The following is a 72,089-nucleotide window of genomic DNA, read 5'->3' on the forward strand; positions in this document are numbered from 1 at the left end:
CAACTTTCATCTCTTTCAAAGCAGCCTCCTCAGATCTCCTTTCCTGTTTGCCTCTTCTCTTATGTTTCAAAGGGCATGGTGGAAGCAAAACCAGGAGCTTCAGATTCGATACAAAACCCAGAGAGGACCAAAGGGAGTCCTTCCTGGGAATGAAGATGGGTAGCACGGAGTAGAGCTTGCGGCATCATAGCGGCGGCTTTGAGAGAGCGCTCATATAAATCTCCTCGCTGCCAATGTCTTACTCACTTTTGCGTTCCTCAAACAGTGGTCAATGGCTCATAAAGAATCTATCTTCAAAGATATTTGTTGGTGCCATTGAACGTTCGGAAAGAATAAATGCATTCTTTATGTAACGCGACAGTGTCCGCAGGACATAGGTCATGAATAAAATGAAGTCTAAACTTTCATTTGCCACAGGGGCACACCATTAGTCCCAGCTTCAAATGCACAGAGTTTTAAGACATTTTCCATTTTTGCCAATGAGGTTTTATTTGTGTTCAGATAGGTGGTATTGATAAGATTGAGAGCTGGAGTTATTTAGAAAACAAATTTAAGTCATACTTTTTTTTTCCTAATTCTTGTGGTCTGATGCAATTTTGTCTTTAAAAATAGTAATGTGTTATCTCATTTTTCTCTGTCTTTCCAGCTATCATTTATCTTCAACAATTCACAAAATCATTTCCACCAAGTTGCTGTTAATGAGTACATTAGCAGAGTAGGGTTTGAGATCATTTCACCCTGACCTTTATGCTTGTTTGTACACATGAAATCTTGGCAATGGGTGTGTGGCTTACAGGATCCGAGAAAGTAAGGCAACTCTGCGAACTATAAAACAAGATTAGGGTTGTTAGACTCCAACAGGTATAAGAAGGAAGTTAACCATAGAGGAGTGCCTATATTGAACTGAAATGACTGGGAAAAGAAGACATCTACTGACAAAATCAATAGAAGGGAAGGCAAGAAAAGGATTTGGGAGAGGATTTGAATCTGTATGTGATGAGCCTAGGTACATATGTAGATACATAGAAGTTTGGGAGGAAGCAGATGACGATGGCGAATGGCTCCTCAATGGGACAGTGAGAGAGGAGTCAAGAAAGGAGAGCTTCACTCAGGTAGATAAGATGGGACTCGTGTATTCTGTGAATGACAGACAACCAGAACCACTGGGATAGAGGGACTGGTGCTGATACTGGGAAAATAGGAGGAGCGCTTGGTGGGCGATGGTTCTCTCATCACCGGGGAAATGCAAGGAGGCCATGAAGAAAAGGCAGTGCACTGGGAATGACTAGAGTGGGAAAACCTGCAGTCGCTGTGATTGGATCTTTTCTGTGGTTACATGCAGGAGTAGAGTAGATAGGTGGGAGTAGACGCCCATTGCTTCTTTCCTCCCTCCCTCCCTCCCTCCCTCCCTCCCTCCCTCCCTCCCTCCCTCCTTTCCTCCCTCCCTCCCTCCCTTCTTCCCTCCCTCCCTCCTCTTCTCCTTTCTTTCTTTCTTTCTTTCTTTCTTTCTTTCTTTCTTTCTTTCCTTCCTTCCTTCCTTCCTTCTTTCTTTCTTTCTTTTTTTTTGAGGCTGGGTTTCTCTATGTATCCCTGGCTTTCATGGAACTTGCTCTGTAAACCAGGTTGGCCTCAAACTCACAGAAATCCTCCCATGTCTGCCTCCAAAGTCTAGGTTTAAAGGCATATACTACCACCACCGAGCCAAGGAATAAATGCTCTTAAGGAAAAAAATAACAGTTCACATTAAAAACTGCACAAGCAAGGATAACACATTAATATATTCATAAATATAACTATAAAGTGTGATTCTCATATTATCAAAGAATTATTGTATACATGAGCATAATAAACACAATATACTAGAAATGAATATGTGAGCAACTTCTAATGTGCTTGCCAATAGACAGAGATGAGCAACGCAGATACTGTTGATCTTCAAATTTTTATTGCAGGTAACCTAGACACTATAAAATTATCAAATAAGAAATTTTGATTTGTCAAAATGTTAGGAAGGAAATAAAGATAAATTTGGCTTTTAAGTGAAAACTAGGAAAATCCCAGGGGGTGAGAGGGGATGCTTCCCTGTAGGATATTAATCATGAAGGTTGCAGAACTCCACCAAGCAATACAAGCTACTGCCATTTCTCTTGGCTGCCCACCATAACTATATGGTAAGACTCTTGCTGAAGTTGTCACATGCTTTGGTGGCAAAATGTAAAGAAACCAAACTGGAACTTACTTGGAAGTTTCCTTGTTAGACATTTTTCTCCCATCCACTAGTTCCCAGATAAACACACCGAGGCTTGCATTAATTATAAATGCCTGGCCAAAAGCTCAGGCTTGTTACTAGCTAACTCTTACATTTAAATTAACCTGTATTTCTTATTTATGCTTCACTGTGTGGCTCATGGCTTGTTACCTCATTTTCTACACATCCTACTTCCTCACTGGCTGGCTGACATTATTAAGTAAGAGTTATAGTAACAATATCCAGTCTATTTGTATTTGGAAAAATTAGAGAAAATACTCTATTTTCTATCTTATGTTGGTGAATCTAAGGTTTTATACCTAATTTGCTTTCTATCACAACTAAGGAAAGCTATGACTTTAACGATTTAGCCTTTAACTCCATCAAAGACCCCAGAAGGGCAAAATGTTACCTAGTGACAGGGATATCAGGTTACTTGGACAGTCACCCAAAGTTCCCCTGTAATGTTGGGTGCCAACAATCTGGTAAACCTTGAGTAGAAATACTGTCGGAAAAGCAAAGCAAAATGTTTGTAGGGATCAGGAGTCAGTGAGCAGGCAAAGCCAAGGCTGTCTAAGTAGAAGTTGCAAGATTCGTGAACACTGGAGGAAATGTACAGCTTATCCAAGACTCAAGAAGAGGAAACTTCCAGAGTTCATGGACTTGTTGCTTCTCCGGAAACTTTAGCTGAGGTCTATGATAAGTAAGCAGTCACAGCCCCTTTTCGGCTTTATCTTCCCTGGCATTGGTGATCCAATGCAAACTTCATAAACTGGAGAACTCTGTTCCAGCATGGCAGAATGGCTGCTGAGTTTCTTTCTTCCCTTGGGCACTAGGACTGTCCACGGGAGAAGAAAGCAATTACACATGAGTTTACCAGTAAAAATGAGAGTTGTAGCAAGTTTGCTGGGAAAAACAACAACAATAACAAAACACAAACAAATAAAAAACTCTGCTTACCAGGACATTGTGTAGAAAACAGTGTCAGATTCAAGGAAGCTTCTTGGTGAAAGGTAGAGGCAGCTTGCCATGACATGGAATGTAGCTGAAGCATTGGGTCCAGGCTAGTATGTCTTTACAAATATCTTAGAGACTTTGATTTTGTTATTTAGACATGTGTGATTGGATCTGGAATCAACTAAGCCGGTTCCCTTTGGGAGATTACTTCCCGAAAGGATGAGGGGACAGGGAAGACCCTTCTAGAGTAAGCAACACCTTCACTGGGGTAGCAGTCCAGGTAAAAATATGTCTGAGGAAAAAGCAGGACAGCTTTTGCCTGCTTGCCTGTATTCTCTGCAGGAATTGCATCTATTATGTTGCTGTTAGTGCTGTCATTATCCCTCACCAACACAGAAACCCAGCATCTTCATCCCTCCAACATAGACTGACGACCAGGGACTCTCAAGGAAATGCCTAGCTAGGCCTCTAGCAGCCCCTTGCAACTCCTGAGACATTGAGCCTCATGTCCTGAGTAGCTGCCAGTTTTCTGGCTCTCTAGTGGGCAGGTAACCATGGCTGACCTGTCCAGGCTCCAGCCTGTGTTTTGTAAGGCAATCAAATAAATTCCCTTTGTATTATGTGTTTGTTCACTCAGTTTTGTTCTTCTACAAAACCCTGGATTTATCCATAGCAGGAGGAAGTAGGAGGAGCAACAACCACAGAAACACCTTGCAAAACTGAGGGCTGTTTAGGAAGAAGAAGCAAGCACAGAAAGAAAGGGTCATGAGTGCGTCTGATTCTGCCATGGGTCCCTGAGCAGAAGAGCCAGTGAATTCTTCCGGAATGTGCATGTTGCATCTGTGACACATCTAGAACAAGCAGGACGAGAGCAAGCACGGCATCTATAAAACGCTTTGACTTAGATAAACCAGTCAAACCCACTATTCATCTGAATCAGTTGAAATCGAGACACCTGATGACATAATTTCAGCTTTTGCCCCAGCTATCAGCTGTCACTCAGGTCACGTGGGAACCCTTAAGTAATAGAGAGCAGCAATATTTGCCAGAAGGTAGGAATAACCCCCAAGGCACCAGAACCACAGCCATCTGAATTTTCTAGCCACATGATTGGCAGGAACTGAGCATCGTCTCCACCGAGAAAACATATTTGTCTTATAGTTCCAATTTTCCTTGGCCCAGACTCTTCATTGGATACAAAGTCTATATGGTATCTGACATATGGTTGGCTTAGGAATTTTTGTTTGGCTCCATGGTTTGTTTGGTCAGATTTGCATATGACCTGTTAGATCATGCACCACAACCCATTGTACATTCAGCACATATTTGACAAAATCTAGAATGACTCCATACTCAGAGTAGATGGGCTGTGAAAACTGACTTGGAAATAAACACATTGATTCTTTCAGAAGCCTGCTCCCCCCGAGGCCCCATTCAGTTCTCAGCCTCTCTTCAGAAAATAAGGTTTGCTATGTAATTGAAAGCTACATTGCTGTCTGGTTTGTTTTGGTGGCTCCACAAATGTCGGAGGGTAAGGATTTGTCAGACTAGTAATTACAACACCGTCTCTGTGATGTTTGTCAATTGGGACCAAGTGAATCCTTTAGTCAGTTTGATTTTCTGGGCTATTATAGATCTATTCATGATTTCATTTCCCGTGTATTCAATACTCCATGAGGCCAGCAGAATTTGATATGGTCTAAGCCCTTGATTTATCAAGTGTTTTATGGGATTTTTTTTTCTTGTTTTCTTGGCTACAATGGTAAAACTTTGTTTTCTTGGGTTAAAAAGAAATGATTACTACTTTATTCATAAAGTTATATCGATATTTCAATACAGAAGAGAAGAGTCTTGTAAAAATTATACAGTAGCAAGATTTCCTTCATAATTGCTTTTTTTTATAATGTATGGAAGAAATTTGTCAATTTCTAAAACCTAAACTGTAAAAAGCATAAGAGATAAAGAGATGACTCATCTACTAAGAGCCCTTCCTCCTCTTGTGGAGGACCAGACCTGGTTCCTAGTAACCATCTGCAACTTCAGTACCATGGGATCTGACACCCTCTTCTGGCTTCCACAGGCACTCCATGCATATGGTGCGCATGCAACATGCAGGCAAAACCAAAAATCATACACTTAATAACAATAAATAAACCTTTCATAAAGCCATAAAACTTGAGGTGGAAATGTCTATCATCTTTAAAATGAGTATTTTTCAAATGAAGGCGTTGATAACACAAAAGAGCAACATACAGAGTTACATCCATCCTTAATTTTAACAAAATCTCTAAGTGGTTTTTTTCCTACCCATGATTTTAGATCACTCAATCTTTGTAAACTTGATTGGGTATCACACTCCCATTGTTTATCCCTTACTCCAGGGACTGCCGGCTCTCATGTTTTTATAGGCGTACAATCAAGGGTGGTTGCTTAGACTGTGAGTTGCTAGGTCATACCACAGATATTAATTTTCATCTCTGAGCTCTATCGTCAAAGTGAACAGGTGTGGACCCTCACTGCCCATGAAGAGTGGCACCTACTTCTCCCAGCCTCCTCCTACTGCAGTGCAGGCAAAAACATGTGGCCTCCTTTTCTGTACAACATGTGAAAAGTTCTTGCTTACGGTTCAGGTTTCATTGGACAAAAGGCATTTGGTTGTGGTTTTATTTCACGACTTGATTCTCTCTGCACTGAATCATATGCTAAGTCCTTTGCTCATGTTTTTGGTTTCAGTGGCATTTTACATTTTTTTCTTATTTGTGAGAGCAACTCATGCTTAGGTATACTACTTGCAAGCCCATGCACCCAGTTACTTGTTTTATTTTTCTATTGACCTAGTTTGTTGTTCAGCTTTCTTTGCTTAGGATGTTCTTATGATGTGTAATTTTCCATGAGCTGCTGTGTGACTCCCCTCTGCATCCTTGCTTTATGTCTTACTAAAAAAGTCATTCTTGCCATTTTAAGTACAAAAGCATCATTCTCTCTCTCTTTTTTACTTTAAATCTTTAATCACTTGATCCATCTGGAAGTATTTTCAACATATGGATTGAAGTAAAGATCCAATTTAATATTTTACAAAACCTAAACTATTCATAATATTCTACTTCTTTGGCCTGTGATTTATCATGTAGTCAAATCCCTTACATAGTTCAGCATATTTATTGACTTTATTCCATTCAAATTTTTGGCATGTCTATTCATATGACAGAACCAAATTCTCTTGCTTATTGTAACTGTGTAATGTAGTTAGGTATACTGAAATCACTCTCTCATTTGTCTGTTAAAAACATGTTCCAGCTATTTTCTTGTGCTTATTTCATTATAAAACATTCTAGCATAAGAAGTAATCACTAGAATGCAAAATTTGTTGTTAAAGTCAATAGTAGTCACTAGAAATTATGTCTCAGAGCTGGCGGATGGTCCAGTGAGTAAGGCACTTGCCCTGTAAGAGCGAGAAGCAAAATTTGAATCCCTGGGATACACGAACATGCCTTCCTCTATGGCAGGCAATTGGTAATCCCAGTGCTGGGAGGCAGAAACGAAAACTGGCTGGCTGGATTGACTGAATTCGCTAGTGCTGTGTTCCTAGCAAGATCCTGCTTTAGTCAATAAAATGTGTAAAGCAACTAAGGAAGATGTTCGATAACTATGATGTCTTTCACACATGCTCACACTTTTGAACACACACACGCATGCATGGTACACACAATATATACATGTGAAAAGGATCTTATTAATAACACAATGAAAGATGGTCTACAGATGAACTTAAGAGAACTTGATTCTTTAAATTATCGGTGCCTCATATTATCACCCAGTAGAATGTCTATTTAGTAACTTACTCATTTATGACCCTCAGCATCATCGGAAACTTTCCTTAAATTCTGAAGTTCAAACTTACACGTTTTAAGGCCTTAATTCATAGTGTCAGGAAAATCTGCTCAAAAGTTTGTTGCATGTTGCTTGCTTGTGCACGCTATTGATCTTAGTAATTTTTAGATGCTCAGTCTTTTCCAGATAAATACACCTTCAGCTCTTCCTTCTCAATATCTACCCTTCTATTTCTTGCCTATACCAGGTTTTTATTTTTTCTCTTTTTCCAACTGGTATGTTCATGACACAATTTGCCACTCAGAAAAGTAAAGGCTTCATATAGAAAAGTCTGTCAGTCAGTCGTTTCTGGGTTTGGGGTCTTGCTTCAGAGAAAGTTGCCCATCCCCCACATGCTCAGGACGCATTCCGTATTTCCATCTAATATTTATAGTTTTCATTTTACAATGAGATTTAATCCATCTGGAATTTATTTCTATAGATTTCATGAGATAAAAATTCCGCTTTATGTTTTCCAGATGGATAGCAACATTTTCCGACATCAGTTATGAAATTGGTCATTCTCTGCTCGCTGCTTGGAAATGCCACTTTAATCATGTTCTAAACAGATCAGTTTTAGTTATTAAGCCAGGGCTTAAAAACCATGAAGGAAATGAGTTACAGTAGAGAAACACACAAAGTAGGAAAAAAAAAAAAAGGCAATGGGAGAAAGATGTACACAAGCATTTAATGTCTATAATAAAACAAAAAGGACATGTATAACAAAATATAGAAATACTCACAGAAAATACACTCACACGCCTTTCATTAAAAAAAAAAGACCTCAAAGATAAAAACTGATAAAGTAGAAGGCCATGGCGACTCATTCCTCTGTCACTATCAAGCTGTTCTCGCCATGCTGAAAGTTATGTGGAGCCCCCAGCTGCCTGCTCTAACCCTCCTCAGGTATGTCTGAGAACAGATCAAAAGTTCCCACAAGTGAAAAGCAAAACCTAGAATTAGAAGACAGCAAAAGGACTAACAGTGTCTTTTTATCTCACAATTCAAGGCTGTTTGATCTCCGAGGCTGTAGCGTCTATTTTAAGGAATCTCAGAGTGGACTGGAGGTCGGCAGGCCTCGTCTCTATCGTTCTCTCTTTCTCCAGGAGAATCTGATTAAGAGTTCTTGATGCTAAGTACCCAAGATGAGTAGAGTCCACGCTGGATTCCGAATCATGGTGATGCTAAAGGGTCCACACCTGTGAGGCATGCCTTCCCAGGGCTCCAAAAGGCTCCTGTCAGATAAGGAAGTGTGCTGATAGTGATCCCATCCTGTCTGGACACATCTTCAAGACCGCTGAAGCGCTTTGTGGTAGGACAACAGAGTCAGGGGCAGAATTCCCTTAGACGTCTCCCTGAATGCGTCCGATGTTATTCATCAGTTCCAGGCTCAGCATTTCTAACACCGTCATTTATAGCTGCAACAGAACTTGGCAGAATAAACAAACACAGAGCTGTATGCTCGTCTTAAGCGTTAAATACCACAGTATTGTGGCATTTAAGACTCAGTCACTCTGTAGAAGGCCTAAGAGGACCCTGAGGTGTGTTCACACAGAGCGTCATGTAAACACAGACACTAGGCTTTCCCACAAGTGGAGGAACATGTCTATAGGAAGGATATTTGACTGAGCTTTAACTAGTCAGCAATGGCTCCAGCAACTGCAAGTGAAGCCCCCTCCTCCTCAGGGATTGGGGCTTAGTGTGCACTGTGGCTGGGGGCAGAGGGTAGACTCTGCTTCCTACACAATGTAAGCTTTCTCTCTACAAAGAAAAGGTAAACAAAGATGCCGGCATATGGGAGATGACTGGTGCTCGGTGTATGACTAGCACCTGGAGATCTAAAAAAGAATTACAATGTGCACCAATCTACGATAAAAACATACAATTTTAAAGGGTAAAATAATAGTAATAATTGCAAACACACAACTAACTGAATACATTTCTTAGCTTTTATCAGAGGTAAAACATAGTCTAAGCAACAGACATTTTCGCTATGATCAAAGCAGTCAGCGTAAGGAACTGGAAACACTGGCAGTTAGGTTAAATGCTGCCTTTAGCAGATTTTCCTGGAAAAGCCTTGAAGACTGCGTGTCTATTTTTGACCATCCATTAATTACCAAGCCAGTCCTGGGTGCTCTCTGACTTCCTGGCATTCTAAGTTAAGCCAGATTTTGGACAGGACTGAGGAGGGAGGGCTAATTACAAAATACTTTATTTAAACGCTAGAAAGTCTTTCATGGAACCAAGCCAAGCCTCAGATTTGCAAACACTTAAAAATATCCTTGCAATAGTCATACTACTTTATGTTCTATTTTTAGAAGCTCAGTGTTTGTTTTTCTGGGGAAAAAGATAAATCCCATAAAAATACACTGTGGGCAGATAGGCAGTAAGAAGAGGCCCATGCATGTCATGGGCGAAGGGATTCAAGACAAAGCAGGCAGCACAGCAAGAGAAGGCTGAGGTGGTTTGACAAATTTCAGGTATTATTACCTTTTCCCTTTCTGCATCTTATTGCTGAGTGTTTTATCTTAAAAAATATTTTTATTTATTTTTCGTGTATGTGTGTGTGTATGTGTGTGTGCATGAGCATAGTCAGTGCCCACAGAGACCAGAAGAGGACATTGCAAGCCCTGGGGTGTGGGTGTTAGGATGAACCCCAGTCCTCTGCAAGAGCAGTATCTGCTCTTAACCTTGAGACATCTCCTCAAGTCTCATTGCTAAGAATGTTAATTAAATAATATACCTTCAAAGCCGTGGCATTCTCTACTTGATATAAATACAATCTTAACTTGCATTATTATTATCAAAATTTACGAGTGCATTCCACTTGTTTCCTGCACAGTTTACATGGTGACATTGCTAAAGTGGGAAGCACAAGAAATCAAAGAATTAGAAATTACTAGAAAACAGTTGTGATTGTGTACAAAATAGAATTTGTTTATAAAACATGTTATCAAACATGGTAGATAAATACTATACCATACCAGAAATTCATACTTTAAAAACAAATGTCCCAACTGATCATCTCATGGTCGCGTCCAATTTAGGAAGTCCCCTGAATAAGTGACTCAGAGTTCCTGGGAACGCTAGTGTGGATTGATTGATGCTTTGAACTCCAGTACAGTTTTAGAGTTGTTTGCTAGATTGCCACACCCAGTTCTCAGTTCTCACCACATATGTAAGAACAAGAGCTGCTTTCAGAGGTTTGGAATCATTTCAACCCAGAATGTCCAGACACGTTTAAAGGAAGAGCAAGACTGTTTTAGGCACGGGAAACAAAGCCACCATGATCCCCAAGAGGTGATGGGTTGCCTTGTGGTGATGTTCAGCGTCAATGGAGGCCCCGTGCATGCGGCGGGCACCGCTGTCCATCACCTTGTTCTTCAAACCAGGGACCATATTTCTCGGGAGCTGTGGCTCAGTCTTCTACTGGTGCTGCTCCTGCAGTGGCTGTTGGCAGCCACCGGAAACCATGGCAACACTGAAGGCCACAAACACCTCCATCACAGCATGCCAGAGCTCCCTGGAACCTGGTCATGTGATTTACTTTGACAATGCAGAAAAAGCAAACTAACTTGCTATTCGAACCTAAATGGCCTGCTGTCAACTTTATGCACCCAAGCCCGAAGTTGTCACTACTCTCTAAGAACGTATGTACCATGGCAGAATACCGCCTTGGTCCAGAAGAAGGATATTCCTTGGTGGGACTGTGAAGCTGCCGTGGCTATTTCGTTTTTCACTGAATAAGCCGGACAGCTCGAATTCCAAGCTTCCACCTCACAGCAAGCTTATTTGAAAAGCATGTTACCCCATTTGTTCAATATGTATTCAAAGTGTATATATACACATCAGAGAGACACCAGATGAGAGACTGTGACAGATAAAGGCTCTGTATAACCACGTCACCCTAGAGGGTTGATGGTGGGGATGGTACTTGTCAGCCCTAAATCTTTGGAAGGTGTGCCATGACAGCCCTGTCTACAACCTTCCAAACAGTTCCATGAGAACCAACCTCTTACGAGTGGTTCTCAGAGTTGGGTAATGTCTGCTACCGTGGTAGGAGGTTGTAACTGTAGGCACGTGTCAAAGTTTCTTCCATTCAGAGAAAAAATTAAAGAGTAAGTTGCCTGTAATACAAGATCATTTGTTCGTGTTGTTTCCTTAAAAGCTGTTGTAGGTGAAAATTGGGTGGGGGTGGGAGTAGAAAGAGAACCAGACTCCAAGAAGACAATGAGTTAAGTTCCTGGCTGTATGATGAGAACAAGCACCTAAGGTATGGGGTAGGACTCCTCAGAGGTGACAGGTGAGGTTTGCAAAGGCACGGCCTCCCTGGAGATGTCCTCCCACTCACTGGGACTGCTCTCAGAGGGCTGGTCTAGGACACTGGGCCGTGCCTGGAGCCTTTCTGGACCATCTTGCATGGATGCCCGGGTGGCCATGATCAAAGCCACCAGCCGATAGAAGTGCAGCGCCATCACCAGGGAATTCTTCACGGCGAAGAACACCAGCATGTGGTTGATCACTCGGAAGTAGATCATCAGGACGAGGCGCACCACAAGGAAGGGACCATCTTGGATGAAGAAGCTGAGCCCAATGGCCCATAGATCTGCACTGTACTGGCATAGGAAGAGCCTGAGGAAGCCCCTGGCTTTCACAGAAGAGGGGCATACCAGTTTCAGCTGGACTGGAGAATGAAAGAAACAACAATTGACATTCTGAGGTGAAAGACGGGAACAGACATCTATATCGATGGTCTGGTTGTGAAGGATGGAGAGTATCTGTGCCGTGTAGGCCTGGGAGGAAGGGGAGAGATATCTCTCCACCTCCCCTTCATTTCCTGGCCCTGTGCTTTCATCCACTTTAAAGGTCTTGCATTATCTCCCAGCCTCCCCGTAAGGAATGACCAATTAAACAGACCGAAGAGCATGAGATACAAAGGGAACTGCTATGTGTGTGTGTGTTTGGGGGTGTGCAGAGGGGGCAGGCAGCAGAGACCTGTCTGTACTTGGGGGGTCTCAAGTCAGGGAGCCTGGTACTACCCCTGGTTGCCTCTCTGTCTAGCATTGAGATACTGGCCATGTTGCATTTTGCATAAGCCTGTCGTTTTCTCCCTTGAAATGCCAAAGAGCCTGACTCCTAAAACCTAGGTCTCTATTCATCAACTTCTTTGGAATAGATGTGTAAATCGATCCTTTACACATGCTCTTTCTTTACACATCTTCTTTCTATTGGAATAGCACCCTGTCTCCTTTTCTGCTCTCTGCTTCTTCCTTCAGTCTTCCTGGAGGAATGAGGGACTTTCTTGACTGGTAAAGACAATATATGAATGGCAGAGTCCCCAGCCAGACCGTCCAGGATGCTTTCTCTAGCATGCCCCTATTTCCATATTTCACTCAACTCAAGCGCTTAGAATTCAAATTTAAATTGAACTCACATTAAACATAATTTTTCTATGTTGGTGATAGCATGTGTGTCTGGTGTGGGAGCTCAAATAATAATGGCCATTATTCTATTTTGTCCTCATTCCTTCTGCTTTTGTCTCCCAGTTTATAAGCAAGACTGAGAATAATTGCAGATGTTTGTGTGTATGTGTGTTAGTTGAACAAAAGGAGACTCCATCAACAGATGAAACTTTTGTTTTAATTTCAAAGATGTAAATTTAATTCAGGGTCAAGAGTAGAAAATAATCCTCTTTGTAATAATAAAGCCTTCCTTTTGGAGTTTTCCAACAAAGAACGTCTCAATCCAGCAAGGGCGTGCAAATATGAAGCGACTTTTAATTGGGTTGAGCACAGTGTCCTACTTGTTGGAGAATACAATAGCAGTGTAGTCAGAAGCGACATTTGGTCTTTGTTTTCCAAACAGCTGCGTGGCGTTATCACCTCTGAATGTTTACACAGTTTCTTTCTTAAATAAAAATTTTCTTAGCAAGTCTGCGAACCACAAGACAGGAGAGGGCGAGCGAATGACAAAGGAAAGGCACACTGAAGGTCAGCGAGTGTCTTTCTTGAGAAGCCATGCTCAGGGAATCCCTCCTGGTGGACCTTCCCCCCCCCACCAGGGTATAAAGGATGGAGCCCTGGAGTCTATGAAGAGCAGCTGGCTGGTTTCTAGCTGGGTAACGAGCACCAGGTACCTAAGGCAGACTTCAGCTGCATGCTGTTTGCATATATTTGTTTGTGATTATTAATCTGGAATTGGATTGATATTTTCCTTTTTGAGAAAGGATCTCAATATGTAGCTGTGGCTGGCCTAGAAGACACAAAGTAGACCAGGCTGGCCCCAAACCCAGAGATCTGCAAGCCTCCCCATCTTCAGAGTTCTAGGAACAAGGGAGTTCATTGCCATGCCCAACCATGCCCAACCTTTTCCTTTTTCTAATTTGAAAAAAAGTCTGGCAACTCTTGCCATCTATCCAGGAAACAATTTTATCCAAGAAAATGTGAGCTTAGGATCTAGAGTGTTCAGAAGACCTCTGAGTCTATTAATGTATTCTGTCTTAGTCTCACCCTGAAGCCAGCATGATGATAAAGAAATAGATGAGGAAAAGAGAACCGTTAAAGTCTGGGCCTCCTCGAGAGTAACGAACCAAGGACAAGAATTGCCAAGTCATATTTCCAGCAAAGCAAAAAGTCACAGTGTGAGTCCAAGCAGCAACCATTCCACAGAGCTCTCTATGATGCTAAGACTGTTTCACATCCTTGCTGCCCAGCATGCGAGTCACACGCGGCAAGGGAGAAGGTGAAATATGGCCAGCGTCACTGAAAAGTCGCTCCTTAAGCTTTATTGAATATCAAGCTGTCCAGCTATGTGTGGCTGGTGGGTACCATACGGTAGGACAGCGCAGCTACAGGAAGTCAGTATCATGGCATTCCAGCTGAGTGGTTTACTTCTTTCCCACCCTTAAAGGCCGATGTATTCATTAAAGTTAGAATAAGGGCTGCCATGAAAGGAAATCATAACTTTCCACATGGGGCTCTGAACTGCACTTCTTACCTTGTATGTGACATCTCACAATGTGACTGGCTGGAAATATGGAGGCCGCACATCAAAAGGTCACTAAACACTTGCTATACTATTGAGTCGTAATAATATATGATACTGTGATATAATGTACCATCCCATTTCACAGGTGAAAAACTGAGACACATATCTTAATAAATTTTGGCAGGATTACAGATAATGAATAATAGAAGTACTAGTGGAGCCAGATATAAAACAGCACACTCAACAGCTCAAGCACTTATCATTATTGATTTTGGGGTTTGGTTGTTTTTTTTTTTTTTGGAAATCAAATCTTACGTAGACCAGACTGACCTCAAACTTGCTGTATAGCCTAGGATGACTTTGAACTTCTGCTCCTCCTGTCTCCACCACTAGAGTGCTGGGCTTAAATGAACACACCACCGTACTTGGCTATACTCATTTATCTTAAACTCAGCCACACACCAAGGTGGGTCTACAATTGGCTTTCCTGAATTTCAACCTACCTTCCTTCTAAGTTACAGTAGAGCTAACACTGCCTCCTTTGTGCTCATGTGGTTTATATTTAAGAGTCATACTTTTTTGTTTCTTTATGTACATATGAATACATTTACCTGCCAGGTCCAGCGGAAACTGTAGCATACTCCATGTCCACACGGCAAGGATGCCACAGACCAGTATCAGGTTAGTCCTAGAAGATAAGAGCATTTTAAATCATCAATAAAACATGACCACATGCAGAAGAGGGAGATCAGCTAAAATGCCGCTTGTTATGTACTAACTAAAGCTTTTTGGAGTTGGCAAATATTTTGTGTTATAATAAGTCCACGAAAAAATAACCATGCCCGACAATGGAACCATACAAAAGATATGGTTCTCGGCTGCATAGCAGCAAGTTTGAGACCATCCTGATCTGCATGTGAACTTGTCTCTAAAAAGAAAAATAAATAAATAAATAAATCATAATAAGCAGAAATGAGAACACAGCCTACTGATCCCAAATTCTCTTCTACTCTGCTAACACTGTAGAAACATCACAGGAGAGAAATGCTATAAGAAACAGCTAGATACAGACATAAGCATTCAGACTCCCAACGATGATAATGATGTCCCAGAAAAGCAGACTATAGCACCAAGACTCCAAGACTAATAAAAAGATAATTCAAAGTGCTGGAGGGATTGCTTACTGGTTAGAGCACTTGCTGCTATTGCAGAGGACCTGGTTTGGGTTACTAGCGCCCATAGGGTGATTCACAATCTTCTACAACTACAGCCCACAGGAATCTGACAGGCTCCTTTGACCTCTAGTACCAAGCACATACATTAATACCGGGGAACCCTTATATACAGAGCATTTTAAAAATAGCCTTACAAAGAGACAACTCAGGAGGGCAGAATGATGCTCATCTACCCAAAGCTTGTCATAATGAAAGGAAAACGTTGTTAGGTGGGGAAAATGCAGGGACAACTTCACTAAAAAGGGTGTGCAGCAGAGAATAGACCACAAGTAAAGGGAAGTGTGTGTGTGTGTGTGTGTGTGTGCGCGCGCGCATGTGTGTGTATGTGTGTGTGTGTGCGCGCGAGCGCGTGCGCGTACGCATGTGTGTGTGCGTCCTTCACTATTGTACACTCAATACCCGGAATAGTACCTGGCACTGATAAATATTCAGAATTTAATTATAAAAAATTTTTTGATTGGTCATACAAAAGAATGGTCTATGTTTAAAGAAAGAGACCTAGGAGAACAATCTGGAAAACTAGAGTCCGAAAGAATAGAAGTGGCATAAATGCAAAGGTACTAAAGAAGAAACAAGCGGACAAACAAAGCTAAACAAAACAAAACCAAGACCACGTGATGTAACAACAGACTGTGCTTTCAGCTTTTCCCCAGTGAGAGTTCTGACTGGAGAAGGCCAGAGGAACACGAGGCAGCGTGATCCCTAGCACACTGGTGGTCTTGAGGGGGTCTCAGTGAACACACTGAGTGGGGAGACCTTGAGAAGTGAAACCTCAAAACTCAGAATTTCTAAAGGAAACATCTGACCTGTTCTGGCCTGCTTCAGTAGTTGCTGTGGTGAAGGGATTGATGACAAATTAAAAAGAAAAAAATGAAGGCTTCACTTTCAAAAGGAAGCAGAGACATGTCTCCAGGTACAGACAGCGAGTTACCATTAATACCTCTTTGGATTATATAACTGAGTCTCCAGGAGGCCTCTGAGCACCCTCAGAGAAGGCGGTAATTACCAGTGTTATGAGGGTTCTCTGAGAATAACTGCTCTTCGATAAGTTTAGTTCTTCCATCTTCCAAAAACTGACTTGGGATTACCAGGCGGGCAATGCCATAAATTGATAACAGACATTTGGATCTAGATAAGCCTCCCTCAGACATCTCCCTCAGTGTCTTATTAACAAAATTAAGCAATATTGTGAGTGAGTACGGCTAGGTGATTTTCTGACTGAGCCAATGACTCCCGGAACGGAGTGCTCTAGCTGATGGCCGCAGGCTCTGAACCAGGCTCCGCTCCTCTGCGTGTTTGATCAGTGACCTTGTGAATGATGCAGAGGAAGGCTCCTCGTGTGCACATAATGCACAGAGGCAGAGAGCAGTTCTCCAGAAAACCTGATCACAAGTCCAAAAGATGTGACGGAATAGCCTAAATTGGGGTGGAACATAATAGAAAAGATCCCGTTTCCCAGAAGCAGCTCGTGGGTTTTCCCTTGATATCCAATTATGCGCCCATGGCGTGACATGATTTATGGCTTTCCAGAGTCCAAAGCAACCATAGGTCAATTCACAAGAAATATGAAATCGAATTTTAAGTGGAAGTCCTTTGAGAAAGTAGACTAAACCTCTTCTTTACTGTGTCAATGTCTATACATAGCAAACCTCCCATTTTTAACTAATAGTATATATGGTTTCTGATTTCAGGCTTACCCAGCAGGCAATTTTCTCCGTGTCTAACTCGGTGATTATACTTAATCCTCTAGTAACTCAACAAAGAAAGCACATATGTTATTCATGTTTGATCAAGAAGGAAACGGGAACCTAGAGAGTTGGGGAAATATGTCCAAATTGATTTTGTTAGAAAAATAAAGCTAGATAGCAGAGTTCAGCCACTATCCTCTAAAGAGAGTTGCTTTTAATTTTTAAATTTTTCTGTATATATGTGTAGCTGTGCGTGTGTGTGTGTGTGTGTGTGTGTGTGTGTGCAGATTCCCATTCTCATGGACTGAGCCACGAGGAGGTGTCAGACCCTCTGGAGCTGGAGGCACGGGCTGTTGCAAGCTGCCACACTACTCAGGTGCTAGGAACAGAACTCCGGTTCTCTGGAAGAGCAGTTTGCACTCTTAACTGCTGAGATGTCTCTCACACCCGCATCCAGCCTTTTAGCTCTAGTTGTGATGATTCATTTTCTCCAGGTTGTGACAAAAACAGATAATCAAAGCTCATGAAGACAAGAAGAATTTATCTTGGCTCATGGTTTGAGTGATGTCACCCTTAATGGCGGGGCAGGCATTCTGCAGCTAGGAAACAGACCCAGGTGAATGTTGGCGCTCTGCTCACTCCTTTTTTTTTTTTTTTTTTTGGTGTTATCATTCATCTCAGTCCCCTGACACCTCCTCATGTAAAAACTAAACAACTCACTTGAGACTGTACTGTGCCACTTACTTTCCGAGTACGTCTTGGAAGTACCCTCTCTGATATTCCCAGACATATGTCTTCTAGGTGGCTCTAAAACCCATCAAGCTGACAATCCAGAACATTCATCACACCAACCTCCTGCAACATCTCCAGGCATTAGAAGGAAAGCGTTAGTCCTACTGTATTTTAGGCTATTCAGCACACGTCTGAAACATGCCTCTCGAGGAGAGAAACGTGTAAGTTAACTTGCACAAAAGGACAGAGCCTATGATTGCCAGGAAGTATAGAATGCTGTTGGATATGGAACTGATCAAGGAGTTAAATGTTTATTCCCTTTTGTGCTTAATGGGATCCAGGAGTTGAGATGCATCTAGCATGTCTAATAAAATCGCCTAAAGACGGAACATGTCACTTCCGGGGCAGATAGCCTCTGTTAGGATTAATCCCACAGAGCTTCCAAGAAAATGGCTGATATTTTAGAAAAACTTTTTAAAACTGAAGGCAAAGAGAGTTTTCTTAAAACGGTCATTTTTGAAGTTTCTTGCAATCTCAAACTTCAATAATTCGACCCAAAACATTTGTCTGTAAGACAGTGGTGTGCAGTGCACAGCTTCTGGATCCTAGGGACAGAAATGCAAACATCAATTCCACTACCCCCGGAGAGGCAGAATAAAGCCTCTAATGCTAGCCCAATGCTTACAGGCTTCCTCATACCCACACGCCACTTGACATCTGTGCGCTGTTGTTTACTCGTCTGCGTTGTGAGGATGACAATTACAACCGCTACTAGATTTCATGGGATTGTTTTGGTGTATTATTGAACTGTGAAACATATCTTGATGCAGCACCCGATGGGGCTGTGTATGGGGGAGTGATGCATATTGGTTGCTTTTATCTTATTGTGTATATTTATAAGATAATAATAATTGTGTCTGCCTCAGTATGAATGTCAAAACTAACTAACTTATTGACCTAAAGACTTTAGAACAGTTCCAAGAACACATCATAGTAAACAAGCAATAACTGGGACTGTTATTTATTTGATGAATATTTTATTTTTATTCTACCTTCTCTCTCTCTAAAATACTTGGTGTCTCAATTTTATCTCTTTATTATATAGAGATAAACTGTAAACTCTCCCTAGATCTAAACATGCCCAACCGTAACCATATCATTTTCTAAATTAGTTACTTTTTCCATAGCTGTGAAAAAAGCAACCCAAAGAAGGAAATTAGGGTGGATTTAAACTCACAGTTTAAGGGCTTCGTTAAGCATTGCAGAGAATCTCAGAGCCGGGCACCTGAGATAACGGGCTACATTGTATCCACATTGTATCCACATTGTATCTGCATTGTATCCATATTGTATCCACAGTCAGGATACAGATGAGATAAAAGCTAGTCCTAAACTCCATTTTCCGGGTTTTCTTTGTTATTCAGTCTCAGAACTCTGCCCCGGAAATGGTGCCACTACCTCTCTAGAAAGCTCCTCAAAACCACATCCCGATATGTGCCTTCTAGGTGATTTCAAATCCGATCAAGTTGATAGACAAGATTTAGAATCACAGATAGTGATTGCAAAGCTTTACCTTTTTACACATAACCTGTCCACACACAAAGAATGGAAAAATGTGAGTGCTAAGAAAAAAAAGACTATCAAAAAATAATTTTGGAAAGGCGCAGGTAAAATATTAATCTAAAGAAGAATAACGAATTGTTAGAGCAGAGAGTAAACCCAAGGAGGTTAATGTTGGAATGTAAATACGTGGCTGAGCTTAAGCAGCAGTCAAGAATCTCAAGGACAGCTTCTGTGAGCTGTGAGATTACTGGTTGCCTGTGTTTCTGTGGGTGCAGCTAACTTCCTTGGGTTGGAGTTTTCCTTCTAGCACTTTCTGTAATGCTGGATTTGTGGATAGGTAATATTTAAATTTGGTTTTCTCATGGAATGTCTTGTTTTCTCAGTCTATGGTGATTGAAAGGGTTGCTGGGTATAGTCGTCTGGGATTGCATCCGTGATCTCTTAGTGTCTGCAGTACATCTATGACCAGGACCTTCTGGGTTTCAGAGTTTCCATTGAGAAGTAGGGTACAATTCTGATGCCTTTATATGTTACTTGGCATTTTCCTTTGCGGCTCTTAATATTCTTTCTTTTTTTTTTCTGTATGTTTAGTGTTTTGCTCTTTATATGGCGAGGTGAAGTGTCAGACTTCATAGACTCCCCACGGGAAGCCTTACCCTTTCTGAGGAGTGGATGAGGGAGGCGGTAGAGAGAAGGGTGGAGTGGGAGAAAGGGAGTAGGGATAGCTATGTAAAATGAGAAAAAATTGTATTTAAGAAAACTTAATAAAAAAGAAAAAAGGAACCAAAATTCACGTATAAAAGAAAAAAGAATCTCAACGGACTATGGAGCAGATTTATCTACCACTGTTGTAATACCAATTGACCTTTAGAAATATTATCCAAGAGACACGCTTACAACGGGCTCCGCATTGTATCCATAGTCAGGAAACAGACACAGACAAACACTAATGCTCAGCTTGTTGCCTCGTTCTGTTTTTGTTTTGTTTTATTTTATTTTTCCTGGTCAGACTCAGATCTCAGCCCACGAAATGGTACAATCTGTATTCAGGACGGTACCTGAATTTCAGGTCATCTCATCATGAAATAAAAGATCTTCAGAAGTAACATTACTGAGGCGAGTATATACTTTTTCTTTTTGGTAGCCAGGGAAATAAGTTACTAGCTTTTGCTGGATCAACAAAAGCACCATAGTCGGTGAAAATTAAAAATATGAAGCCTCAAGGATTGGGGTGATGGCTCAGTGATGAAGAGCACCGGCCACTCTTCCAGAGGACCCAGGTTTGACTCTCAACACACGCATGGAGGCTCATAACTAGCTCTAGTCCCAGGGGATAGGACACTGTATTCTGATCAACCGAATATCAGGCACACACATGGTACACAGATATGCATGCAAGCAAAACACCCACACACAAAAAAAAGTAAATTTAAAAAACAAGGATAAAAGTAGTAACAGTTTGATTACTTTCTTAACTATTTTTTTTTTGGAATACAATGTGTTTTTCTATGAAAGAGATAGTCAATGAATGGGATTCACGTATGGTTAGAAACATGATAAATATGTTAAGATAATGAAGAAGAGAGAGAGAAGAGGGATGGGTACAAAGCGCAAAGCTTTCAGAAGAAACACTGCACTGAGAAAAATGCAAAATAGAGAGACTGAGCATGGGAAAGCTCAAGGAGGCCTCCTCTGCATTGTCCAATCTTCTGAGACATAGTAACGGTATGGGAATAGACTTTTTCTTTTTAATAAATGATCTGTGTTCAGAAACCATACAGAGTGTTTCCCAGAGGTGATGAACTATTTCTCCCGAAGATGCTGGATTTAAACGCATGAGCATTTTGGAAAGGAAGCTACAGCAAATGAAAAGGTCAACAGATGCCTCTCCCCCTTAACAAATATGGCTTATATTAGACACGCTGTCAAAGATCACCATCCATGCTGTGCAAACGAACCAGAGACAAGCAACAAATTCGGTAACATTGGCTCTCCTTAGTGTGGCGGAATCTCAGGTAACAGCAGTGAGAATCTGCAGCATCCACTCTCAGTTCCGTGAAAGAAGAATTGTATAAGATGGTGTTAAAGCGAGAAAGAAGAATTTATTCCAGATGATTGGAGTAGGTGGGAAGTCTGACTCTAATATGCTGCAACAAAAGGTGGGAGAGATTTCAATCCTAAGAAAGGAAGCCCTGGAGGACCCTTGGGTGGCAGCTGATGGATGTGTGTGGAGGATTTCCATTTGCTAATTGGGATTTAAAGTGTTCCCACAAACACTGCAAGATGGAACCCCATTTTTATCGATGACATTGCTCCTTATTAGACTCTTTAATCCATTTGGAAGATGTGGATCCTACATCCTTGGTCCTTGAGAAAGACAAGAGCTAGGAGAAGACTAAGATTCAATAGCACAGATAAGCAGAGTACCATTTTCCTAAAAGAAAGGCTCCAAGGAAGAGGAAACCTAGGCTAACTGTGATTTCAATATGAAATGTCACCCCCCCCCCCATACTCCATAGGCTCTCCTGTTTGAGCACTTGGTCCCCAGCTGATGGCATTGTTTGGGAGGTTGTGGAAACTTTAGAAGGTGAAGCCTAGCTAGGAGAAGTATGTCACTCGAGATGAGGTTTGAGGTTTTTATAGCTTCTCTTCTCTGTTTCTTGTTTTCCGGGCCAACTTCCTATTCTGCAGCCATGTCTTCCCCAGCATGATAGATGGTATCCTGTAAGGAAATGTAAGCTAAATAAACACCTCTTGCCCCTAGGTTGCTTTCTGTTGTTGGGGTATTGTACTATGCCAACAAGAAAGTAATGCTAACTATTTAGGAAAAAAAGGAAGGGAGGAAGAAAGGGAGGGAGAGCCACATCTCTAAAGTTTATACAAATGTTAAGTATATTAAGGCCAACTTGGTCAATCAGAGTAGAATGTTCCAGGAGAAGACTTAGTCTTGAAAGAACAGAACTTAGAATGCCATATGAAGATTGACTTGACACTCAGGCTAAGCATGTTGGTATGTTAACCCCAGCATTGAAAAAGCAGGGGCAGAGGTAGATGGATCTCTGTAAGTTCAATGCTAGCCCCGTCTGTATAGTGAGTTACAGGATAGCCAAAGTTACACAGAGACCCTGTCTCAAAGAAAGAAAGAAGGAAATAGAAAGTAGGAAAGAAAGAAGGGAGGGGAGAGGAAGGGAGGAAGAAAAGGAAGGAAAGAATAAAAAGAGAAAGAAAGTTAGTTCATACTCAGAAATGTGGTTGTCCACGGATGATGGGCTTGATTAGAAATAAAAGGAGAAATGTACATCTTCTGCTTCAAGACTGTCAGTCCACTCATATGAATGTTGAATAGAATTCAACTTTAGCAGATAATTTCTAAAAACAAGGAAGTTATGGAGGAATGTGATAAATTCTGTGCACTCAGCTTATTAAGAAATTATAGGCATGTTCAGTGAAGACCCAGCAGTGCCCTGTTTAAATTAAAAGATGAAGATCACACAAACATTTCCTGATCCTAAATGTGCCTCTTACTATATGTCTTCAGTGGGTACAGCTCTAAGAGTTTAAAGGTTTCATCACCATTTCTGCTCAAATTACAGACTGACTACAAACTGTATCATTTTACTGGAACTGTGCATGACTCAAGCTAAAAGTAACTCTGGTGATGATAGATAGATAGATAGATAGATAGATAGATAGATAGATAGATAGATGACAGATGGATGGATAGATAGATAGATAGACAGACAGACAGACAGACAGATAGATAGATAGATAGATAATAGATAGATGAAAGATGGATGGATAGATAGATAGATAGATAGATAGATAGATGATAGATAGATAGGTAGATAGACAGAGAGATATCAACCAGTGTCACCCAAAGATTGGTAGATTCTTTAATTAAGAAAACAAAGGCAGAATGCTGGAGAAATGTCTCAGAGTTTGAGAGCACCTGCTATTCTCTTAGAGGACCCAGGCCTAGTTCCTAACATCCATCTATACCTCCAACTCCATGAACTGTCTTCTGATCTCTGCAGGCACAGAACACATGTGGAGTAATACATATGATCATGCAAGCCCATATGCTTAAAATAAAGCATTTCAAAGGTGACAAATGGAGTTCATGATGGTGTTAGAGATGTTTGGAAAATGTGATATGTGATATGTCCAGAACAGAAGTGAAGAGCCTGTAACTGGAGCTCAGATTTGGCAAAAAATAGGGCATCACAGCAGCTAGTATTTTTCTGAAATGAAAAACAGTTAAGTGCATAAATTAAAGAAATGTGGCATATAAAAGACTCAACAAGTCCACAATTTAAATAAACATATAGCAACTGTATGAAATGAATATAAAGATCCCCCAGAGTCAACAGTAAGGGACTGAGGTGAAGAATCAACTAAAAAGACTCTGCAGTATGACTTCACATCTAGATATGAGATAGTAAAAGAGAGGATGAGTGTCCTGGAAGACAGAGCCATAGGAAATCTCTGATCTGAAGCTCAGAGAGTCAAATGTGCTCAAGAAGAAAAGAGCAATACTTCCTAAACATTCAACCACATACACATTCAACAGAAACCTTAGGAAGGGGAGGAGAAAAGAAAGCAGAGCAAGCATTTAGAGATGATGGTGGAGGTATGCGCCTAGCAGCACAAAGTGTTGGTAGATGGAGAAACGGAAACCCTGAAGTCAGCAAGAGCAGACCATTCTCAATGAGTAAGATGACCATGAATAAGCAAGAACTAACATCTGGTAGTAGAAAATAACATTCAGAAAACCACTGCATGGTTGAATATGTAATATAGATATTTCTATCATATATGTGTATGTTATAAAGGAAAATTTGTTGACCATATAAAAATAATCCTAGGAAGAACAGCATACACCTAAACCCAGAAAAATGTGAAATATCTAATTAGTCCTAAAAGAAGTAATGGTATTGAGTTAGGTCATTAGATAAAATGAAGAAGTGAAAGAGAGAGGTGAGGAAGAGAAGAAAGGAAAAGAGAAAGTAAGCAGCTTCTCATAGAGGTTTGACCCAGATTGCACCTTTGGCAAATTCTAAAATCTTCAAAGAAATAATAACAATTAAACAAAAACTATTTTCGGAATATAAAGATAGAGGGACTGCTTCCTGAGGCGTTTCTTAAAGTCAGGGTTAGTCTGATTCAGAAGTCAGAACATGGCACCATTAGACATAATCCTGGCAAACAAGACACCAGATATACAAGATAGAAGAAATGACAATCCTTGGCACATCAGACCAAAAAGCATGTTATAAAGGATTATGCAGCCCAACTAAGTTCAATTTATACTGACATCCAAGGTGGTTTAATGTCTGAAAATCAGTTAATATAATAAAGGGCAACCAAAATAAAACTGTATTAATAAAGACAGACTTCATGATATTCAATATACATAAGAACAACTCAATAATCTAGAAATAAAAAGACATTTGCTTAAGTTAATAAAGATAGTCTGTATATGTCTAATGCCAATACCATCCTTAACAGAGACAGAGAGAATGTTCATCCTGAAGACTGCTTCTGTCCAAAGTAGAGAAAAGAAACTAGGTAGTAGAATAAGACATGAAAAAGGAATTCACAAAACATACAATGGCGACCATCAGAAGTATCTTTACTAATCAATAGCATGATATAACATACAGTAAAAACCTAGACAGAGATAAAACAAAACAAGTAAGTTTTGTGTGTTCCAAAATCATTTTGTTGGTTACAAAATCATTATATAGGTAAATATTTTTTTTTACTAACGCAACTAAAAATTAGAAAAGGAAAGTAAAATAAAATCCATTAGAAAGGGTATAAGAAATAATAAAAGACACAGGAGAACGACTTCAAAGTAGAGAAAGAATTAAAAAACAAAGGCGAATTGAAGAGTGTTTAAGCTCAGACTTTTCACATAAGGTCAAGATTCTGAACCTTTCCAACAGGTCCTTAAGATCACTTCACTTCCTGCCAAGACCACAAGGATTTCCTTTTGTGTGTTTGTTTGTTTGTTTTTATAAAACTTTGCCAGGTAATCTTAGCTATGCGACTATGCAAAGTCCCTGGGTTACCAGAACCAGTATTTTTAGGAAGCTGTGCTACAGTGTCTAGAGTATCTAACCTCAAACGTCACCATAAGCCACAGTGACAATAGTGTGATGTTGGTATAAAGACAAACACATGTGTCCTTGGTGCTCTTACACTTGGAGTCCATTGATTTTGAATAGATATGGCAGATGAACTCAGAAAGAGCATTTTCAACCAATATTTTTAAGACAGTTATTCCAAGCTGGTACAACAAACAATTCTGTGTCAATGCCAAATAAATTGAAATTGAAAGTTTAGTTCACAGTGTACACAAATCAAATGGAAACACACACACACACACACACACACACACACACACACACACACACACACCAGCTTTAAGTTTCCATAGGTAGAGAACAGAACACACTTTTGATTTTGGATTTGCTATTATTTCTTGTATATGCTACCAAGAAACATGACCCAAAAGAGAAAAGCCAGTACAATGTATTTTATAAAACTATGCTGTTCATAATATATAATTGTGGCTCTAGAAAGATGGTTCATCTGTGACAGACTTGGGTTGAATTCACAGCACTACATAGGGACTAACAACCATCTGTAACTATCATTCCCATGTGATCCAGCCCCTTGTTCTAAGGACACACAAAAACACACACATACATGCACAAAATTGGCACTTTTGGTATAATTTCTTATATTATAGGTAAGATCCGACATAAAAACTTAGAACTCAGAAGCAAGCTATTAGAAGAGAGGAATAATCTTGAGATGCATTCTGGGACTTGACCATATAATGAGGGACACTGGCGTCATGGAGGTGGTAGGGTACAGAAGGGAGACTGCGAAAGTCCACTGTGGCAGTCCAGGGGTCTTCTAAACAAAATGACTTCAATTTGAGAAAATACAATTGAAAATGATATTTAAAAATAGAATCTGTAACAAAATCCTATACTCTCTGTAGGAGGGTGTTTGTAGGACTCAAGTTCTTATAAAACATTGTATGACATTAACAAATGATCCACACACATTCTACAATAAACTTGGAATCATGTCTAGATTTCTTTCTGTCCACGGATGAAAAGCCAGCAGATACGAGGGCCAACTATAATTTATTCAGCCCCATTAAGCATCAACTTGCATGAAACGCAAGTTCAATTTTTCCAAAATATATGCTCAGAAAGTATTCAGACTGAATTGTAAGTGACAGAAAAAAAACTGGGGATTGATGGTGTTTTGAAATATCAAGTGCTCTTCAAATTTTTGCTGAACCAAAATAATCCTGTTGTGGCTGAACTGAGTGCTCTTTCCTTCATAACTTGCTCATGGTTTTACTACCCATGCTCTGCCCAACATACTACCTGGCACATGTTACATAAAAAAAACAGTTCTAAGTCTATTAAACAATGCCTAGTGACTTCCAAGGGTCCCTTTTATGGGTCACCCAATTAAATAAACTTATTTAATAATCAACATTTATTGGTAAACACGGGATGCATTACTCTTTGATGATCCTTCTGGATGGGGCTCATAGAGCCCATTAAGATAACTGGGTTTGGCATTTCTCTCTTTTTACGATGAGCACCATAAAACATAGCCCTCCCCAAGTCCTTTTACTATCCTGTGTCGCCTCTGTTCTCTGTAGATACTTAGCATGTATGCATTCATTTTCGGACAGGGGTAATTTGTTATCATTATGGTGTCATGTCTCTGTAACTCTCCACATTCATTATTGCATGTGTTCCATCACAATCCATTCCTGTTCCTCTAGTAATGACATTGTATTATAATTATCTTAAGCATGTTTGAAAGCATTATGCAATGCAAAGTGCTGATCAACCATTAGGCACTGAAACCACCAGACTAAAATAAACACTATGACTACAGTGATCCAATTCATATTGAATTCCTCAAAAAAAATGGTGCCAACTTAATAAACTAAAAGAAAAATTAGTATGCACAAAACAATGAGTGCTCTTGTAAAAAAAAACCCTTGTTTATAAATAATGATTCACACTATAATTGAGAAATTAAGTTTATTTAATAAGTTGGTGCATTTTGCTCAGTCTTTATGCTATGTTGTTTGAGGAGTGTGGGATAAAGTAAACTGTAGCATTAAAAGCCAGCCTCATTCCAATTTATTTTTATAGCATCATACAAAACAACCCAAGCTTAAAGTACATTCAGGCGCGGGGACTCAAATCCCTAATGGGAAGAAAGCGGCTCCATAAACAGATGTGATCATGGATTCTGAGTTTATTTGCTCGTGGCAAAAATAAAAGTACCAACTCAATAAGTTTTAATTTATAGGCATCTCCACCAGAAAGCCTTTGGGCGCTTTGAACCAAACTGACTAAATATAAAATTTCATACAATAAAACTTCATCTGCTCCATTCTGCCTTCTCGCTGGGAAATGTAAATTCTTCAGCTGCAGAAAGGGACAATTTCTCTGTGTCTCTTGTAACTATGCTGTGATCTAAGAGAAAATGCCATTGACTATACTCCTGACACCTGATTGAAGATAGAAGAGACACCAGAGGGTCTCCAGATACCTATAGTCACTGTGGGTCTGCCCTGGCCCTCCTGGACAAATAGATGGTGGTCTGGTCTAAGCCAGGCTAGATATATCCTGTCCCTTTCTTGGGCCAAGTCTCCGTCCTGCATTTTCCTTTTTACTATAAAGATTGGTTCCTAGTATGTGTGTGTGTGTGTGTGTGTGTGTGTGTGTGTGTGTGTGTGTACGTATAGTACATGTGCTGTGTGTGTGAAGACATGTTCATGGGTGTGCATGTTGCTTGATGTGCCTGCACATGTGTGTATAAGTGCATTTGATGTGCCTGCACATGTGTATATACGTGCATAAGAAGCCCAGAGGTTTTATGTTGGGTATGTTCGTCTATCAGCATTATTTTCTGAGTCTCCCACTGAACCTGGAATTTATGGATTTGGCTTCAATGGGTAGACAGCAAGCCATAGAGCTTTTCCTGTCTCCACATCCCCAGTGCCAGGATCATAGACACACACCACCATGCCTAGTATTATCATGGGAACTGGGGATCCAAAGTCAGGTCCTGATGCTTACACAGCAAACATTTTACTAAATAATTCATCCCTCGAGCCCTGACATAAAGATATGTTTAAACACATTTGTCATGGAAAGTACAAATTTGAGACGATGAGACGGAAGTGTGGTGCTTCTGACCTTACCTGACGTTATCTTCCTTCAGCGTCTCAGTGGTGAATTCCAGTATGTCTGCCGCTGTCCCCACAAACATCAGAAGAAGTTCTGAGAGTTGGTCTCTCGTAATAGTGCCTCCAATGGGCAAAAGCCACCGTCCAAGGATCAATATCAACAGCAGCGTTTGATGGAGTGCTAGGGTCCAGACTGGATCACATACCAATAATAAGGTATCTAGGAACTCCGAGGTCTATTGAACAGAGACAGCCCATAGACATCAGGATTAGAGACCATCAGTGTGTAGGAGATTGTCTACTTCAACATGGATTTCATTCAGCAGTGTGTTTCTGTCAACATTTTTCAAGAGCCATTCTTAATTTAATAAGAAAAATGCCACCCCTTTTAGATGAACACCCTAAAAAGGAAATATAATGGAGTCCTTAAGGTCAGAGTTACCCTGTGGCTAATTTAAATCTTACACTTAGTAAGACGATATCTTGTAATAGTTAAAGGACCAATGTAATAATCTTTTAAAGATCATTGTGGATTTTATTATACTCTACAATAAAGTATAACACATAGCACAGTTTGATAAGTTCCATATTAAGATTATAAAAAATCTAGTATTTTCTTTAACTGACTTTAAATCTGAATTTACTAACAGGGTTTCTCTGTGGCTTTGGGGCCTGACCTAGAACTAGCTCTTGTAGACCAGGCTGGCCTCGAACTCACAGAGCTCCTCCTGCCTCTCCCTCCTGAGTGCTGGGATTAAAGGCGTGTGCCACCACCGCCTGGTAGCATTGGGAGTTTTAACATACTACAATCTTTTTTTTTGTTTTACACTGCCTTAAAATTCTAGCCAGAAAAACATTAGTGTTTGTCCATTTGCTTAATGGAAGAGAATAATTGTAATATTTCCTATCTTTGCTCTGAATACATAGAATATTATTCAATAATCCATAATTCAGCAAGAAAAATTCAGTGTGCCTTTATTTTTAGGTTTTGAGAAAAACTTAGATCCCCTACTAAATTTTGGAGGAAATATCCTTCCCATTAAATTTTTAAGTAAATTTCAAAGCATGTTATTACTGGTTTAGGCTAAAATATTTCAAGACTACAAAAGCTGTGTCACAAATAGACAGGATAATGATGTCAGGTGACCTCTGCCAAGGGCATAGCTACTCTTGTACAAAATCGAAACACACCTCCTGATCAGTTGTTCATACCAAATCTACAGTACAAAGGGAGAGGAGTGATCAAGGAAGATGGGAACCTTGATGGAGTCCATACAGGAAGATCAAATATTTTTATCACTTGTTTCTTGATGTCTCTCCTATGTGGCTTTGCATACAACTCACTTAACACATTACCAGGATAAATGCTACTATTTTAGTTAAGATGAAAAGCAAGTGACTTGTCCACAGTGGCACAGGGAAGTTCTACTAGAACGTGAATGATAATGCATGCCTTGCTCTATTCTCCTCTGGGACTCAACAGTGTATCTTATTTAAGAAAACATTTCTCTGGGGTAGTGACTTTGTTTGTCTTGAGTCCCCTCTGTAAACTGTTTGCAAACAGGTCATCATCAACTTGCAAAATATAAGATGTGTGAAGAAAAAAAAGCCACTCTATCACTGAATTTTGGCAAACAGCCTTTTCTATTATATGGATGCTATATATAAACATAATGAATATATAATAACAAATATGTATTTATATATTCCCCAACTACTTTAATAAAATAAGAAAAGAAAATAAGAGTTATGTTCATTGGAAAGGAGGAAATAAAACTATCTTTGCTGACATCACATACTTTTATATGTAGAAAATCCTAAAGATTTGGTGGGGAAAATACACAAAAACTTTAGTGGAGCTAATGAAGAAATTGTAGAATAAAGGTTGATATTCAAGAGTCAATCTTCTTTTTCTATACTAATAAAAAATAGATGTTAAAACTAAAATTTATAATCACATTGTCACTGTGAAAAATAAAACACTTGGTTATGAATCTAATAAAATGTTAAATATATGTATGTTATATATGCATCTATATTAAAATACATTATATATATCAGATCTATAGAGACATAGATATAGATAATAAAACTACTAATACTGAGGAGTTCAACCAGCCTTTCTGTTTTCTGGGTAGTACTGAGAGTCAACACTGGACCTTGTATCTATGAGACATAAGTTGTAGCTCTAAGCTATGTCCACAGTTCTTGCAGGCTGAAAGCGAAGATGGACTAACTGGAGAGATGGCTCTTGTTCATTGCTAAGCGGACTCATCAGTGTCAATATGTCAAGTGATCCATGACTTGTCACGTATTTGATGCCAGCTCAACCATAGCATCATCAAACTATTTTGTGAGTGGTGAGGAACTGAGTCTAAGGATGCTATGGAGAACTAAATTATCCAAAATAGCTCACAAAACTGTGTTCAACCCCCAGCATCACATATACCTGGTGTGGTGGTACACGCCTATAATAGCATGTGTAAAGTGGAGACAGGAAGATTAGAAGTTCAAAGTCATTCTCAGCTACATAGTGAATATTTAGCCAATCTGTACTGTGTGATACCCTGCCCCAAATCTATACAGATGTTGGACTAACATATCATCAAGATGCAAGATATATTAAGAAGGGAGATTATGTATGTATGAGTGCAGGAGGTTTATGGGAAATTCAGATACCTTCCTCTCATTTATGCTGCAAATTTGAATTTACTCTGATTAAAGAAAGATGTTATTAGGCACAACTATATATTAAATATAGACATAATTAGAGTACCTAAATTTGTGACAATATAATTAATATGCTGTAATATGATACATTTTAGTTATGTTTCTATATACTTGTTGTAAGAGTTGTGCTTCTAATGCATGTGATTATTAATGTTAAGTACACCAGCACGTAGGTGATGCAGGTTTAATGAAGGAAACACATCTTCTTTTACAATTCTTGTGCCCCCAAATTTTGCAACTTTATGAAACTTATCATAAATTATGGGAAAAGCTCTCACCAAATATATGATCGTTCCCACTCCGTTGGTAGGTCTCTGGGATGTCGAGGTTTGATTGACATTTCCTCCGGTGCTGATGTTCTGTGCCAGGATGCTGCAATTCTAAGAATTGAGGGCAGGTGTGGAAAAACTGTCACAGTGAAGTAACAACAAAGCGGCTTCACTCCATGCAAGAGAGGATGAAGATGTGGGACATTTCCAGGGTCCCTGTAAACATTACCTGAGACCAGAATATGAAGTGGAGAGTACCAAAAAGAGCGTTCAAGGCCTGACCCTGAATGCATGGAGGATCCAGATGCTGAGCCATCTTAGAGAGCTATAAAATCTATGGGTTAGTTAGTGGGGTCCCTTTCTTGAAACTTTTTGGGAGCAATTGTGATACAAACTCTAAGAATACATTTATTTTATGAGTTTGTTTTCTTACCAAGAAAGCACTCAATCTAAAAATATCATTCCAGTTAAATAAATAATCCAATTACTCTTCACCCTTCAGGCTTCGGCACAAACAAGTCAGCACGTCCAGCATCCCAGATGCCAGTGTTGCTACGAAGCCAACTTAGGGCTGTGGGAAATTTGATAATTGACCTAAAGGATGATTTCCTTCTTTCCTCTCTTCATTATGCAAACAAACTGTCTGTAATCATATCTAGCCAGATATTGGGAAACTGAGGTAGAATATAGGTGGGAAAATTTAATAAGACAACACTTGGCAAAGTAGCCATTTCAGCCGTAGACTTTACAAACTGGCTTTAGAGAGTGATCGACTCTAAGTATCTGCAGTGCTGGCATGTTTTATAAACACACACACACATACACACACGCACGCACACACACACGTACACATGAGAGAGAGACAGAGCAGAGAGACTACCACCAATCATCACCACCATCACTACCATATTCCATGATTACACATTTCTTTAGAGAGAAGTTATGGGGTGGGGTGGGAAGAACTAAAGCTATAAGAAGTGTTTTTTTCTTAATTATTCTCAATACTGTACCATTTATACCATTAGCCATTTGACAAGTAGACAATAAAGTCTACCAAGAAGCCATTGTTTTCTGCTCTCAACTTAAGTGACTAGTGTTCTAAGTGAAATAACGTGATTAGGAGTATGCACACTATGCATGTGTGTGTGTGTGTGTGCATGCATGTATGTGTGTACATGCAAGTGAATGTACAAGTAAGCATATGTGTGTGAATGTGAATGCACACACATTGTGTGTGCATGTGTTACGTGTGTGTGCATGACTGTGTGTGCATGTTCATGTTAGTAAATGTGCGTGTGTGTATGTTGTATGTGCATGCATATATGTGTATACACAAATGTAACCAACGTTTAAAGAAGAGATAGTGTAGCCAAAACACTGAATCTTTGATGCAAATCACCAATCATCATCTGTCGAGTAACTTGATGAGCTTAACTATGTAACTGTCACTAGAGACAAAACTTTAACCACCTGTTTTTTAGAGGTATAAAAACATGCTGTGTATTAAAAGTGCTGAGGTGCTAGGCTCTAATACCTTTATCAGTAAAACTGTGTAAACATCTTGCTATTAGGGGAAACGACACGACACTCTTGAAGGCGGCGCCTTCTAATGTGGAAGCCAACAGCTTTTCATGTGCATCATGGCACTAACTGAGCTCCTCTCCTCTCCTCGGTACTCAGTTTTAGACTGATGGACCTTTTCTTCGCAAGACATCAAGGCTGCCAAAAGCAGGGGGCTGACCCATTCACCCTGATTTGACCTGCTCTGCTTTTGTGTCTGGTGTTTTAGTGGACACCATCATCCAGAGGATTTTAGGAAGGTAATTTTGGTACCGGCATGGCTATGTCATTGATTCATGGCTATGTCATTGAACCCTAAAATATCCCTTTGACTTGAAAGTGACAAGGACATCATGAAGAACTGGGCATTTCCATCACTTTCAATGAGCTCTCTCCCAAGCAGAGCTCAAGTGTGGTTAGAGTTGAAATCCTTAGGACATTGTGGTTCGCATGTGTGTAGCATACATTACTTCAGGAATGACGGGATGGCACTGGTCATCTAGAACAGTTGGGATGCAAGAATATAGAGAATATGAACCAAAACTAAGATTTATTTTTTTAATTTAAATTCCGTGTATGTGTATGTCTCCTTGTATTTTTATGCCATATGCCTGCAGGTGACTGAAGAGGCCAGAAAAGGGTGTCAGATTTCCCGGACCTGGAGTTCCAGGACTTGGTGGGCCGGGTGGGTGTTGAGACCTGAACTCGGGTTCTCTGCAAAAGCAGCAAGTGTTCTTAACCACCTATCCGTTTCTCTAGTTTCATAAATGACAAGTAAGTGATTCTTTTCCATCATGGAAAAACTCAGATGATTCTTAGGTGAGCTCCCCTGAAACATTAGAGTGTATTCTTCTGGGCCGCATGTTGGTTCTGAACTTGTCTTTAAAGCCCCACGGCTGTCTTCTATAAAACAGAAATATCTGCACCATGCCTAATGTTTGAGGTCCTTAAATCTCTGCGTGAAAAAATCTATCTGAAAACTCTGTGAAATTTCAGGTTCTATGTAATAAAATCGATTGTCACAACTAGAGGACAAAGGGGATTTCTATATCTCCCTCAATTCTGAAATGCCACTGATTTCTTTAAACATAACCCCAATATTTTTCTCTCTCTTTTTTTTCCAACTTGCATCTCTGCTTGCCCTGACTGCTTCAATCTCTTAGTATTCATTTTAATTTCCAGTGTCAAATCACAACAATGAAGGTTCGATTTCTTTTGTAGTATGAGAATCACAGAAGTTCTGCCCAAGGCTCAAATCTCTCTCTCTCTCTCTCTCTCTCTCTCTCTCTCTCTCTCTCTCTCTCTCTCTCTCTCATTAAAAAGAGTTTTTGGTTGCATGCTTTTGGTTGTAATGGGATTTGACCTGTATATCCATTGGCTGTGTAATACATTTATGTTACGAAAGCATTTGGGAGAAACGAATTCTTATTGTGGATGATAGCCATGTTATAGAATTGGATGTGCAGAGAATAAATTGATTCAAATCACCTCAGCTTGTTTTCGCACTCCTGACAGGAGAGTCAAGTGGTCCTCTGGCTCTCTGTGGTCTTTTTGATCAAAGCCATGGTGACTTGAATTAACCAATCTACAGTTACCAAAATACTTTAATGCAGACATTGAGGTTGCCTTGAACTTTAATGAGTTTCAGCAAGAGGTCTGAGGAGGAGAAATGCTTTATTGGTGGCTACATGATTGATATTTGCTTGGGGGTTTCTTAAAAAGAGATCCGCAAAGGTAAATTACTCTCTTTTGTACCTCAAGTGTGCAGGAAGCGTTTTCAGATAAAGTTACATATGAATTGGAGACTCAACCTTGATATAAAATAACAGCCACAGTAAAGAAAATCTATACAGGGTCAATTTTGAGCAAATCTTGCCTAAAGCATTTTATCATTGAAGCTTCCAAGGCTGGTACAGGAGAGCTAACAAAACAAACGACAGGCTCGGTCTTGAGTCTACCAGCCAGACAAGTTCACGGAGGAAGTAGGTCGATATTTAAAACATTATATAAACCAGGTATGCTGAACTCAGGAGTCTGAACTCAGCAAGTTGAGGCAGGAGAATTACTTCAAGTTCAGGGCCAGCCTGGGCTATATAGGCAAATACTAGGGCAGTCTGTGGCTCAAGAAAACAAACACGAGTGATGGGAACTGCTTTATGAATGGGGATTGGATTAGGAGCCATGGTCATCGTCTGTGTGGTTGTATATGTATGGTACCTTTCCCTGTGGTGGGCTCCATGATATTTCTCCCTTATATTTAATATCAAGGCCCTAGAAGTACATTTTATTCGGCTTTTATTTTTAATTGTGTGTGAATGTATCTATGTGTGTGTGCGCGCGTGTGCGCATGCAAGCACAAACCTGCACCCACATGCATGCTGCTGCCTGTTGAGGCCAGAAGAGGGCAATAGAGATCCTGGAAATGTTACAGGCAGTTGTGAGCAACCAGATGTGGGTACTGGAATCTGAACTGCAGTCGTCTGCAAGAGCAGCAAGTGCTCCTAACTGCTGAGCTTTCTCTTCAACCCAAAGATTTCTCTTTTACTATGATGTCCCACCAAGCTCCAAAAGTGTGTATCCTGCAATCTGCTCCCCTTGTGTTTTCAATGGTCCCTAGAAGTTGGAATGTATTCATGTGGACACAGATAAAGGTTTTTTTTTTTTTAAAAATGTAGTTTCATTTTTAACTCTGATATTTCTTAAGAACATCTTCCTAATAATGCCAGATCAAGGCCTTAGCATAATGAAACACTTAGCATAACTTCTTGGGACACCCTGAAACTGCAAATCTTCGATCATACTCACAGAGATAGGGAGATGGCTGAGCGCTTAATGACGGGCTGTGTAAGAATGAGGACCTGAGTGTAAATTCCCAACATCCATGTGAAATCTGGGCTTTTCTGCATGACCCTATGACCCCAGAGCTGGCAGGGACAGGCAGAGGAGAATTCCTGGGCTTGCTGACAGAGTTCAGTGACAGATCTTGCCATGAGGAAATTTGGCAGAGAGGGATGGAGGAGAACATCCTGTACCTTCTGTTGTCTTCTTCAGGAAGAACCCAGTTTCAGAAATGTACATGGACACACCCACACAGGGACATACAAACATAAGCAGATAAACAGATCATTTTCACAGCCCCCTGTGAACTCAAGCTAGCATGTCTTGGGGAAAGAAGGGTGGATCTTAGAAGACCACTATGCTTGTTGGTTCCTCCTCCTCCTCCTCCTCCTCCTCCTCCTCCTCCTCCTCCTCCTCCTCCTCCTCCTCCTCCTCCTCCTTCTTCTTCTTCTTCTTCTTCTTCTTCTTCTTCTTCTTTGTCAATTTAATACAAGCTAGGACCATCTTGGAGGAGAAAAACTCAATTGAAAAAAATGGCCCCATCAGACTGACCCGTAAGCAAGCTCGTGAGGCATTTTCTTGATTGGTGATTAATATAGAAGAGCCCAGTTCACTAACGACAGAGCCCCTCTCACGCTGGTGGTCCTGGTCTATAAGAAAGCACGCTGAGCAAGCCTTGATGAGCAGCACTCCTTCATGGCCTCTGCTTTAGTTCCTGCCTTTACGCTCTTGCCTTGCTTGAGTTCCGGTCTTGGCTTCCCTCAATGGACTGCAATCAGGCTTATAAAGCCAAATAAACCCTTTCCTTCCCAAGCTGCTTTGGGTCATGGTTTTAACCACAGCAATAGAAAGCTAATTAAGACAATCACCCACAGCAAGTGCTAGTTAAATAATTGTAACTCAGAACTCACTGTGATTATTTAATTTATTTTTGATAGATTAGGGTGTCACTTTCCTTTGCCCCTGGCCTCTTTTTTCTTCAATTCTAGATAATTCCAAACCCTTGGGAAGGCATGGTAATGACACAGATCTTGTCCTGTTCTGAAAGTGGACTGTTGCTGAACATCACCATCGTTTGCTTTTTAGGAATGCATACCTGGTTTCCATGGTGCAATTCAAGGAGCCACAAGGATGGCATGATGTTGATCAGGTATAAAAAGATGGCCGGAGAAAGCCTGAAAGGAGAGAAAGTGAGTTTAGCTTTTGTTTTGTTTTAATTTCCAGAAAAAAAAACATAAGGAAGGGGCCACGGAGAGGGCTCAGCAGATACAGTGCTTCCTGCAACCCAAGGACCTAACGTAGGTCCATGAACCTACTATGTAAATGCCAGGTGACCTTGAGTGATCCCCAAATGCACGAAGTGAGGACAGAGGACCCTCTGAGCAAGATGACTGGCTAAGCTAGCTGAATGAACAAATTCTAGGTTCAAATGTGACACCCTGCCTCATTATAGAAGGTGAAGAGGGACTGAGGAAGGCATCCAATATCAACCCTTTGCCTTCCGTGTGCACAGGCACTCCTTAAACACATGAGCTCCCACAATGTGAACACACATGTACCACACACACACACACACACACACACACACACACACGCTTTCCCAAAAGAAGGAAAACAAACGCCCAAGCGCAATCACCAACCATGCTACTCTCTGTCGTTGTTACGTGATTTCTGCTGCGGGGATTACAGAGAAGAGCTACAGTAACTGCAAAGCCTCTACCAGCTGCCATTCACACCGAATCCCTAATCCAATTAATAGAAGCTGACTGTAAGATGGCACTGGGGACACTGCCAATTAGTTTCAGGCACAACACTGCTTATTTTGTGTTTAAGATGTTTTACAGAACGCAAATGCAGCCAGAACAAATCCTGGGTTTATTTCGACATTGCAGTTTCAGGGAGCGTTGTAGGAATTTTCTTTCTTTCTATTCTCAATGTAGAATTCTGAGATCTTAGATGATGACTTCTTGCTAGAACACAAAATCCCAATGACAAGGGCCAGAAGGGAGAATGGCTCATTGGTTTCCCGTGAATTTGCCAAACCTGGAAAATTAAAAGAAAAGCCATAGCCGGAGGTTTGGGAATTTTCGAGAGGTTGGTTCAATATTTGCTAATTCCTGATTCGGAGGGAAGTCTGAGGAGTGGGCTGATAGAGATGCTTACGTTCGAATGACCTGTGCTGTTAATCTACCCATTTTTTCCCAGTTCACACAATGGCTACAAGTTTGGTAGTCAATTCTTAATGTCAGGGGTCAATTCCCATGGCTTTGTCAGTGGTATTGTCTTTCTTAGAGCTCTGGAGATTGAAGCTCACCATAGCGGGTCAGCAAGGTGGAGTTTGGGTGCAGCTCCCATTCTGCCTCCTACAGGAGAACTTTGGGCTTGTCTCAGCACACGTTCCGGGAGAGCCCTTCCATGCCCCTCCTCTTTTTAAAAAAGTTTCATTTTACTAGGGTTCACTTGTATGATATAATTCAATCTCCAAATCCTGTCCTGTTTATGACTATGAAATCCGGAGGGGAGCTGTGGTAGCACACAGTAGCTGTATTAACCTGGCAGGGATCATTATGCCCCAGTGTCTGGCGGATGAACCTGCTGAAGAGAAAGTGGGTTATACTCCTGTTTATTATGAAATTGTGCCTGTGTTCCTTATTTTCACAATCTAGAACCACCAGGCAATGAGTCTCAGTGGGGGATTGCCTGGATTAGATTGCATGTGGAGAGAGAGAGAGAGAGAGAGAGAGAGAGAGAGAGAGAGAGAGAGAGAGAGAGAGAGATTCTTAACTGAGGTAATTGACTTGGGAAGGTTCACTCTGAAGGTGGCGGCAGCACCAGCACCATCTAGGCTAGTCTCAGAACCCTGTCAGCATGGAGACAGCTAGCAATAAAACATGCAGAGATCCAAGCATTTATTCTCTCTGTTCTGACCGTGGATATGATGAATCCAGCTCTTGTCTTGACTTCCCCACAATAATGGGTTGTAACTTAGAATCAGAGATGAAATAAATCCTTTCTTCTCTAAGTTGATTCCGGGGCAGTGTGTTTTTTTTTATCACAACAACAGACATGAAACTAGTACAATGTGAATTGAACATGTGCCCTTAAAATTTTGACATAATAAATTGGGCACAGTGATGCACACCTGCAATCTCAATACCCTGGAGGTTTATGCAGGAGGACTGCAAACTTGAGGCCAATTTGGATGGACAGCAAGATTCCTTTTAAAACCAAACAGTAGTAGTAGTAACAACAACAGTAATAATAGTGATAATAAAATGAAATAAGGGAAATGTTCATTCCAAATTTATTTCTTCACCTTGTGTTTTGCTTTAGTTTTGGTTTTTCAAAACTACACAGTTTCTCTGTGTAGCGCTGGCTGTCCTTGAACTCACTGTAGACCAGGCTGGCCTCAAACTCACAGAGATCCACCTGCCTCTTCCTCCTGGGATTAAAGGTGTGCACCACCACCATGTGGCATATTTTGCTTTGGATTAAATTCTTCCTTGGCAGAGTATCTCTAAATCAAACTTGTAATTTGATCCATTTTATTAAAAATGTTTTTAGTACACATTTGTATTTGTGAGACTAAATATTACCCAAATTGCACTATTATAAATCAGAGAATAAAGATAATGGGAAAAAATAGGTGCAGTTTTAAAAGGTTATTAACCCTTTTGTTATCATCTTTTGTCTTCTGTAAAGAAAGGGCGAGAAAAAAAAAGAGGTCTTTTTAAAAAAAATCAATATTTAATATAGACACTCTCCTACTTTTGATTTCTTGCCAAAACCAATTTTGAAGCAAAAGGTTATGGGTCCAGATATTATTAAAATCTGATATGGAAGACGTCTGAGCTGCAGGAAAATGTCAAAAACCCATGTTGAGCATGCTCTTAAACGAAAGAAACCATCAAGTGTTTGACCATCTACGCCACAGAAAGCGTGAGGAGGCGCTACCGTGTGACATGGGGAAGGAAGTGAATTCTGGTCAGAGGGCAAGCTACACGCTGGCAGTTGTTTTTGTTTGGAAGCACCGAATATTGGCTGAAGCGAAAGATTGCTAACCTCAAATGAATCTGGAGACTAATGCCTAGTAATGCTGTTAGAATAGTAGGATGGGGAAGTATCAGGCTGAGCACACACTCGCTCTCAGTGGAAGCTGAGAATAAAACAATGACCTTCATGTCTTTGATGAACTAGATTCATTTCTTTAATTAGAAAAAAATATTATCCATTTCAGTGTATGTTCCCTAATTAGGAGACTGGCTCTCCAAACACACACACACACACGCACGCACGCACGCACGCACGTGCCCCTGAAGATTCAGGATTTTCTCTCTGCTGTAATATAGAAAGTCTAACCACTCTCATCCAATAATCAAAGACTCCATGATCCATTTTAGTTTTACCTTCCTTTACCCCAACCACATCCCATCAAGACCAGTGACTCAATAACCCAACTTGCTGTGTTTTTTGGACAAAGCAAATCAAAATAAACAGGAACGAGGACTAGGTCAGTGATGTCGTACTTTGCTGGCGTCTTGGGTTCCAACCCCAGTGCTGTTAAAGCAAAAGCAATTTGTAAGAGGTTCCCTTTCTTCAACCCTTCTTTAGTAGAGTTATCTGACATAGAGAAGGAGGTGAAAAGAAAGAATCAATAGAGGAATTAATTTACTCAAGTCTATCCGCAGCCTCCTCTAACAAACAATGGGCCTGGGTTTAGAACAGCATCCTTTACAGCTGAGCTATAAAGAAAAGATGTGAAATGCCTTTAAATGTGGACATCTCCCCCAAACAATGAAAACTGTTTTGGAATAATCTTCTGTACCTATCTGCCCATTTACATCAGACTTGCTCTGGCAGGACATGGCAGGCAATATTCAGAATCTGTCTTGCTGAGACACTGTGCGATTTTGCAACCATGTGGATGTTAGATCAGCTTTCTGAATCGAAGCTCTCTGAAGGCAGTCCCTGCATCTTCCGACCTTTCCCTCTCTTTGATTGTTTATTTTCCTGACTCAGTATCTTGTGTTCAGCTCGTGTTTGTTCAGCAAACTTTAGCTGTTTAAATGCTTGTATTTACGAATCAAGGAATCAAGAGTAAATGAATGGGTAAAATGGATGAGTCTACTGACATGCACCTAGACCTTTTGTTTCTGCAAGTCCAGCACCAAAGATGTTCTTCGTGCCATGGCCTTTGAGGAATTATTACTCACCATTTATTTTTTTAAAGATTAATATACATTTTTATGTATGTGTGTATCCACATTTGTGCAGGTGTCCACAGAGGCCAGCAGGCAGCATCAGATCCCCTGGTCCTGGAGGAGTTACATGTGGTTGTGAGTCGCCCGAAATGGGGGCTAGGGAGTGAAGCTGCATCCTCTGGAAGAGCAGTAAGTGCTCTTGACTGCTGAGCCACTTCTCCAGTCCAGTGCCTGAGGCAGAATGGCCAGTAGAAATGGTCACATTTGGAAGACCTGAATTGGAATACCGCCTCTTCCTTTCCTTCATGTTGGGAAACTTTTTTATGTTTTGAGACATAGGCTGGTTAGAGCATTAGCAGAAGCAACGTGAGCCATGTGACCAACATTTCAGATGCTCGATTACATAGCTTCTGCCTTCTCTGGGCTCAGCTCTGAAATGTTGCCCATGGCTACACATGAGTGACGATGCATAACAATTACTTAGTCCTTTTAGTGGAGTGCTTTTTTAAGAGAACCTGAGACCAATTCTGTTATTAAACCACAATTCTCACAATTAAACTTATTTAAAACTGCTTAAATGAGAAGAGGCAGTTAGCACTGCCGAAAACACCCCTACCGCTGGCTTCACATTTGACCTTCATGAAGTGGAGAAGTGTGTGGGCCACTTGCCCATTTTTAGCTCCAAGATGAGGCCCACTCTGAGTCCTCCATGCTTCTGGGCTATGTTACTCTTCTTCCTTACCAAGCTTCTGCAGCCTTCTTCCAATGCTAGAGATGACGTACGCCACCCTGTCTCAGACTTTCACGCATGTGTGTGCCTCTTTTTTCAATGCAGCCTGACTATTTCCTTCTCCCCGGTTCATGTCAACAATGTGGGGGAATAGGGACTCCCTTAGAAATCTTTGACATGCCACTCAAGTCTCAAGCTTTCCTTTCATTCATTTTCTCCATATGCTTCTAAATTTATAATTATATATGGGTGTTTGTGTGTTAGATATCATTGGGTTATGTATCTTCCCCCAAGTATCCTAAATTTTAGTGCACATTCAATTTTGACTACCTGTTCCTAATTAAACAACACCCTCTGCTCCTTCAGAGCGCCTGGCACAAACACTTAGTGATTTGATAAGGACCCTGGCTTGATTAGAAATACCTTCTTGAAATAAAACCACAAATTAATTTTATTGAGTTAAACTAATGTTTTTTTTTTTCTGCTCTTAGAAGAAGTGCAGTGTCTCATCCTGAGAAGATAGCTATGTTGTATTAGTTTGAAGGACTGGAGTATCCTTTAAAATGTCTTTATAATTTATTTATTCTGTGTATGCTGCATGCATGCATGGCACAACACATACATTTAAGGCAGAGGACAAATTTATGGACTTAGTAGCTTCTGAGGATTGAACTCGGATCCAAGGACTTGTCAGCAAGTGTCTTTATCCATTAAGTCATCTTACTGTCCCAGGTCTGTAGTATTGATTTTGTATCATCAATACTCTTCAGTTTTGGAACCAAAGAGAGTTTGGATTTTAAAATTAATAAATTGAATCTTCTCCTATGTTTGGCTGTGTCACCAATCGATTCATATGGTCTTTCTTGGGAGCTTTGTTTTTGTTTTTGTTTTGTTTTTTTGTCTCGGCTTCAGGAATAAGTAGGTTCCAAGCAACTCGCTTGATGACTAATGCCACAAGAGGACCAAGCCAGCTCAGAAATCAAATGAGTTAGATTTCTGGAAACTTCTTCATGAAAATGTCACACATTATACTGCTGGACAATGACTATGACACATCCAAGTGGGACATTCGTACAAAACTGACCATAGCCCATCACCAACGAGCTAGCTTCTTGGAGAAACTCAAAATACATTATAATCTCAATTATTGTCAGAGAATTAAAGTTGTCGGGCGCTGCTATTTTAACACCAAATTATTTTGCTCAGATGTCTTTTCTATCTTAACATTTCATTTAAGATTTTTTTCGTGCACACCAATTCTCTCCAAATGAATATGTCCTAGACTTTTTCTATGTGTACTAACGTAATTATTTGCTGCTTAATAAATTAGATGGCTTGGTTTTATTTCCTGACAATATGAGCACCGATGTCTTTTTTCAACACTACTCTGAGCTCCCTCACTTCCTATTCCTATATCCTATCCTTCTCTATTCAAGTAGGATATCTGATGACTCGAGCTGACATTGAACTTTGGCTTCTTCTTCCTCCATCTCGCCAGTGCTGAGGTTGTTGGCAAGCATCACTACACCCAGCTTAGCACTGAGTTCTTCAAAAGATGTACTGGCTGATTTTTTTTCCTTTCGTTTTTTGTACTAAAACTAAAATGCTATTTATCATACAAAGTAGTCATTTCAACAAATTATGGTGCTTTTCATAAAATGATTATGCCATGGCATTTAGCACTTTAGTGCTGGGGTGGATTTTATTTATTTCAATTCAGCATTAGTCTAGAATTAGGATTCAATTTTGCTCTTTCTAAAAAAAATGACAATTATTGTTCTTACTGAAAATGTAACACCCATTCATTTTTTAGACATACAACATTATATACACACACATGGAGGGAAATTAGCTATAATATCACTTGTGACATTAGCTTTCCTTTATTCTGGCTTTCCAATCATGTATACAGATGTGAACATAGGGTAATATTTAAATGAAGCAAAAAACTAGCGTTCAAAAATTACTTCTACAGATTTAATTTCTATTTCACTCACGGTATTTGACACGCTATAGAACAGATTGGAGTTGCAAGGATCACACACTCAAATTTCAAAATCTAATGTTAAAGCCCCTTAAATATGCTCAGTATGATTTCTGGAAATGCTGGGTTTTATTTTATTTTTTTCTTTGGAAGTTGTTGTTCTTCTTTGGAGCTTGAGTTCCGATTTAAGGATTCCTTGGCGTCTTCATCAATAGGCTGCTTTCTCTCTGAATTTCAGAATATGTGACGTCCACGCTGGCTCCTCACCGGGGGATATCTGTGAGTGTCAGGGGATTGATGGTTGTCAACACCTTGGTACTTAACCTGTCCTTCTGCAGCATCTCATCAGTGAACCCAAGGCCTTTGCATGACTATATCCTCTTAACTCCTGGGAAGTCAGGGTCTTGACACCAGCAACCATTCTGTATTTCTTAAAGTAAAATACACTCCCCCTCTGTCCCTACTGCCAGATGGTTTTGCAGGTGCATTCCACGGGCCAGGGAAGCCATTACTGAGTGCCCATAAGCTCATAAGAATCCCCAAAGAAACAGACTGGGTATATGTTAATGATTATCAATCAGACAATAGATTTGTTTTAATTTATCCTATGTAAGTCTGCTAGACAGACGCTGGCAAGAGAGGAAAGCAGAATTTTTGAAAGGATTCAGACTACACCTTGCAATGGAAAAGCTACTCGTTTTACTTTAGATTCCTTGTAGGTTCTATTAAGAGAGACAATTTTGGAGGTGAATGTTAGAATTATTAATTATTGATTTGTTAATAGTTTTTAAAATAAAAACCATACTCCTGAAATTATGACAGAAGTGGGAAGGGAAACTAGTACTCTCCACACTGTCCTCAAACTCAGAATCCCCAAGAGCGCATTTGAAGCAAGGCCAGCTTTATTACAATCAGGTAGCTGATAGCTGATATTTGAACTTCTGGATCTTGCCTCACAACTAAATCCGTGTCAGGGGAAGAGTATGAATCAATTCGGGGATCCATGTAGGATTCTTAGCGTAAAACATTTCTCAGCATAGGAAATCATGACACCTTTTCACATGAACCGGTTCTGAGAAACAACCTTAAAGACTCTTGTCATGACAATTCCGCAGCCTCTGTCATTGCGTCTCAGGCAACGGCTGCCTGTGCCAATGAGTCTTGACCCTCCAGCCTTACTGCACCCTGGACAGAATTAGTTGGATATTCTTTTATTTTCTTCACATGACACATGCAGCTGCACAAACCTTATATTCTGCACAACATCTTGTATGGGGAATGTTTGTTTATTGAGAATAAATGTTTGTTTAATAATGCATAAGTGAGATTAAGTTGGTCATAATTATAGGGATTTTTGTGATGCCTGATAACATAAAATATATTATGAATGTTATTTATGTAATATTGTAATTTATTTTATTATGCATAAAGATAATAATATATGTTTATTCTTTTCTGTAGGCAAGGTTGAATCTTTGCTTGGAGATCCAACCTGAAGCTATGTAGAATTCGTTTCCTCTTTTCTTTATAACCTATTTAGTTTTAACAAGAACATTTGTTTGAGCATGAATGTGTGAGCCATGTGTTTAGCATGAACTTTTCTGCCTTATGGAAAACAACTTATACCTGATAGCAAGAGGAGACAATGAAATGGAAATCTTGGCTTATTGTCACTATCTGTGACCTTAGGCAAATCACTTTGCTGTGCATGAGTATAGTCACATTAAGATGGCATTAAAAAAGGGAAATGAATTTATAATGTCATTTGAGAATTACAGAAGATAATGGCTATGTAAAAGCTTTGGTATGGCCTGAGTAAGCCATGACTAGTGACTGTTATCATTTCCATTATCACCCCATAATTGTCATCTTCATCATCCTCATTATTATTACCAGAGACTGCCAAAGAATAACACAACCAAGTTATCAGTTGACTAATTTAGGAAAACCAAAATATTATATAAGATAAGAACTATATCTAAGAAAGTAGAAAGCAGAGGGATTCATAAAAATAGAAAGCAAGTGAAAGGAGGGATTTCATTCTCTTAAGAATGACTAATCTTTACTTTAATACATGCATAATTTAAATCAATTCCATATTGTCTTCCTGTATCAGGCCAAACATATGAACCACAATTAAAATATAATTCTCTAATTTTTACATATATATGTATGTACTACATGTATATGTGTGTGTGTTTATATACATCTATGCAAGACAGATACATAATGCAGATGTTTATGGAGATACACACATGCATATATATGTGGGTAATAAATTTACATTCCGAAAAAGGGAACCTGGTCAATACCCACCCTGCCACTTCGTATGAGCAATTTCCTGTGTCTTAAATATCATTTCTACGTGACCTTAAAACAAGAACTTCTTCCAATACAAACATTGTGATTTTTAAAAGAAGAAAACCACTGCTTTTCCCTCACCACATAGTTGATGCACCTGAGGCTGCAGCCTCCTGATACTAATCCTTCAGAAGAATTTATAAACAATATGGGGCCCACACACAAGGACCTCAGCCTGGATGTGAATGCGACCTCTCTACTGCTAGAGAAAAATCCAACAGTCCACATTTGTCCCAGTGCTGCACACATAATAACCTCCCTGCTCCGAGGAGAAACATAGGATATATAGAAGTAGAAATATGTCTGTGCTGATGTATTTGAGCTATGCACATCGATTCTTTTTCTCTGTTTTGTTCTATGGTAAGAAAAATGAATCAAAAGATGTCAGTCACCTTGATTTCAGTTCTAAAAGTTACCCATTGTGTATTTTCATGGACTAAGTTTGGACATCCGCCAGGGCTTCAATTTCCTTGATATCCTACTCTAACTCAAGTGACATCATTACATTTGTCCCCAGCCCATCAGGAAAGAAAAGGAGAGACCCCTGGCTTTACCTTGACAGTCCATCACAGAAGTGCTCTAAGAGAAGACCAGGACTGAGCCTTGACATGAACGACAAGAAACAAAGCCATTGGAGGGGAGGTATGCAGTGTGTGATTCCAAACTTACTATCACCTAATTTATCTTTCTCTACTGAGATGGAGGCTCAGGCTATAGCACATAAACCCCGGCAAGCCTACCAGAAGAGAGAGAAAATTGAGAAGATAATGTTATGAGATCTGGGATACACATTGACTCACTGCAGATGGGGATGGAAAACCTGATTCACAGTGGAAATTTCACTGAAAGAGCTAAAATTCCAGAGAACTTCCAGGAGATATGAACAGCAAGTGAGGCTGAGATTAGGCAGAGCACAGTCTACCTTCTGAGAGAATGTCCATGGCCTGACTTGGTTACATGGAAGTTACTGGGGCTCCCTTCAAAAGTCTCTGTTTCATCCTCTCTGGGGGTCCCAAAGATTAGTGAGATTGAAAATGAACATTATCTGAGTTTGAGTTAAGGAGTTAGCATTTCTATTGCTGTGAAGAGACATCATGACCATGACAATCCTTTAAGAAAATGTTTAATTCAGGTGGCTCACTAGTTTCAGAGGTTCAGTCCATCATCGTCATGACGGGGAGCACAGCGCGTGCAGGTAGACATGGTGCTAGAGGAGCAACTGAGAATCCTGCATCTTGCAGGCAGCTGGGACACTGGGCGGTATCCTGAGCATAGAAAACCTCAAAGCCCTCCCCCACGGTGACACACCCACTCCAACAAAGCCACACCTCCTAATAGTGGTACTCCATAAGGGATTATGAGGGCCAATTATTCTCAGCCTACCACAGAACCCATGCCTGAGAAAACCAAATACAATCGTTTTTACTAAAGTAGCATAACAAGAAAATGACTCACATTTGGGGGATGTATCATTAGTATCCCAAGGCACATAAATATTATCCTCTTTTGATTATTTCCTCTCCCTGTATGATTCTAATATGTCAGCTTCTTGTGATGGTTTGAATAAGAAACATCTCTCATAGTCTGAGGCATTGACTACTTGGCCCCCAGTCTTCAATGTAGCTGTTTGGAGATGTTTAAGAGGTGTGGCCCCGTTGAGGGAAGTATGTCACTGAGCGTAGACTTTGAGATTAAAAGCCTTGCGCCTTTTCCAATTTGCTTTCTCTGATTTGCCTCTGTGATTCACAATGTGAGTTCTCTGCCTCCTGCCATGCTTCCCACTATCTGGGGTCAGAAGGCAAAGCAGAGTCTTCTGCAAGTTGCCTTGGCCGTGGTGATTCTTCAAAGCAACAGAAAAGTAATGAATCTAGACCACGTCACTTTGAAAACCTCTGCCCAGTCCAACTACCCCTCCGGCTACCGAGCAGAACCCACCTGGTTCTCACTCTGTCATCCACATCACCCAGGTGCCCATTATTTATATCAAGCATTTGTTCATTTGATATGTTAGTCCATCAGTTTACTAATTATGCACTTCTTTAGTGATTTTCCTCATCTCCTTCATAAAATGCATGAAGTGACGGGGGGAAGGAATTTACTTCAGTTTCTTTCCATATTTTCCACATTTGCATATCCACTGCATCGAATGAGTGCTGGCCGTGTGTCTTGTGCTTGAATGAAGGGTGAGGCTCCAGGGTCCCTGCTCTGCCAGCTGGGAGTGTCCTTCCTCCCAGCTGGATTTTGAATCCCTCCCTCCAGATGCAGGTCACACCCTTTTATCCTGCTGCAGCTCAGATGCTGCAAAGTTCTCTGCCCTGCCTGTTGGTGCTCGTCCCCCTGACTCCTCTGGGACGTTGAAGAGCACAGCAGACAAGGATGGGATCTGTCAGTCTTCATGACTCCCTCCCTTGTCCTTTCCAACTCTGTAAGCTTCAGGGAAAAGATTTAACAACTCTGTGACTCAGTTTCCCATATGAAAATGGGGAAAATAGGGGGATAAAAATGTAGTGGTTGTTGGAATAGATGGGACCACGTGTGTAGAATCCGGCAGACCTTGAAACTCGATAAACGCTAAAGATTCACAATGATTTTCATTCCACACATTACAGCGCTTGATCAAAATGTTATATTTTATTTAAATTTTTCAGGTTTATTTTTTCTTTGTTTCCTGTTACTTTTGTCAGGCCATAGTACCTTGCACAATGTTGTTGTTACTTCCCACACAAATAATTGTCAATTTGTTTAGGTAGCATGTATCTATAGCCACAACACTCAGGAGGAAGAAAGAATGCCACAGGTTGAAGGCTACCAGGACTGCAGAGGACTGTCTAGAAAACAGAACAAAAAACAGCTTTTGCCTAACCAACCATAAAGGAAAAATAAAAGAGAGATGACAAAGGTCATTACCCACTAACTCAAAGGGTCACAAATCCTTCACATTATTAACGTTGTGATGAAGAAAGATCTGTGGTTAAAAGTCTGTACTTTTGCCAGTAATTTCACCTTAGAATTTTTTTTTTTTTTGTTATTCTCAGTTACTACCTCCTTCCAAGCACACAGGCTTCAAACTTGTCACGAACTTGGGTAAATTTCCTATCCCCCGAGGAGTATTTTATCACTATTGGCTGGGAAGCAATTGGAATATTGTCTTGTGTTTGATTTTACCTAAACGATAATTCACAGATCCATTGGATCTTTGCCCAGACAATTGAAAATAAAAAAAAAAAATCAAGAAACAAATTAAACTAAGTGATGCTGATTTCCATCTTGGAGAAAGACAGATGAAGATTCAGGCAGTGTGAACACTAGGGGAATGAAAAACAAGCCCCCCTGGCATTCCTTCCGGGTGTGTCACTGGTGGGTCCGCCCTCTGTATTCTATAGAATTCCAGCATTAACAGTTCCAGCTGGCAAGTTAGTTGGGATGCTGTAATGCTCCCTGTCCCTGTGCAGCTGAGTTCAGCATCTAGTTCCACTTTTCCCTTCCAAAGGGCTGGGAAGATATCCTTGGAGACATGTGCGTGCTTGCTGCATGGAGAAATCGAATCCCCACTGTCCTTTATAGCTCCAGGATTCGTGCCATCCCTCGTTCAGCTTTTCAGGATCCAGGTTTAAATTTTAACAAAATGAATAATATTCAAATTAGCCTGAAAGAGTAAAAAGGAAGTTCATGTTGCACTAGTTATTACAAAGGGATTTTTTTTGCTCCCGGTGTATGCATGCTTATGTCTGCCTGCAGGGTGGAGCTGTTCTTGCTTCCCTCCAGTCTGTCATAGCCATTGTTTGGATGCTACTGGAATCAACTGATTTTTCAATATGGGAGAAGGGTTAGTGTTGAGATGGCCTCCTCCTTTCCAGCACTATTGGCTAAGAAGCGACTGAAACACTGTCTTGTGTGCTTCGACTTTACCTAAATGACACTCCATACATCAGTTGGATTGTTTCCCAGAAAACTGAAATAATAAAAATCAAGGAAACAGAGTTAAATGATACTTTTCTTCTCTTCTCCCCCTCTTCCTTATCTTTCTTCTTTTCTACAATTGTTCTCATTTAGCCGCATCTTTTTCTTCTTCTTTTTTGATGAGTATACCAAGTGTTTTCAATTGGAAAATGTATAATTCTCCTCCAAATCCATCCTTGTAACAAACGAGCCATAACAAAGAAGTCTATAAGTGCCCTGTCCTGATGATACACTGTGGAGAATTTTCTACTACAGTGGATAAACTCTATCTCACCCTTTTCAATAGTATCAGTATGAATAAACCATAATTTTCTCACTATAATTTTCTCAACATAATTTTCCACCAATATGTGGGGGGAAGTTAATGTTTTGGCTTGTTTCTTTACATATAGATTCTTTGGGCAGATTGCAAAATAGAAAGAAGGTGCCCCTGCTTCAAAAAATTACCTATGTATTTATCTATCTCCGTTCATGTGAATCTACACATACAACTATATAAAATTACATTTTCCCGTATAGATAATATGTGTTGTATTTCACTGTATATAGTTAGCATAGATATTACTATAGTGTTTGTTTTTTTCTCTTTGATTCTATCAGCTAGTAATTTGGGATAGAAAATGGTTCTTAACACGCTCAAACAGAAAATGCTTTATGCCGTGTTTTTCTCAGAAAACTCCAACCTAGAATGAAATAGGCCCCAAATCAAAGCCTTTTCCCATTGCCGTCATGTTATTTCAAGGATAATTTCATTTATGTTTTTCGCAGCCCATTGTTTGTGTTTTTTTTTTATCTACAGTGCAAATGACCATCTTTGCAGGCTGGCTTACAGGGTGCCTTCTGTCGCATCAAAGAAGTAGCCTGGGGATTGGGTAGAACTAGAGCGAGCAGACAATTCGCACCACTTTACGTACGCCCATTTGCTCATGAACTTTTGTAATGACCCAAATGTATCAACTTCCCTGCCTGCGTACTTTCAGATATTGGTTGGGATATCAAGCCAGCAACCTTTCTCTTGAACCAGTAATGTAATACAAAACACACAGCAGAGGTCTATAGCTCGAAACGGAAGGATGTCCCCCGTTTGGCACTCTGAACCAATGGCTTATTCAATAGTCCCTCTGCTAAAGTTCTTTGACTCACACAAGAATGAAATGTGTCTAGCTGATATTTTGGCATAGAATATTTTAATATGAAAGAAATGAAAAAATTCAGGGTATAAAAAGACCCTCTTGGGATTCATTAACTCTCAACATATGTAAGTTCACATAATCCTCCAACAACCTGTGAAATACATGTTTGCAGATCTGACCCTGAAGCTTGGAGACACGAAGTAAATCCATTGAAGTTTATGCAAGTAAGAAGGAATGTCCACAATCTATCCTATTTTTAAGCCCAATTCTGCAGCCCACAGCTTAAACACCAACATGACTCCAGTTACCCATTTATCTGACTCACTGACCCATGTACAATTTGTCCAGATTATTTTCCCCTTCCTTGTTGAAAGTGTCATGACAGCCTGAGTCAGCAAAACACACAGAAGGCTGTGATGTGTATTCCACCAGTTCTGGTATTACCACAGGAGCTGAATGGCTCTGGCCTACTCTTGGGGAGAAAGGGGTTACTTCAGGTTTCGCTGAGTTGACTCCTCCCTGAGATCTACATTTGTCCCAGAAGTGCTCGTGGTTGGTGTCCGGACTACTTCACACTGCACAGTTTTTGGCCTCAGACTTCCTCCTGCGATGCAAGATATGTCTACTCTAGTGTATTGCAACTAAGGGGTAAAAAAGACAAAAACACTTCAAATGTTTCTATTATAGAATGCGCAGGTGAACGTAACATCTCTCCCCCTTGGTTTCTCCCCTTTATGTCTTAGAAAGTACCACAAAAGCCTCAAGCTTCATAAATTGTTTGTGGTAAGGGGGATGGGAAGTACCATGCTTACCGTGGCTCTGCCAGCTACCCTGAGCCCCCCAAGGACTTGAGCATTGATAATTCTAGACATTTCTCAAAAGCAGAGGCCTAAAGTTATGTTCACCTCATCTTCAAAGGTAGCCCATCTTCTTTCACAGTGACTATGAAATATACAACCTTTCCGTACTCCGTTGCGGAGGGGCTTCTGTCTCTGAACGTGACAGCTAATACAACAGCAAAGTGCATGCAGTTAATAAATAACCTAATACCACCGTCCTCTCCCTCGAGGAAAAAAAGGCTTAAGTTGGAGAAGTTTGGAATGGAATTGCCCTGGAAAGAAACTCTGGGTGGCTGGGGTGTGCTCTGCAAGTAGTTGGGCAATCTTTGTGTCAACCTTTTTTCGTTTGCATTCAGTCTATAGGAGGAAACTCAGCCACCAGCGGAAGGAACCCTGAGTTCCCATGCTGTGTGGTTAAGACTAAATCATTGCTGGTCCCTCTTCCAGTATCCCTAGCACAAACCATGCCTGATGAGGTAGGCTGCCAAGTTTCAAAGCCACCAAAGGCAGACACCTGAAACTGGTTTCACACTGCAGAGCCAGGGACGTTTGGGGTTGGAAGGAATTGGAAGTGGCTAAAACCACAGTCGCACCGAGGGCTGGCAAGAAGGGAAGAGGGCTAAAAACCAAAGGTGGGTGCAGGGGAGCCACCTTTCAGTGTACGCTCCGGAGCGCTCAGCTCTGCCAGGATCACGATGCCTAGCAAAGCATCCCGACTCTTGCACACTCTTGCACGTACATCCTGGACTGGTCCCGAGTCAGTCTCGCACTCGAACTTACAAAGCAGTGCACCCAGGGATCAGCTCCACTCTTCTAGTGAAGGCTATCAGCTGGATCAGCCAAGTACATGCATAGGTCCAGACTCCAGCCTTTCCAGCGCTACGCTGGAACCCAAGATACAACTGGCTTGCCCAAAAGATGTAACCGCATCCTACGTGCTCAGCGGAGAACCAAACCGGCTCAAATCCCAGCGAGGAAACCACACACTGCAGTGACAAGGGCTTTGGTGCCACCTGCTAGGACCATAATGAACAATGCCCGGGACCCTCTGCCTCCTCTCTTTCCAGGACACTCACCATTTGTAGCCTCTGCCGCGCTTGAACTTGAGGGTGAGCACTGTCTCCAGGACCAGCAAGAGGTTGAGCAGGGCCAGCAGCCAGTAACGGTGCTCTTTCTTCACCCAAGTCACTCGCCACACGGCGACCAGAGAGTGCAGCACGAACAGCAGCCTGGTGACCAGCGCCTTGAGCAAAACCAGCCCCACCATCCTGCCGGTGCGTTCTGCCAAGCCGGCGCGTGCGCCCTGCCGACCCTTTGGGCAAGCACCCTGTGTGCACCCCTGATCAGGAGCGGGACAGTAGCTGGACAGCACCGGGACGGCGAGTACAGGCTGAGTTCTTCCTCACACTCCCGCGCAGGACTCCGGTAGGACAGGAGAGCGCTGCTCGCCCCGCCCCTCCAACTTCCAGAGAACTCTTCAAAGACAGAGTCCCAAGCCAGCTTCTCCTGGCTGCTGGGCTCTGCAAGGCATAGGAGGCTGCACCACCCAGGCTCCCCCGGGTGTTTTCCTGCAGCGCTGCCCATCCTCCTGCGGATGCTGGGGGCCAGCCTCCATCCCTGCCCTCTTCCCCACCCCCAGGACACCAGGGAATCCGCAGGAAGGCCCTCCACCCGACTCCGAGCAAATGGATGTGAGCTGTCAAGGTGCTTCAGGACTGAAAGGGGGAAGGGCAAGCACACATTTACCCTTTGCTTTCCTATCCAAGTGTTCTCTAGGTCGTTCCCACATCAGAAAAGTTCAGCTGGCCCTCGTGGTGACTCGCGAAACTGGTACTCAAGAGAACCAAAGAATCTGCTGTTCAAGCAATTTTAGAACTGAAGTTTTTGTCCAGTTTGAAGAAATGAAACTTCCAGGGAACAGAGGCAATCAGGCAGGCTGGCCTTCCCCAGCCTCTCCATTCAGCGAAATGCACAGCCTTGGCATACTTAGCCAGGGCTCTGGAACTCCATGAGGTGGAGGCAGGGGGATTGCTGTGAATTCTAGCCCAGCCCAGGCTACAGGGTGAAACTTTAACTCAAAAAAAAAAAAAAAAAATCAAAGGAAGGCTGAAGCTTTAGCTTAGTCTTAGAACATTTACCCTCCACAGGGTGGGGGGGGGGGAGTATAGGAGAGGAGTAGAGAGGAGAGGGGAGGGCAAAAGGGGGAGGGAGATGGGCATTATGAGTACTTGAGGTATATGTTTGCCATCTGAATGCTTACAATGAAGATATGCGAATTAAATTCCAAGCATCAGTGTCAGAGAGGGAGCTGAAGTCTGGGCTCCAGACACCTGCATGATTTTTTGCTTCCTTGTTTGATGGCCTTCAAACTTTTATTATTATTTATTTTGTAGGGTTTTCCCCCCTTAATTGGATTCAAAATCTCCCTGAGAAAGATGTGGAAGAGCTATGTTGTTTGTAAATTGAAAGGCTATGCAGCCGGGAGATAGTTGTAAAATTAATAAAGTGAGCTAAGTTATTGGAACCTTGCCAGATTGACCCAGAGCCTTCACATCTCTGTGCTGCCAACTCTTGCTTTGTCTGGTGACAAAGAGAGTTTAGGAAATGACAGTCACAGTACTGTGAAGCAAGGGTGCTCTCTTGTCCAAAGGAGTAACATGGAAAGAGACGTCTATGGGGATGTTATTGGAGAGAGACCCATAAAAAGCACCCGTGGGTCATAGATGGTAAACATGGAAATTATTGCCAGGACTAAGAAAGTCACTGCTCTTTAGTGCCTGAGACAAGGAAAATCAGAAATGGTCAAGAGAGTCGCAGCCTTCCTGAGGCTTGACAAACGCTTTAGCAGAAACCAAGCTAATGCCCCTGGAGCCAAATGAATTGGATTTACTATGGTTTCCTGGAGAGAGACACTCCACAGAAACTAGGCCAGATCAGCAAGAGCATTCAGAAAGTGTGTAGATCCCAGGGATGACTTATTAGAAAGCATCAGAACTTGATTTAGGTGTTCATGGGACTTAAAGACCTTGGGGCTTTAGATGGGATGCTACAGAGAGGTAGGATTACTTTCACGACTGGCTTTCTTGCTAAGCCTATCTTGGATAGGATAGCTTGAAGAATTTGTTTTGGCCATGTTCACACCTGAGTATAAAGGAACTCTGCATCCTGATCCACAGTGACACGGAGTTGGCCTTTTTGACTGTGGTAACACACGAGTGTAAAGGGACAGAGTTTATATTCTGGTCTACAGAGTTGGCATCCTCTGGTGTGAAGTTTCCCTTGTTCAAGTGGAAGGAACCAAGGGGTGGCTGACAGAGACACATTAGTCTCTTGCTGGGAGGGACTTCTCTCTCCTCTATATGTCTCAACAAGGGCTCTCCAGGAGGGAAATGCAACAAGGAACATCCATTTGATGTCTTCTAAACATTCTCTTGATTCTCATTTTGAAAATCTGAATCATGTGGAGTCCTCTGCCTGGTTCTGAAAGACAAAGGCACTGTCCTTAAAGACAGCTGGAAAGTTCTTGTTCTTCCTTTCACACCACCTAACTAGAGAAGAGACTTTGAGAACTATCTGGAGATCTCCAATAATACTTTTAAATGTATAAAATCATTAAGCAATTTAGCTTGGGGGAAAAAAAAGGCTTCAGTGTCAGTACCCAGCCCCTTTGGTGCCAGCTGTCATTACACACGAAGCACACCAGCCGCCTTCCACCTGTTACCTGGTAGCCACCATCAGCCCTCTGGTCCCTTCCAAATGCTGTGCTTTCTCAGGCTTCTTTCGGCATACTGTCACTTGGGTTGCAATAAAGCCTTTTCCAAGCTCACTCAAGTGAAAGGAGTAGCCGCTGAGAGGGAACCCGTGTTCTAAAGAAGTGACAGAATTCCCAAGAACCAAGACCAGGCGACGGGAGCTGGGGGCTTGAGTGACACCACAGATGTGTGAGCTGCAGCTTGGGAAGTTTTGCCCAGCAACTCCGACCTTTTTGGTTCCCAGCCAAATGTCTGAAGTTGGAAAGGGATTCTATTAGCTTCCATTAACTCTGGATACCAGTACTTATGGGTTACATTTGGACTATTACTTGGAGTTTCATGTGTTAAAGGGCTGGGTGGTACTGCTGAGAAGTGAGTAGACGTAAGCACCTCTGTCTCAAATGATGGGTTGATCTCTGTCAGGACTCGAGACTGGGTCGACCATTGGGAGGTAGAGGAGATGGCCACTGGGTTGGGATTTCTGAAGGTCTATCTTGTCCCCAGACATTCTGCCCTCTGTTTGCTGGCATCTGTGAACTGAGTGCCAGAAATTCTACTTTATTCTGCTTTCACCATGGCATCTGCCTTGCCATGGGCCTGGATAAGTGGAATCTATCAACCACTAATGAAATCTCTGAGCCAAAAATCATCGTTCCGTTGTTCAGGTTGAACATATTTATCACAGTGATGAAAAAGTAACTGTCCAGGTTACGTCCCCAGCACTGCATAGACTGCCAGTCTGGGCTTCGTTTTCTGGCCATCCCTACACAGTGAATATGTCAGTGCAGCTTCCTGGGCCCTTCCCCAGCTTCTGGGCAGAGCTGTTTAAGTAGTGGTGGAACGGAGGATAGCAGGTATATGATGACTGACCCATGCAGAACCTTCACTTCTGTGTTGACATGCTAACATAGAAGATTTGCCATGATACAGGTGTCCTTGCCTCCTGCTGCCTACACTCTGGCACGTGATTGTGAAGGCATTTGTGGGTTTGCAGTGGGGATACAGTCCAAAGGTGACCTCTTCATTCAGAGATTCCCCAAGAGATGGGTTGTTGTTTGATGTGACACTCCTCTGGGGTGGTAATCCCCACTCTTCCCTTAGCTAGATGTGCATATTATTTGATTAGCATATTGATACATAAGGGTGTGCCTACATGTGTAAGACAATGATAGAAAAAGTCAGTTACTGTACAGAGGTGTACATCTATTTCCCAGAAGAACTAATCTCAGCCAACACCTTTTAAATTACTTTTTTCTGGTGGCTACATCACACCTCTAAAAAGTCTTTCGCATTCCTCCACACTTAGCTGGGGCTGATGTAATATGTCTTAGGTAATTTCTCCAATATGTCTACCACCTTCTTCTAGAATGGGGTCATAGATTCAGGTGTTAACTTGACACACCGAAGAGGGGATCAGGGAATTGCTCCCACCAGATTGGTCTGTAGTGTGTATGTTCGTGATTACTGATTGTTATAGCATGGTCCAGCCTACTGAGGGCAATGCCAACCCTGAGCAGGTAGGCTGGACTATCTAAGAAAGACAGCTGAGTTATCCAGGGGAACCAAGTCAGTAAGCAGGACTTTTCTGTGGTCTCTGCTTCAGTGCCTACTTCCAGCTTCCTGCCTTGAGTTCCTGCCTTGGCTTCTCTCCACAGACTATATATAATCTGAAAACCAAATAACGCCTTTCCTCCTCGGGTTGTTTTTGGTTAGTGGTTTTTTGTTTGTTTTGTTTTTCACAGAAGCAAAAAGTCAACTGAGCAAATGCCTTCTACTTTTCCTCTTGTCTTTTTCATCTGTATTCTGACGGTGTTTCTAAAATTGATCTCCTGGGTGTCTACCTTTTAAGCCATCTCTAGTAATACTACCTACAGCCTTTAATTAATTCTGTCCTCTTACTTTATTTCATTCAGTTGCTCACATTTTTCAATCCCATATTTCAGTGACAGTGATATATTTGTAGTTGATACATTCTCTAGTAATCTGAGGATGCTCTCTCGCTTCTCACATTTGAAAAATCTGTGTCTGGGTTGACTACAGGGTGGAATAAACTGGGACTACCGGTTTTCACTATCAGCTTAATTGGATTTAGAGCCATCTGAACACACCTTTGAGTGTGTGTGTTAGGGCCATTCCAGAGCAGGTTAAGAACAGAGGGAAGAATGGCACCTTGAATGTAGGCAACGCCAGGCCACAGCCTGGGATCCCAGACTGAATAAACAGGAAAAAGAGAAAGAGGGCTGAGCTCTGGCCTTCCTCTCTTTCTGCTTCCTGGCAACCATCTCAGGTTCCTCTGCCGGATCCACACCCCCAACTTGATGGACTATGTGCCCCCAATGGTGAGCCAAAAAACCTTTATCTTCCTTTAGTTATTTATGTCAGATATTTTATCACAACAACAACAGAAATAATTAACATACACATATACATACACACATCCATATACACATACATACATACACACTCCATTTGTTCTTTGTCCATTGCAAGGACTGTGGTTCGAGACAGATGGTCATGAGCACCTGTTTCCTTTCAGGGTGCAATGAAGAGGGGCAGGCAGCCATGGCTAGAGTGGGGGCCTCATAGATGTGATTCAAGGCAGGGTTCTCCCTGTACCCCCATACCAATGGTGGCTTCAGAGAAGATCTGTATCTACCCACCTGTGACACTTCCATTTGGTCTTCTATACAGCTTAAATTAAGGCAAGACCTAGTCCCTGTCCCTCCTTTAGAGAACTGCTCATATTACTTTGAGAGAATAATAACTGTGGATGGCACCCTTGAGGAAAAAGGCAGGGATGAATGGCAGCCATTTTCCACTGCCCTTGATAAAGCTGCTGAGTGAACGAGCCCCACTGCTGTCTGCCCTTGCTAATTATCGTGTCTTCTTCTCTGGTGTGCTCAAAGGAGGAGCTGGGCCCCTTAGGCATCCGAGGATGTCTTATTTTCTCTGGTTTCTCTACCTAATGGTTCAACCCTTATTGTGTCTGCCTGAAATTCCTTAGATTCCATCCCCAACATTCTGTGCTTTCTGGCCTCGTCTCTATTCCGTTCTTCTAGGTTTAAAACACTTTTCTGCCATCTGAAAGGCAGAGTCTTAATTTCTGGCTCACAACCAGAACATAAAACTCACAGATTTACTTAACATCCAAAGATGTGTGGCTTGAACATGAGACATTAACAGCGCCTCTCCCAGAAAGTTTACAGTGGAGGAGAACAGAGCAGTTGGAAGCTCACAATTAACTCTGGTGGTTGTTTAAAAAAAAAAAAAAAAAAAACAAATTCAAATGTGATTATTAACAGGTGAACACTCTGAGATCTAGAGAGGGAGAAACAGCCAATGTCCAGGTAAGCATCTAGATGTGCCTAACTTCTGATTACCTTCTTCAGCTCTTGACTCCCCTTCTCCTTCTTAAGTGATCCTCTGGTGACGTCATGTGACTGGAGATGTGATGATACCTTCTTGTCTATGGTTAGGATTAAGCCGCTAGAGGTTTAAAAGGTGCTTAGAAAAAATGCTCGGAATGCAGGCACTTAGCAAATGTTTGCTAAATAAACAAACGGAGTTATCCAAAGGGGTGCGTCAACAGCACACACACACACATACACACACACACACACACACACACACACACACACACAAACGCGCTGAGTTTCCTTGTACGGCCTGCTTCAGTTGGGAGGTAAAGAAGAAAGCCAGTGAGTACTTTCCCTGTGGACCTGGGAGTTTAATATCTTCAAGGACCAAGGAAGCAGGACCATCATTCCATCAAAATCTTGCCCCATCTTTTGTGAGAAGGCATACTACGCTTGCTGGAGTTTGGGTTGCTCTATTGACATGTGCATCCCAGAACAGCGGAGTGGTCCAATTAGCCTCAGATCTACATGGCTACATGTGAACCCTGGATCTCTTAACGGCGAATTGTGCTCCCTCCTGGGTTATATTTAAGTCCTTCCTCCCAGTGTCTCAGAATGTAGCTATATTTAGAAATAAGTCATCTTATATTTAGAAATAAGTCTTTGCATTGCTTTAGTTTATAACAAGTATACACAGCAGTAGGTTCAGTGTGATGCCTCTAGACAGAGGTACAACATGCTTGAGGACTTACCCCTGTCCCAACCAGCAGGGAAACAATCCCTGGTAATCTGGAAGAGAGAGGAATGAAGGGACAGCTTGCTGTACAAGTCAGACTTGTACTTCAAGCTGCCAACTTTATTTATTTATTTGTTTGTTTGTTTTTTCAGGAGTATTTTATAGCAAACAGGCAGGGTAAGATGCTGAAATGCCAGGTCTGGAGGCCTCTAGCTGACAGGAAGAGATAAGGAGATGCTTATCTTAGGAGGGTCTGTAAACATTTACTAACAAGGGAAATGCTAATTACTTCTGGTGCCTGGGGTCCACAGCTCTGCAGGGGACCTTAACTCACAGGGAGATAAGGGTTATCCTAGGCCCCTAGGCCTGGAACTTGCCCCACAGAGGCTTCTGAATAGCTTGCAAATAGCTTGCTTAATTTGTAAGATGGTTATAACAAAATATAGGTCTTACTCTCCCTTCTAGCCATTGCCCCTTCCCCTGACCACTTACTCTTCTTAATAGTTCTCTTCCCACGTGATTGCTACCTTTTCTTACTTTTTTACATTCAACCCATGAGAGAAAACTTACGATTGTCCTTCTGAGGCTAGCTTGCAAGGATCTCCAGTCCCGGGATCTTTCCTGCAAATGTTCTTGTTTAGTTCTTCCTCGTGGTGAATGTGGCTCTGCCCTCTGTAGTATGTTCACCCTGTGTCTTCTTTATTCATTCATCTGTTGGTGGGCTTCTGGGCAGATTCCACAACTTGACTGCTGTCACCATCAGGATGGATGGGCAGGTGTTTATAATCACATGGTGGGTGCCTTTGATGCCTTCAGATGTATACTCAGACGGGATGAAACTGGGATGCCTGCTTCTTTTCGGATATTGGGAATCCTCCATATTGATTTTCATGGTAGCCAAACTTCCTACCTACAGCGCATGAGGGGTCCCTTCTCTATCCTTACCTTTCTTTTTAAGCATTCCTTATCTTTTCTCACTCTCCCCGTGATAACTATTCTGATTGAAGTGAGATGGATTGTGATGTAATTTTAAATTATCTCTCTCTAATGACTAAAAGTGATGTGGGATTATCCTCTGTATGCTGTGAATATGTTTTCTTATCATTGGTTAAGGAAGAATCTTCTGTGGGCCTGTGTCAGTGCAGAATAGAGGTAGGCAGGAAAACTAAACTGAATGCAGGGAAAAAGAAGGCAGAGTCAGGGAGACACCATGTAGCTGCCAAAAGAGACAGACACCAGACAGAACTTTTACTGGTAAACCACAAGCCTTGTGGTAAAATACAAAATAATAAAAATGGGTTAATTTAAGATGTAAAAGTTAGTAAATAAGAAGCCCGAGATAATAGACCAAACACTGTTTTAATTAATATAGTTTCTGTGTGATTATTTCAGGTCTGGGCAGCTGGGAAACAAACGAGCAGCCTTTGCCTACATAAGGATACTGAATATTTTTGTTCATTTATTCATTGTGCATTTGCACTTCCTTACAAATATCTTTTTGGTTCATTTTCCCTTTGTTTGGTTGGGTTGCATGCGCTTGTGTTTTAATGCTTTGAGTTCTTTGTATATTCTTGATATTCAGTCTATGTTAAATGAGAAGCTGACAGATTCTTTTCCATTCTATAATCTCTTTACTTTCTGTTTATTGTTTCTTCTGTTGTGCAAAGACTTAAATTTGACTCAATCAATTATTGATATTTTTCTATTTTTTTTAATCTGTTAGTGCCATTTTTTAATCTCTTAGTGTCTTATTCAAAAAGTAGTTGCCCGAGACTATATGCTTAAGTGTTTCCAGGTTGTTCTATAATAACATCAGTGTCCCAGGCATCATGTTAAGGTCTTTACAAGATGAGAAACAGGAATCTAGTTTCAATCCCCTACACGCCATTTCTTCAGTAGCAGTTGTAAAGATAAAGTCTTTAAAAAGATGATTAAGTTACAATGTGACTTTGCCTTGGTCATTTGTGTTATTACAGCAAAACACTTAGACTGGTTAGTTCCCACCATGGTGAATTTGTGACTTATAAATTCTGGATACTAAGGAAATCCCAGACTCTGACAAGGTCATAAGTCTAATAAGCAGTCTAGTTTCTTAAGGACGGGAAAGAAGTCATTGAATTACGGAGCACAGGAGGGCAAAACAGACAAATTCCCATGTGGTGATATTTCATTTATATTTTAATAAATAAAGCTTGTCTGAAGTTCAGAGAGTAAAACAGTCACCCTGGTCATCCTCACAGACTAGGCAATGGTGACACTCACCTATAATCCTAGTAGCCACACTAGCTTGCCAAAATACTGGGTGGTGGTGGTGCATGCCTTTAATGACAGTACTAGCGAAGAAAGAATATAAAATGGGAGGAAACAGCTCTCAGACAGTCTCATTAAGAGGATTCCTGGAGGCAGGATTGCCATTTCAGACTAAGATAGAGGTAAGAGCCAGTAGATGGCTGTTTTTCTTTTCTGGCCTTCAGGTTGAATCCCAATATCTATCTCTGAGTTTTTATTAATCGTGCTCCATTTCTGTGCCTAACCATTGTACAGGGCACCCAACCCATGCAAAGGAGATAAGCTAGGGTCCCACCTCTCAAACAATATCAATAAGTAATTCCAAAATTTGGAAACTAGCAAGAATAGAGTCACCACAGTCTCGACATTAATCTAATCTCATCATTGCCCTTCACATAAAAAGGAAATTGGGACCCATAGACTCCAAAAGAATTAGCTTCAGAAAAAAAAAATCATGGAAGTAAAAATAAAAACATCATTCTCTCTGCAAGCTAAGAAGAAAGACATTAGAGTAGACCAAACCAATGAGGCCTTAGTCCTTAGTCTGGGAACTTTAGCCTCCAGTATGTGAGGAAGTGAGTTAGTGATGGATAAGCCATGTAGTCTGTGCCAACCGTGTGTAGCCTCATTTCTAGAAAATATAACCCCATCTCCTGGCTCCTGAAAGCACTTTATATGCAAGGTACACAAACATACATGCAGGCAAAACACCCATATACATAGAATAAACGTAAATAAATCTTTTTTTTAAAGCAGCCATGAATCTTGAGGCGCATAAGGTTTGACTGACACAAAAATAACAGCTTGAAGAAAGAAATTTCATTTTAAACATGCATTCAAATTGAGATATTTAGTGAAATAGTTTGCCATTTCTTACTTGGTTGATTCCCTGTTCTGAAGTGGATTTTTCCCAAAGGTGGTTATACTACAGTATAAAGAAATTAGAGATCATCAAATCCTGAACTCAGCTAATCATGGGAGCATGAGGATGGGTCACACTGGAAAGAACTGTAAGATACTGGTTTCTATTCTCGTATATGTAACATCAAGGTGGTAGTTGGAGTTCTATGGGGCAAACAGTATTTCAAAGCAAGTGATGCAGCCTCAAGGTCCTTTATTAGAAACAGAGCTGAAGGTGACAGTTTTGTCCTTTTCATGATCATTAAGGAAATTAAACCAGGGACACATAAAGAAATTCAGTGTACACTGAGGTCAAGGGTGATTGCATGGGTGTTGTCCAAGGTTTCTGTCCTGCCCTGTTACCACAATCGTTAAGTCTCAAAGAAGTCACACAGAGGTCTATATTAATGATAAACTGATTGGCCCACTAGCTCAGGCTTTTTATTAACTCTTATAATTTATATTAGCCCATTATTCTTGTCTGTGTAACCCACATGGTTTGGTACCTTTTTCAGTGAGGCAGTCACATCTTGCTTCTTCTGTGGCAGGCTCACAACTGCATAAAAGAGCTTCCTTCTTCCCAGAATTCTCCTGTCTCCTTGACCTGCCTATACTTCCTGCCTGGCTACTGGCCAATCAGCATTTAATTAAATTATAATTGACAGAATATCGACCAATATCCCACACCACACGGGTAGTTAGCCATACTGATCATGGCCATCCATGCTGCAGAATGAATGGCATTCTACCCAAAATATATCATTTCAGTCTAGTATCATACCAAAGTCAGATTGAGGGATTTCTTGGATGGTGTCCTTCTCAAAACCCTTAAGGTTCTGAAAAACTTATTGGGAGACCCCCAAATAACCAGTTACAAGGGAAGAGATATGGATGGCCAATAAGCATCATACCATACCTTGAATGTGATTCTGGAAGGCTGAAAAGATGGTGTTACTTGTAAGAACTAGTGAAATTCAAATGTGTTTGAGAGAGTATGATTGCCGTGTAATAACAAATCAAGGTTGGTACCATATAGATGGGAAATATAGCACAATTTCGTAAACTGTTAACCTGAAAGAAATATTCGGGTGAAGAAACATAAAGAAACTATTATTTTCACAAATTTCTGTAAATCTAAAGCTATTATCAAAGTTAAAATGACTCTTAAAATGTTAATTAATCAGGCCACAAAGCAAAATGAATAGACACAAATGACAGGGAACTTTGCAGGTAGGAAGGCAGTGGTGGTGTGGGGGGGGGAGTAGAAAGATGGAAAAAAGTCAGCATGAGGTCATTACGCATTAAGCACAATTGTGAAATTGTGTCAAAGTATACTGAATTAATTCCAAGTGTTAATTAGTATATAAATAAAATTGTTCAATAGTATCAAAGTATGGGTCCCAGGATTAGGGTACTAAAAGCCATGGATGCTTTTATATATAGTATGGTGTTTGTATTACCTATCACATATGAATTCCTGCTGTGTACCTTTCAGTCTTCTATAGGTAACTCATAATACTTAAAACAAGCTTCACACTACATGCACTGCTCTTAGAATGCACGGTCCAGGGAATAATGGCAAGAAGCGTGTCTGCCCACGTTCAGTGCAGATACAATTGCCCCATGTAGGTTTGAGTACATAGCACTGGCCCAAGCTGCACAGCATTGTCCATGAAATATGAGAGAGGATAAGTGAAGGCCCTGATGTGTCAGGGACACAACAGGGACCCGGCCCCACGGCTTACTGCATCTTGGTTCGGCAGGGTCTTATGAGGTGTCAAATAAAAGAAATACTATATAGTACAATATTTTTAGATCATCAGATTTGATTTTGTTATTTTTCCATGGGAAGAGTCTTTATGTTGTTGTCGTCATTGTTATTACTATTATTATTATTATTATCTTTGACAAAATTGGTACCATCATGTGATAATGTCCACAGTGTTGAACTAATCTAACCTTACTACTTTGTAAGTTGAGGCATTCAAAGGACAGTTGACAAAAGCAAAAACCCGTCTTTTGACAACATTAGAAATGTGAATCGAAAGATCTATTCTTAATAACACATAAGGTTCTAGAAAAAAGGAAATATCTCTATATATTTCTGTACATTTATAAAGAAGCACACATATATGGTTTTCATTCCAAATAAAGAAAAGTATGAGAGCCCAAGACATCCATGCTGTGGATCTGTTTGACTTGCTTTTGTTCCTGCGTCTTTGTTGGGACAAGAACTCCAGGCCTTGTAGATGCCAAGAAATCTCTCTACCACTGAGCTATAGTCCCAGCTAGTTGGCCTGTTTTGGTTTTGATTTTGGTCCAGACTTAAAGGGAATACAGCCAGGCTCAGTTAAGAATAAAAGTATGGTTTCTTGTTTGTTTGTTTGTTTTGTTTTGGTTTTTTGTTTTTAAAGCAGAAAAGTTAAACTGTCTCTTCATTGGGACAGGTTTTCACTAAGCACTGGCACTGGGAGAGAAGAATCTGACCTCTCCCCCTAGGGACTGCACAACAGGAAACAGACAACCTAACTGATTTATGACAGTGACACCGAGAGGACACGTGTGTGCCCTGGGAAGGCTCCAAGGGACGTCACCCAACCCACCGTGGAAAAGATGGTAAGAAACTCTTTGAGGAGAGTGGCCGCTGGGGAGGCCTTGAAAAACAGAAGGGGGGTGAAACACATAGAGATAAAGTGGGGAGGGGGAGGGGGATGATTCCGGAGAAGAGACACAGCATCATGTCCCCCCGAGATTGTGGGGAGGAAGGAAGGGTGTGGGTTGAGATAAAGCAAAGACTAGAGGGAGACAGGAAGTTGGCATGAGTCAGCCCTGATGACCTCAGTCATCGGAGTGAAGCAGGGCATGAGGCTGTTGGGTGAAAGGAGGGGTAGGGACTGAGAGTGGGAACCAGAGAAACCTGGTTAAGATTTGCGCTTGACTCTGAGAACCAGAAAGTCTATGCAGAAGGAGATCAGAGGCTGCTGGGTGATTCTGGCGTGGCACTAGTACCAACATGTAGTGATATGCCATTTCTTCCAGTAGTCTCCATCTGTCCAAGGCTAGAGATGGGGAGAAGGGATGGCAACATTGGTGAGCAATAGAGAAGGGGGATGTGACAGATCCAAAGAGGCTGAGGACTGCAGGTCCCATGTCAGTCCCCAGGATGCCAAACAAACAAGGAAGAGAAGTTCAATGAACTGAAAGATAACAGAGACAGCAAGGAGGTCACGTTCTCTTGATTTTGAAAGGAAAATAAAACCTCTTAAATCTGAATTTGATAGAAGAGAATCATAAAGTCTGAGCACCGCTACTGGGGGAGGGGAGGGAGATGGGAGATGATGCCAAGAGAAGAGAAGCAAAGGACATTACAATTTGATGCCACGCTGCAGGGGTGGCAATTAAAAGCACTTGTTGCTCTTCCAAGGGACCTGAGTTGAGTTTCCAGCATTCACACTGGGTAGTTTACGACCACCTGTAACTCATTCATGCAGAGTATACATACACATAAAATAAAATAAAACTTAATTTAAAAACGTCTGGTGCCACTGACTCCCAGAGAGATTAGTCCCTCAAAAAAGGATAAGATTTGTAATAATACCTAAGAAGGGGTTACAGGTCTTTTTATCTGGGTTTGTCTTTATTGCATATCTGTAATTATTTTCTGATCAGAAGCATTTTTTAAAATGTTAAGCATCTTGGTCTCAGTGGCCCTGGGTGCTGGCTTTGCCTCTCTCAGGCTTTAAATATGGTGGAGGTAGTTCACCTCAGCTCTAGGACTGCCAGGTGGGAGCCATCCTCACCACCTGGGTAGCACCATGAAGCATACAAACCTTTTTTTTCTAAGTAAAAGCTAAATCTGCCATTTGGCGCACTGCGTGGCCTAGAAATATCTCTGTGTATGGCAGCATGAATCTGCCATGCTCTCCTACCTATGCATGCCTAGTAGACCTGATCCTGCCTCCTCTGCTCAATGTTGGAAAAGCCACTGGAGCTCTGACTGCCTGGACACTCCCTGGCAGTTGCGGGGGAGCTCTGAGCCATGGGCATGGTCTCAGCTATTTTTCTCCTGTTCCTGAGTGGGCATACAAACACACAGGCCCATAAATGCCATTGAAATGCTTCATAGCTGGAATTTGTGATGGCGGTACAGCCAGGGCCAGGAAGCTGCCATTTTGAAACAGGCTCCTACCGCTCAATCAGGAAAATCTGTCTTAAAGGAGTTGCAGCACACTGCCAGCAAACACCTAAAAGTTGTGTGTGTGTTTAGTTCTCTACCCCATTTTAATTGGATTACTTGGTTTTTGTAAAATGTCTTTGAGTTCTTTATATATTTTGGAGAGCAACCCCCTGTCAGATGTGGGATTGGTGAAGATTTTTTTTCCAGTTCTGTGGGCTGTCATTTTGTCCTATTGACCATGTCCTTTACCTAACATAAGACTTTCACTTGTGTGAGATTCCATTTATTAATTGTTGATCTTAATGTCTGTACTACATGGTTGATTTCTTAAAAGAAGAGCTTCACTTAAGATCTATGTCCAGTTTGTAAATTAAACAGCAACAGCCCACCAAAATTTTATGTACACAGTGCAATGTTTTTCAGCTGTGAAAAAGTGATATTGTTTGCAGGAACATGGATGCGATTTGAACCTATAAAAGGGCAGAACTTAGCTAGGCAGGGAAAACTAAACTGCCCACTGGGAGGAAGAAGGCAGAGTCAGGGAGAAGCCATGGAGCTGCTGTCAGAGACAGACGTGTTGAAACTTTGCTGGTGGGCCACGACCTCGTGGTGACGCACAGATTAATGGGGATGGGTTGAATTAAGATGTAAGAGTTAGCAAATAAGAACCTAGAGCTAATGGGCCAAGCAGTGATTTAAATAATATGGTTTCTGTGTGATTATTTCGGGTCTGAACTGCTGGGTGGCCAAGAAACAAACTAACGGCCTCCTCACAACATATTAATGTTTCTAAGGCCCTTTTAAAAGATGATTTTAAATGATTTTTAATTATGTGTGTCTACATGGAGGTATGTGCACATGAATGCAGGTGCCTGAAGAAACCAGAGGACTCATATTTTCCAGGAACTGGAGTTACAGGTAGTTGTGAGTTGCCTAACATGTCTGCTAGGAATGGAACTCCAAACCTCTACTAGAGTAGTAAGTACTGTCACTGCTGAAAGGTCTCTTCAATCCTGCCCTTTTCTTACTATTTTAAGAAGACTTTGTAACAGTGTGATGTAGCCCTGAAAGAGGAAGTATGTCAGGAATGGTAGATACTCCACAGGTAAGAGCTGGTGACTTTCTCTGCCTTTTTTTGATGAGGGTACCCAGGTGGTTTTGCCCTATTCAGTGGATACAGAACCAATGGCATCCTCATGCTAAGTGGGCAGAACATCAATGGAAGTCTTGTACAAGTAAGAGTTTTCCATGAAGCATAAATTCTTAGCCAACATAAATCTTAAGTCTAACCTTACATAAAAATCAAATAGTAACAGTCAACTGTTTGATAGCTGCAGATAGTATATCCGAAAAGCGATTTCTTTTACTTTAAACCAATAATGCCTCTAGGAATCAATGGCCTGTGGGTAGGCAGAAGGAATGTACTTGTCAGAGAGCAAGGAGAGTGGAAAGACAGCCAAGTGCAGACACAGGAGCAAAGAAACCGGGAGAGTGCTGTGAGGAGGAGGGAATTTCTTTTTTTTTTCTTTCAATAAAAAAAAAAGAAACCCGGAGAGTATACACAGAGGCAATGCTGTCAAGTGAGCTGAGTTGAATTCTTAATTCTGTGGCTCAACGCTTGGCTGGAGCTTACTGAGCAAGGGCCATGTCTGAGATCCATGGAGTCTTTAGATATCATTATGTCTAACATGCTGGCTATATTTATAAAACATAATTTGAGGTACATCTGGAACCCTTACATAAGAAATTAAGGTTGACTTGCATGCCAGATCGATTTATATTCCCCGATAAGATGGCAAAGTAAAGATTTATTTTACTTTGCACTCTTATAGCTAAGATTATTATTCATACTTTATTTTTGCAAATTGGTGGTAACCCAACTGCAGTCAAATCAAGAGCTCACATGCCAAGTTTTGGTCTGAACAAGCTCTGTATCCAATACATACTTGGCCACAAAAAATATGAAGAGATGGAATAATCGAAAAGAAAGTGGTTTCTTAGTCTGAGGTCAAAAACAGATGAGTGAGGTCCTTGTGGAGTGTGGCTAGTTAGTATCTGGTAATCCCTGATATATTTCCCTGTCCATTTGTGATTTTTCCCCTCATGTTTAATATCAACAGCTGTTCAGTAACATAGTGAACTGCATGGAAAAAATTTATAGATATTGAAGACAAAGCCAGAAAATTACTTTATTCTTGGCATTCTCCCTTCCTGAGAAAGCACTACACATTTTCTTTCTGTTGATGCTGTGTTTAATAAAGCTATGTGATTGGTTAGATTTAGGTTGAGCTGAGTGTGTTTTGTTTTCTTTCTTTATGACTCAGTGACAAAAGGAAACATAAAACCTTCTGCTAACTTTAATCAGAGAACTCTGGTTTTACAGGGTTTTTTTTTTCCTATGTAATTTGAACAAAAAAAAAGAGAAAATATTCTCAGATGTATTCGTGTTCATCATAGTGGTGGGTGGAAGGCGAAAAAGGGTGGTAGATTAATTTAGCTTATTTTCTACTCTTGACATTTTTATCTGATGCTGCTTGTCCTTTCAAACCACTCTTTTCTGGAGTGTAGACCCCATGATCTGGAGTTCTACAGAGCCAAGAAAAACTGCCCATCCTTCTGACCACCAGGGCTTAATATAGACATGCTGTAAACTTCTTAAAGAAGCTAATAAAGATGAAGCTGTGCTTCCATTGTTAGCAGCAGTGATTTATTTTTTTAAATTTTTTTTATAAATTTATTTATTTATTAAAGATTTCTGTCTCTTCCCCGCCACCGCCTCCCATTTCCCTCCCCTCCCCCAATCAAGTCCTCCTCCCTCGTCAGCCCAAAGAGCATTCAGGGTTCCCTGCCCTGTGGGAAGTCCAAGGAACCCCCACCTCCATCCAGGTCTAGTAAGGTGAGCATCCAAACTGCCTAGGCTCCCACAAAGCCAGTGTGTGCAGTAGGATCAGAAACCCATTGCCATTGTTCTTGAGTTCTCAGTAGTCCTCATTGTCCGCTATGTTCAGAGAGTCCGGTTTTATCCCATGCTTTTTCAGACCCAGGCCAGCTGGCCTTGGTGAGTTCCCAGTAGAACATCCCCATTGTCTCAGTGTGTGGGTGCACCCCTCGCAGTCCTGAGTTCCTTGCTCGTGCTCTCTCTCCTTCTGCTCCTGATTTGGACCTTGAGATTTCTGTCCGGTGCTCCAATGTGGGTCTCTGTCTCTGTCTCCTTTCATCGCCTGATGAGGGTTAATATTCAGGAGGATGCCTATATGTTTTTCTTTGGGTTCTCCTTATTTAGCTTCTCTAGGATCACTAATTATAGGCTCAATGTCCTTTGTTTATGGCTAGAAACCAAATATGAGTGAGTACATCCCATGCTCCTCTTTTTGGGTCTGGCTTACCTCACTCAGGATAGTGTTTTCTATTTCCATCCATTTGCATGCAAAATTCAAGAAGTCCTTGTTTTTTACTGTTGAGTGGTACTCTAATATGTGTATATTCCATACTTTCTTCATTCATTCTTCCATTGAAGGGCATCTAGGTTGTTTCCAGGTTCTGGCTATTACAAACAATGCTGCTATGAACATAGTAGAGCATATTCTTTTGTTGTATGATAAGGCCTCTCTTGGGTATATTCCCAAGAGTGGTATTGCTGGGTCCAGGGGTAAGTTGATCCCGAATTTCCTGAGAAACCGCCACACTGCTTTCCAAAGTGGTTGCACAAGTTTGCATTCCCACCAGCAATGGATGAGTGTACCCCTTTCTCCACAACCTCGCCAGCAAAGGCTATCATTGGTGTTTTTGATTTTAGCCATTCTGACAGGTGTAAGATGGTATCTTAAAGTTGTCTTGATTTGCATTTCCCTGATCGCTAAGGAAGTTGAATATGATTTAGATTCCATACATTCTCTCAGTGGCATCCACACTCCACATGGAATGGCACAAATTAAGGGTCATCTATATGCGTCTTTGACAGAATGGCTTGACCACAGATCAATCAGTTAGCAAGTCATTTAGAGATAACACTGATATATATTATATATATATTTGTGTGTGTGTGTGTGTGCCTCCTCTGGTGGCTTACGGGAATACTTGTGGAAGAATTCTAGAACCTTCACCAGAAAAGTGAGTCTGTGCTGAATTTCCAAAGTCAGTTAGGACTTAGCCCAAGGAGTCTATTCCCAAAAGATGTTTCCAAAGTTTTAGTAATTTGCAAACAATTTTAAATGTTTATTTTTAGTGTATCAGTATTTGTCTGCGTGTATGTATACACGCCATATGCACACAGTGCTTGCTGAAGCCAGTAGAGACCATCAGGCTCTTTGGAACTGAAGTTCCAGATGATTGTGAGGCACTATATTAAGTGCTGGGAGCCCAACTCTGTCCTCTGCAAGAGGAGCGAGTGTTGTTAACATCTAAAGCGTATCTCCAGCTTAAGTTTTAGAAACTTTTAAGATAAACCCATCATAAGAAAGTCATACATATATCAGGCAGCATTACTGCCAAACTTTTAGTTACATGAGTCTTGTACCTTTATGGGAGTTTGACATGTGCTATCTATGAGATCAAAAGAGATTCTGTGAGATGAAAGCAGAATACATTTCCTTCCCATGCTGCCAAGGAGGATCTTTTGTAGAAAAGATGTCACAGGAGATAAATGCTTCCCCGTAGATCATGTAGCATGTGCATTCGAGAATTTAGAATTTTTTCTTAGTCATTTAAATATTGTGCAATTGTTCAAGCTTCTGATTCACACGAGTAGTCA

At 41.1% G+C, this 72,089-nt stretch overlaps 1 protein-coding gene across 1 annotated transcript; it reads right to left on the bottom strand.

The window, feature by feature from the left end:
• Positions 1 to 7,743: 7,743 nt before the first annotated feature.
• Positions 7,744 to 53,929, bottom strand: Tmem26 (transmembrane protein 26). The gene is made up of 6 exons (XM_075980058.1): positions 53,206 to 53,929; positions 37,018 to 37,096; positions 31,533 to 31,634; positions 28,540 to 28,760; positions 14,674 to 14,750; positions 7,744 to 11,759 (listed from the first exon to the last, which is right to left on the bottom strand). Exons 1-6 carry the CDS (start codon positions 53,394 to 53,396, stop codon positions 11,344 to 11,346), a joined length of 1,086 nt encoding a protein of 361 aa, XP_075836173.1. The 5' UTR covers positions 53,397 to 53,929; the 3' UTR covers positions 7,744 to 11,343.
• Between the last annotated feature and the right edge of the window lie 18,160 nt (positions 53,930 to 72,089).

Source organism: Microtus pennsylvanicus, chromosome 7 (assembly GCF_037038515.1).
Source record: "Microtus pennsylvanicus isolate mMicPen1 chromosome 7, mMicPen1.hap1, whole genome shotgun sequence".
Lineage (NCBI taxonomy): Eukaryota > Metazoa > Chordata > Mammalia > Rodentia > Cricetidae > Microtus > Microtus pennsylvanicus.

Coding starts and splice junctions, on each gene's coding strand:
- Tmem26 (XM_075980058.1), bottom strand. CDS start 53,396: ATGGTGGGGCTGGTTTTGCTCAAGGCGCTGGTCACCAGGCTGCTGTTC. Junction 14,751..28,539: donor CTGAAGGAAGATAACGTCAG/GTAAGGTCAGAA, acceptor CTTATCTTCTAG/GACTAACCTGATACTGGTCT. Junction 11,760..14,673: donor GTTTCCGCTGGACCTGGCAG/GTAAATGTATTC, acceptor TTCATTCTCCAG/TCCAGCTGAAACTGGTATGC.